The sequence below is a fragment of the Seriola dumerili genome, unplaced genomic scaffold, assembly GCF_002260705.1.
Source record: "Seriola dumerili isolate Sdu_G_001 unplaced genomic scaffold, Sdu_1.0 BDQW01000538.1, whole genome shotgun sequence".
Classification (NCBI taxonomy): Eukaryota; Metazoa; Chordata; class Actinopteri; order Carangiformes; family Carangidae; genus Seriola; species Seriola dumerili.
In genome coordinates this window covers 1,645,896-1,716,293 of record NW_019174793.1, presented here as the reverse complement: position 1 = coordinate 1,716,293, position 70,398 = coordinate 1,645,896, and the positions used below count along the sequence as shown (strand labels likewise).

The following is a 70,398-nucleotide window of genomic DNA, read 5'->3' as shown; positions in this document are numbered from 1 at the left end:
TTAGTGTCGGTGTTTGTGTTGGTACCTTGTTTCCTGATGTGCTCTTTCCTCTGAAACTCGGCCTCCTTCAGAGCTACCTTGAACACTGAAAAACAACAACACCAGAGTCAGTAAATATCAGATGTGATTTAATTGTTTGAGGTTTCAAAGACTGAAAAATCAACTGTTGATATATTTGCCGTAAGCCAATATTCCACTGGCAGGTAGCAGCTAATTAATCAGCCATCTAATGACAGTAATGTGAGGGGTGACGGAGGCCTCACCATCTCCCACCAGGACCAGGGAGCTCTGGGCTTTGGCCTTGCCGTCGTGGATCTGGACGGTGTACGTGCCCTCGTTGGCTCTGGTGAAGTGATCCACGGTCATCTGGATGATTCCCGTGGCCACGTCGTGGCTGATCTTGTGACCCTGAGAGGACAACAAGGAAAAGATTTATATTTACAACCGACCACGTATTCATCGTATTCCTGTTCGAATCGGGTCGTTTGCATGTTTGTAAATAGTCTGATAGAAGTATTTAATATTAAACACACGTCAGAAATCAGCTTTATTCAGGTATATTCATATATTTACCTGAAAACATTGACGAGGAACAAAACAAGTTTAGTCATTATATTAAAGTTTGGTGTCAGGTTTCAGTCCTGCTTTTAAAATCTCTAATTTTATTTTACTATCCACGGTAAAAAAAAAAAAGAAGAAAAAGGCCAGTGAGCCAGTCATGAGATAATCTCGAGGCTTTTAATTTGAAGAGGACTAAAAGGTTCAAAGGCATTAGAGACGTGTGTGTTTGTTTGGTTTCGTTGACAACAAGCGAACACATGATCTCACAGATTTCATCAGACAACTCAAACAAAGCTGGGAAATAAACCTGAGGGAGCGGAGAGCTGGAAACGCACCACATGTCATGGCCTCCGGAGGCCAAGGTTAAGATTGTATAGCGCCATTATAAAGATCAACATCAAACAGGAAACACACATAACTCTAATACAGTTCAAATAAGTTGCATTTTTGAACTCGGTCGTGATGAATGAGGCGTTACCTCTCCGCTGGTGACCTCCTTGTCGTTAACGATGAACCTGTAGGACACTGCGGGCGACAGTTTGACCGCCTGCAGCCAGAAACGCACATGACCCTTCTCCAGAATCTCGTAGTTCAGGCCGTGTTTCAGAGGAATAACTGCACACAGAGAAAAGGCACAAAAACAAAAGAGAAATGAGGAAATACTACTTCCTAAAAAGACTTTCCTTTCTAAACAATCACCTGTTTTGTTTTGTTTGTCATTTTTAAATTTCTCTGAGATCTGCTGCTGATGCACAACACTCACCTGGATGTCTGATGGCATAGCTGAGCTCCAGCATGGTGTTCAGGGCTGCAGGAAAGATTCAAGAAAACAACAACAACGCCTGAGCAGAAGGACTAAAATCTAAAATTGACTGAATTGTTAAATTCTGACTCGTTTTAAACTTCATGACCTACCGTCCTCGGTCAGTGTGTGGCTGCCAGAGACTCCATCTGTGTCGGTGACGACCACAGAGTATCTGCCCAAATCGTCCTTATCGGGGTTGGTGAAAGTCAACCTGGAGCTGTGAAACAAACGCAACAGCTGTTAAATATCCATTAAAGTCGACACAATTATAAAACAGAAAACATAAATTCAACATATATTAATAATAGAGTTAATAAGCATTTAAAGAGGAAAGAGGAAATATAAATTACTTTATCATTTCTACCAAATTACAAACAAATTATTATTTATATATAAAATAAAACATGACACATTTCTGTTCATCGCTGCAGTAAATCAAGAAGCTTGGATTTGGATGGATAACAAGAATTTTTCTGATCATGAAAATGCTGTACACCTCGTACTTCTGCAGGTGAAACTGCTGTTTTTATTTTATTCTGTTAAAGAGAGTAATTCCCGCTGTGACTAAAGGAGGAGGCTGAGCTCTCCGCCTGAAGCGTGGGATGTGCCGAGGGGGGACCGGCGAGCTTACGTTCTGCCGTGCGCCGTGGCGGCGACACGTGGGCAGTCGCCGATGGGTTTGTAGTTCTTGGACCACACGAACTTGGAGGTCTCGCAGATCTCGCAGGCCTCGAGAGACAGGTAGATGTCTCCGGTTTCCTCATCCACACCAGCCACGATCTCTTTGGTGCCTGTGAACATGAAACAGAAAACAGAAAAACCTCTTAAATCAAGATACTACTATACATTTGACAGTATATGTATATTTATAGAAGTTATGTAAGATGATAAGATAGGATGACGTCCATGAAGCTGGTGTTCCTGACTCACAACGCCACCTTTTGTGAACATGAAGGGTGCGGTGCCGAGTAAATCCAGCACAGCTCAGTCGTTAAATTGTTGTTTACCTGGAAGAGCTTTGGCACAGACGGGCTCAGACAACTGGGAGGCTTTTCCGACGCCGTTTGCGTTGACAGCACGAACTCTGAACACGTAAGACTGGCCCTCCTCCAGACCGCTCACCTGCAGGAAACCATGGAAACATCATCACATGTACAGGGAGGTTCTAAGGTTTAAATTCATCGATTCAACGCTGTCAGATCTTTATGATACTTGATCCCGCTCGTGTCAAGTTGGTCAAACAGCAGAAGCGCGGCACATTATTCGCAGTCGGTCTCCTCACCTGCAGGTAGCGGTGGTGCACGGCTTCATGATTCAGAGTAACGAACTCTGTCGAGCCCTTTTTGGCCATGTCCACAAAGTATCCAGTGACGGCGCTCGCTCCAGTGTAGACCGGAGCCTTCCACAGGAAGACCAGGGAGTGACTCCTGACCTCACTGAAGCTCAGGTCGTAGGCTGGGCCTTGAAGTGAAACACATGAATAAACATCACCAGCAGATATTTGTATGCGGGTGAAGTTACGTGAACATAAACTTCCATAAACCAAAGTTATTCAAAGCCTCGCTGCATAAACTATAAGAAAAACAACATGCTTTTTAGTCTAAATAACAAAGTTTCTGATGAGCAACAGAATCTCAATCAAACGTGTTTCAGCAACCATCCAATAGACGGATGTAACTCACAGCATAGCAACAGAAAATGTAATATAATAAAAACAACTGCTGCCTAATTCGCCTTTAACAAACTTGAACGACAGCTGAACAGAGGTGTCGACTCGTCTCTTACCTGGCTCCTCCATGGTCCAAGCTACGCATTTCATGGGGGTGCTGGGAGCTGATGGAAGCCCGACGCCGGCCATGTTCCCGGCCTGGACCCTGAACTCGTAGAAGGTTCCCTCCGTCAGATTGTCGACCTGAGGACACAGAGAAAGCGATCAGATCCAATGATCCCGCAGCTGAAGCTCTGCAGTGGATGCTTCTTTACCTCGGATGATTTGTTTTGAGATGATGAGAACGACGGGCAACATAACAACACAGTTTCAGTTCTGTTTAATTGTGTCTGATCGACGCCACTTACGGTGCAGACCCTCTCGGTGACGGCCGACAGGTTGACCTCCTTCCAGATCAGAGTGTCGGCGTCACGCTTGTCGATGTAGTAGGCGTTGACCTTGGAGCCGCCGCAGTGTTTGGGACTCTTCCAGGCCACGGTCATGGAGGAGCCGTCGCAGCTCAGCATGGTGATGCCGAAGGGAGCGCTGGGAGTCGCTGGATCACAGAGTGTCATGTTTAACACTCGGGAGCTTTAGACACTCAAGACATTTTCCATTATATTTCAATTTAATTAGGAAATAAGTCTGTGTTTGATTATTGGAAGGTTACTGTGAGGTACGTGGATTTATATGATCCAACCATCGTGTCAAAAACATCCATCAGAACATCTGCAGCAGCTGTGCTCGATAGATTTCGCTTCAACCTGGTGCGAGTGTTTTGTGAAATGCGATCGTGACACTGTGTCACTACAGTGAGAAGGAAAATATGCAATTCTGTGAATAAAACACGTAAAGTGGAGGTGGAGGAGAAGGGGTGGAGGAGGTGTGGTAAGACAGGAGGGGGGGAAGTAACACAGCGATATAATACATACCGTACTCCACCCCCTTCCCTGGATAGACCAGTGGAATTAGAGCAGCAAATAAAAGAAAAATTAATCTTTTATATCAGCTTTTTATCTTTAATCGTTTATTTCCCATCTAGAAAATCTGTTTTGATTTAAATTATTATCGGTTTAACACACTTTTCAACCCACTGACTTCACAAACAAGAGTTCAGTGTAAACGTGCAGCTGTCTTACCGAGGGCCGGCTCCACGGAGATGGGAGTCGACTCCTGTGACTCGTCACTGAGGCCGAAGATGTTGGCGGCTTGGACGCGGAACACGTAGGTCTCTCCTGGGATCAGGCCGTGGACCACGAACCTGCGACACACGTTCAGTTTTCACAACGTAAAAAAGCTTTTGTGTGTCTTTATTCTTCTGCCTGCATGTAAATATCTTCGTTTCGCTGAAGTAAACTTGTTCAGAAAAGCAAGAGAAACTTTTCAAACAATCTCTAAAACAGTTCAGAGCTCATTTAAAGGCTTCTTAAGATTCGTTGGTGCAGCGTTGACGTTAGCTTGAGCTTTATTTGTGTAAATTCTGTGCCTTTTGCTCAAACTGCTGAGCTGCAAAAAAATCTAAAATCTTTGTCAATCTAGATATAGTTCACAATAAATCATTACAGTCTTAGAATAAAGCTCAGCCTGAGATATTCATATCATTTAAACATCTTGAGATGCATCATCATATTTACACGGAGGCTCCAAAACATCTGACAGCAGGACTCATCAGCTCTGGATTTACCTGGTGTGTTTGAAGGGTTTGTGGTTACAGGGGAACCACTCCTTGGATCCGACGGCGCGGCCGTCGATGTAATATCCCATGAGGTGTTTCAGATGTTTGGGAGGCTCCCACTGCACAAACACGGATGACTTGGTGTTCCTGGTGGCAACAACCTGACCAGGAGCAGAGGGGACGCCTGTTCACCGAGGGGAAGAGGAGCAGATTATTAATTATCAATCAACATCTGAAGCTCAGAGATCCAGAAACGTCTTAATGCTGAACGTATTTCTGGTATTTTGGTACATTAAGCCCATTCAGGAGTGACATACTCTAATTTACAGTTAATGGTCAGACATCATCAAATGACATTTTATTTAACACAAAATATAAGAATGTAATGTTCCAGGTGACTTGGGCAGTAAAGGTTCTGTGTCAGTCTTTAGTTGAAACTTAATGATTCTTAGCGTTTGGTTTAAAAAGCAAAAACGACCAAAGGAGCTCACAACAATTTATGAAAATGACTTTTTCAAACGCTTGACTCTCTGATTCTCATCCATACGCTTCCTCACAGAACCTGAATAATGATAATAATAATAATAATAATAATAATAATGAGTAAATACGACTTACTCCAGGTCTCATTCTGTGTCCTACACATATCCGACTGTGGCTCACAACGTGACTGACACGTGTAAAACATGCAAATATTCAACAGTGCATCCTCATGGTGTTTTCAGTGAACTCTGAGCGGACATGGTGCGTTACGTGATCAAACACAGTGATTTGGGGTCTGTGTGAAACTGATTTCGACACGTGTCCACACAACAACAACAACAACAACACAGTGAAGTCTCAGGGGATGTGATTTGAGGACAAACACACACTAATCTGTGATGTTACAGCAGCGTGGATCAAAGGTACGTACCGACCAGCAGCTCAATACCTGCAAAATACAGCAACTGCCTTTGAGCAAAAGGTAAATTTCAGCATTTCATGTGTTTATGTTAGCATACCTACAATTTTGACGTTACATGGTACATTCCCCCAAATTTCAACATTTCTTCCCTGTTTATTGTAGATTTTGTTTTTCCTTAAATATGGACTTTTTTATTTTTTTCATGGTTGAAATGGTTAAACAACTATTGAGCAACTACTTAGACACACAAAATGTTTAATCCTAACGTCCTAAAGTGATGGAAAGCCGAGTGAAGTCCAGTTCTTACGTCTTATTTTGAAATAAAAATCTTCATTCGACGCTTCGGATGAGTCCTTTCGAGTTCAACCCATTTCTTCTTTTTCATTTACATTAAACCAAGAACCGACTTTAAGTTGGGACGTTCACTCAGGACCCTTTAAGATCTTTATTCATACAACTCATTGGCAATCTTAAAATAAATAGAAATAAAAAAATGCAAAATAAAAAATGATACATCTTTGTGTTTTAATATTTGTGTGTACAGGACCCTTACCATCCTGATCGACCTTTTGGACGGGCTCAGAGGGCGCGGAGGCCTCGCTGGAGCCGTACATGTTGACCGAATACACTCGGAACTGGTACTTTTGCCCGTCTTGCAAATCAAAAACCGGGTAACGTGGGGAGTGCAGTTTGACTGCTGTGTTGATCCGCCTGCCACGCTCCAGTGCCTGCTAAGCACTGTGGGAGAGTCGGGGTGGGGGGGGGGGGGGGGGGAGAGAAGGTACAGCCATCTGCGACAAACCTCATCAATGTAGCGTGAACACAAAAGAGGAAATGATGTGTTTCTGCACAGTCGGGGCTCAGTTTATTTTTAATTTGACCAGAAAATAGATGTAAGTTATCACTGATGTTTTTTAATCTGAAACATCAAAGTGTCAAATCTGGCCTTGATAGAAACTGGCAACTATTATTGTTTATCATTGTACATAAGATTTCAAAACAAATGAACATTTTGGCGAGAATTCCCTAAATCTTGCTGTGAAATGGAAAATGTCAAGAATATGTAATAATGTAAATGTGCAATTAAGTGGAGCCGCAACAATGCAAGCACAGTAACATGTGGTGAGCTTTCAGTACGTGCTTGTATTGTTACAAGCATTAAAAAAAAACACACATTTAACCTCTTAAACTGTGCTGGTAGCTGCTTCTTCACAAACTCCTGGTGGAGAGTTTCCATTAAAACAAAATATTTCTGGCTGAAATTTTGATGCACAATCATCGGGGAAAATCCAGCGTTTAAGAGGTTAATGTCTCTCTTTTTTTATTAAATTTTTTAAATCTTTCAACTACAGTAACTGAGTTGAACAGAGAGCTACATTGACGGAAACGGATGGCCACAGGTGGAGCGACACACACCTTCTCGATGACGTACCACAGCGGAGCTCGTCCGCGGGGGCTGGGCGGCTTCCAGCTCAGCACGACGTACGATTTGAAAATCTCAGAGGCATGCACGTCGGTGGGCTCCCCCGGGATCGTTACGTAGCCTAGATTGGGAGTGAACGGTGGTTGAGGCATGAAGTACATACAGCAGCAGCCACTGCAGAAGTCCCACATTATGCTATGTTTTTTTATTTGTATTTTAATCACAATTTATTAATAAATGCTAATAAATAAATCGACAGAAGCATTTTGTCCAGATTCCTTCTACTAGTCTCTGACAGACATTGTAATCTTTCTAAAAGAGCTCAACAATTAACTTTCTGTAATTACTATTTCAACATATCCACTGCCACAGATATAAGATAAAAAGTCTTATCTTTGTCAAAAATGGCTGCACAATTTTGCATTAGAGTTATGAATAAATACAGAATTTTGAATTTCTATATATAAGAGTCACTTTAAAAAGTAAAATTTAGCAGTAAGATGTGGGACTTCTACAACGGCCTCAACTGTAAAATCATACAAACGCGTTTTAAGCGTCAACATTATTTTTTAGTTTGATTTTTTTGTGGGTTAAAGTGGAAGAAGCCACACTCGACACACTTTGGAGGCGGTTTAATTGACAAACTGTGTAAAAACCCGTTACAGTCTGTTAAAGCGTGAATGGAGGAGCTGCAGTTAGATCGGAGACGGTGAGGATGGGAAGGAAACGGGGGGAGAAAATGGTTTGTAGCGTTAAATTCAAGACGTTAGAGCAAACGACAGATTAGTTTGGAGTTTACTCTGCAGATGTTAGGTCTGTTTTTAGATTTTGTGTTTATCTGTAGTTCATTTTGTTTTTGTAAAGTTTTCAGGAAGAACTGGCGTCAGTGTGCAGAAGAGTCTAAAGTAACTACAGTAAAGACATAATAAAGGAAGTCTACACTGATGTCAGATCTGTGTGGAAGAAAAAATCTTTCATATTTTGATGTTAAGAAGAAATTCAGAAAATAATTCAGACTTTTTCTTAATTTTTTTTTCAGAATTATGAGATTTCTTTATTTTATTTGCAGAATCTAATTAGAAAGTTGATGATTTAAATTAAATTATTGTTGTTTTGAACTGTAATAAGTCTCAGTGTTTGGCTGTGAAGATGTTGATGAAGTAAGATGGGTAATTTCTTTTTCACATTAAACTACATTTTTATTTCCTGTTCAATTGGTAAAGAGGGATTGTTGTTAGTATTTAAAGGTCTTTAAAGGATTATGAGGAAGTGGTTTAAAAGGATTAAAATCAGACGTCTGATCCCAGGTCAGTCTTTGTGTACTACTGTACCTTCCAGATCATCATCCTTGATCACTATGTCGTATTTTCCTTCGATTTTAATCACTGTTGCAGGAAATGACAACAACAGATCCATTAGAAAACTCTTGCTTTCCCACCGCTGTCTATTTTGTATTTACCTTCGTCGGTACCTTGCAGCCTCTCGTGCTCAGCGGCGTCCATTGCGGTCACTTTGTCCGACTTGCGGGACGGCCTGCTGATGCCGGCGCTGTTCACGGCTCTGACCCGGAAGTGGTAGGAGTGGCCCATGCTCAGGCCGTGAACCGGGTATTTACAAACCTTCACTGGGGCGTCGTTGCACTGGACCCAGGTGTCGCTGCCAGCCTCACACCTGCACATCAGAACGGGAGATGGTATCATCAGCAGGTAAATCTCATTTTCATGTCCCCAGATTTAAAAAATCAGAACAGACCAGAATCACTATTTTCTTCAAGCACGTAGTAACTACTGCATGATTCTGACTCTGTATTATTATTATTGATCTGCAAACAATATTAAAAACTGCTCCACACAATGCAACAGGTTAAAAAAAACAACAATAATAAAAGTAAACGGAAACATTCAGACATTAAACCTTAATGTTTTTCAATTAAAGCTGCAGTGACTGTTTTCTTTTTCGGCCACTCGATTAAAAAGAAACTTCACAACTGAACTGACGTGAAAATCACCAAATAAAGTTGTGAATAGGTTTGCAACTAACTTATTAATTCACCTGTCAATCACTTCTTATAATAACATCTAATAATCAGTCTATGAAATGTCAAAGAGATTGATAAATGAATTCTTCAGATGTATTTTGTCCAATCAACAGTTAAAAACGATATTATTTGATAATATTTGACCATTGAAAACTTATTTAAAATTTCACTGGCCGACATTTTGCTTGATATAATGATTTAAATGATTAATTGCTCTGTCGATCAACTAATCTCTAAACTCTGTAGAGCTAAAGTATTGATCAGTGCAGTTTTAAATCGACTGTATTCATGTGAATGTGCCGACTCCAGTCTATAAAAATAAAGGCTGAGGAGGTTTTCAGGGTGCAGACTGACCGATCCACAAAGTATCCGGTGATTGGCGCCTCGTTGACGGTGTTGGGGGGTTTCCAGGCAACCAGGACGTAGTCCGAGTTGATGTCATACGCCTTTACGCTCATTGGTGCACCGGGGGCCCCGGCTGCAGCGGCAGCGGCATCTAGGAACCGAGAAAAAACAAGGTCGTGAGGTGGGAGGGAGGGAGGGGGACGAAAGGACAGAAAGCACAACCTCCATTCATTTCACGCCACGGTGAAGAAATTCTCACCGTTAAATAGATAGAAACTGACAATTAACAATTTTAAAAGTCATCAGTTTCCTCCTGCTCTTTGATTTGTTTGATTTGTTGCACCAACTGAATCTCTAGGTTTGTTGTTTCCAAAAATCACCTGTATGAGTGGAACTGTAATGAACTTATATGAGATGCTTAGAAAGCTCAGCCACGGTGATCGTTGCTCTCACAGATCTATTTATCCTGAACAAACTGAGGTTCCCGTTTTGTGCTTTACAAATCCACAGTCAAGGAACGCAGCAAGTTGAAAACACCACATGCTGCAGAGAGGTGTGACCCACCTGAGACAAACAGGTAGGCGCTGTGCTCGGCGGTGCCATCCTTTGTGAAGATGCGGAGGGTGTAGAGGCCCTCGTCGTCCTTGGCCAGGTGAGGCAGCGTCAGACGGGCCGCGCTCCCACTCACCTTCATCTCCACCAGCTTACTTGGTTTCAGCAGTTTATCTGTGGGGGGGGGGCGGTGAGGTGTGAGCACACGACCAGCTGTTTATCTCTGAGGCAGCGCCGGGAAAATTAAATAAATAAGGGTTCCTGCACCAGTTTAAAAATCAAAATCATTTCTTTTCTAAGACTCTTTTAAAGACGACCTCAATATATGAAAATTAATGTTGCTCAGACGTTTATTTTTGTTCTATAAACACAGTTTTAAAATAGATGCAGAGAGGAAAATTCACACATGCTCAACAAAAATAGAAACCCAGCAATAAAAGATGCTAAACGTTTTCTACATCCTACTGCAGAATTTCATATTAATTTCTAGATAATCAGATGGAAAATACTTTTTAACCCTTCACTAAAAATGATCTAATTATCTACCTGCGACCCGCAGACCGTAGTTTTATGTCAAACTGTTAGGTTAGCGCCCCCTAGTGTGTCGGCATGACAACATCTTAAACAATTTTTATTTATTATTCGCTTTGTTTTTTTCTACCAGTCTTAAACAAACTGCATCTGCAAATTTAAAACAAATTTACAGTAAATAAAAGACTTTTAAAGACTTTATATTCCTTTATTTTAATTTGAAACCCTGGTGAATAAATAAACTAATGAAATAAAAATAGTAACATTACTACACACACACACACACACACACACACACCTGTTCCACAGATGAATGAATGAATGAAAGAGTGAGTGAATAACTGAACGCCTTACCGTCTCTGTACCACTGGGCGATGGGTGGGACGTTGGGGAGGTCGGGGACGACCACCATGGTACACACCAGACTGATGGAGCCGCCCTCCACGCCGAAGGAGACATGGAAATGGTCGAGCAGGGTGACCTCCAGCTTACTGGGATGGATCTCGGTCAGGTGGGGCACTGGACAGCAGGAAAAAACACGAACAACAAAACAACTGTAAATCTTTTCAGAAGTGAACTTTATCCTTTATTTTAAATGATTAATGATTGACAATGATGTCGTTTCAAAACCTGGGCTCACGATTTTTAAACACTAATTAAAGGATCTCTGCCGTTACAAGTGATAACGTTACGACATTTTCCTTATTTATCATTATTCCACTCCCTGAATACTGATGCATTATACGGATATTCATTTAGACCACCAGGTTCTGAACTATTCAGTGTGAGCACTCATGTTCCTGTTGCTTGTTTTACTCCGTCTGGGTCTCAAACCAGGACAACAGCTCCTCACAATAGTTTCCACTGCTTATCAGGCCCCTCACATGCGCTGCTACTTGCAGCCAAATGATCCCATGTGATGCTGGTTTGTGTCTGGGCCAGATTCCAACCAAAAATTAAAAAGACCACCACCCCCACCACCACCCCTCCCCCTCCCACCCTCCAGCTAGATCCCCAGTTTCGACTCCCTCTCGTCCTCTCACCGAGACCAAGCTGGCAGGACTCCGCGGCTCCCGACGCTCCTGCGCAGAGAAGAATTCATGGTTACAGAGAGAAACACGACGACAGGTGATTACCGTCAGGATGAGAGAATAAAACTCACTCTTCACGGTAACGGTGGCCTTGCTGGTGGCCGTACCGTACTGGTTGGTTGCCACAGCGCTGTACTCGGCAGTGTCCCTCACCACACACCTACGAGAGCAGACAGCACGGAAAACATGTCAATATGTGTTAGGGTTAAATGTTTTATGATATATCTATATTATAAAAGTGGTATAGCTGCTTACTTGAGATGTTTTTAATACAAATACAAATGAATAACAGCCTGAAAACATATTCAGTCAAGTCAGTTTTAATAGAAACGGACATGACTGTTTCTATCTAAAAGAGAAGCAGCTGTAGGTTGGATCTCAGTGTAAACAACATGTAATATATAAATAGCTACAATAGAGAGTTACACAGAATATATTTGTGATAATGTTAAAAGGGAATATAATAAATTTTCCTACATGATCCTTATTTTAGGGGAAATATAAACAGAAAGGTTGATTTTAAGAGGCTAAACACTGACGACGAATCGGTGACGTTGAACCTGGAGTCATCGATCGTTCTGAGTCTTTCGATATCAGACACCGTCGCCCAGGAAACCGATCCCAAACAACTCCTATCATGGTGCTGAAACGGCTCATGGGAACTTCTCCTGACAGCTTTTAGGAGTCTATTCTAATGAGTTATTATAATTACACATTCTTCTCTGTAGATCAAATCGTACGTCGATCTGTGGATAAAAAACCTCACTCGCTCCTGTTATCGAAACTGTATTAGTTTTGACATTATGTAATTGTCATATGTGGCACGTCCACCTTTAACTTGGCAGATAAAAAAGGATTTGAGCAAGAGAGGAAAGGAACCAGGTGAAAATTTGAGCCCATCTTAAAGTCTTGGCAGCGTGACGCAGAGTTAAACGTCAGTACATGGAGCAGTTAAGCTCTTTTCTTCTTTCCTCAACAACACCGCGGCCGGTCTCCCAAGGTCAGCTGTGAAGACGTCGCGTACTGCCCTCTTTTGAAAAGTGACCTCACTTGCTGGAAGCGCACTGAAAAGACGGCGGCGGCGCCCCTGTGACAGCAACCGAAGAGGAGTCCGAGGGTGAGAATAGAAGGAAGAAATGTGACCTTCACCCTGGACCGAACTATTTTAAAGGTGGTCCCATTTCTCAGCTGTGTGTGTGTGTGTGTGTGTGTGTGTGTGGGGCACATTAACGTCGGTCGTCTCACTGACCCTGTACTGTAATGACGGAGGGACGGGGATATTCACTGCCACAGAGAGAGAGAGAGAGAGGGAGGGAGGGGCGAGGCCGAGAGAGAGCAGTGGGAGGAATTCATGGCTCGAATGACGCAAAGGTCAGCACTTCAACACGAACAGCTGAGGAGTCTTGAAGATGACGAAGAGGCCAGCAGGCTGGGCCCTAACCCTCCTCTCAGTCCGTCTCCCTCTCTAGTCAACGGCCTCTTATTTTTTGACACCAAAATTAAGATAAAGTGGTAAAAAAAAAAAAAAATTACAAGTTCATATGCGTCTTTAGCGTTTCAATAATTAACTCTAAACCCCTCGAATCCTGCTGGTAAATCCCTTTAATCTTTCTCTCCTCATTTCCCTCTTCTACGACACGTTCCTCCATATTTTACAAATCTTAAGGTTGCCTTCTGTTTGTGTACTGTAATGCTCTATGAGGCAAAGCTGCGTGTTGACGCGCACCTGTCGCTCCAAATGGCAGCAAACAGTAGCGGGGAGTAGTGTCGAACATGGGTTGCATTAAGAGAGCTGGATATGTTGCTGCCAGCTTGGCACGGTGGCCACTCGCAGCGTTGAAAGTGTTTAAAGAAATAAAGAAACATCTGTGAAACTTTTAACATGAAACCTAGAAGTATAAACAAGGTTATAACTCTTCATTCAGGTGCCTGGGAGCCATCTGTCAGTCTGGTATCTACTTCCTTTGATGTATCTATGGTTTTCAAAATGTCACCTGACAATTTCTTGCCACTGGCTAGTTTAGTTCAGGCGTCTCACCCCGAGAACTGAAACTGATTTAGTTGCTGCAGTGTGTGATTTAGGTTTTAAGAGTGCTGCATCTCAAGTGAAAACTTTGTAATATTTATATTTAGGCGTCTGTGCAGTGTGAAGTGGTTTTAATACCTTTCCATAATATTCCTAATCGATGACTAATGTAATTAAATTGCAACCGTTAATAACTCAAAATCATAGTTTACAAAATGTTTTCACGACTTGATTTGTTTCTAATTTGGAGGAAAATGGAGTGATACTGTAAACTCCTCTAATCGAACATCTGTCAGTGCAGATGTTTCAGTATGAGTCGAGGGTGTGACGTACCTGCTTATGATCAAACCGTGGACTCCATACTTGTTTTCAATCTTGTACTTTCCGGGAGCGCTCAGCGGGTCGACTGGCACTCCGTCCTTATACCTGCCGACAATCAGCACAACAAAACACACTTATACCTGCGAGTGTGGGGAAACACGACTCTCTGAAAACCCATACAACAATAAAGCTAAATGTGTCGTGTACTTAAATAGCAGTAGATATTTACAAGGTGCCGAATACTCAACATTGTATATCGGTATTGAAAGGATTAAAGGAATGCTAACAATGCTAACAATGCTAACAAATGTTTTTCAGTGGGGGGTGTGTAAAAGGATCAATTCTAAATGTGTTCCCTGCATAGTATAAAACAACTAAGCTTAACGTTAACATGTCAAGACACACTGCACCTTTTAGATACCGACATGTAGAGTAATGTACAGGAGCGTATGCACGGAAACGGCTCCAGTAAGATGCGAATATTCTGACCATTTGACGATGGGCCTCGGGTGTCCCTCCACGGTGCAGAAGAGTTTGACGGGAGTCTTCTCCCACACGGTGTGGGGCCGCAGGGCCACCAGGAAGTCCGGCATCTTGGGGACGTCGTCCAACAGATCCCCCCTCCTAGTCATCCTTCCTCTAACCTGCGAGTAAAGTGCATCAGGTGAATGCGTGCAGCACAGTGTCCAAGACAGTGACAGATTGTTTCTACATTTTCTCTGTGCTCCACGTTGTATCTGAAATGAAACAGTGGCTTTAAAGCGTTAACAATGTACGGTTAATGAACAATATGAGAAGAGGACATCATTTAAAACAGCACGGTGTCATCATTAACATTTCCCCGCTGACATCCCGTCAACAATCTGCCCAGACCAGAGGGATTAGAGAGGTGAGGTCAGCAGACAGCAGTTAGCTCTCTGCAGTCAACTTTTAACTTCAGCATCACTCGTCTGTCGTCTTACTTCTGCTAACGGAGGCAGGGCAAGAAAACGTTCATATTTATAGCACCATTCAGAATAGGGCTGTCAGGATAAAACAGACACGGCTGTCGTAGCCAGAAGTATTCATGATGGTGATATAATCGTGATAGATTATTTGGGATTATTTGTGTGTTTGGTTGTGTTTTTTGGCAAATGGGTTCGACTCAGAGAAGAGGAGGTGTAGGGAGGTGGAGAGAGAGAGTCTGTGACCACAACTGTACAGCAGTGTAAAAAAATAAAACAATGATACTGAATGGAAATAGGAAGAAACAGAACAGAAGATTTGTTTAATTATTCAAAGACCTAAAAGATTCTAGCAGAAACATCCAGCTGTAGTTTTTTTTTAAAACGGTTTTATTGAGGAGGAGAAAACTACTTTTTTTTAATCACTGAGGTTTTTTCTTGTCTTTTATTTTGTGCCTTTTGAGCTGGAGGATGTTTTGACCAGTGATTGTTCTGATTAATGTGCTGATGCAGGGTCTCAACAGTTGATTATCATCTGCAAATCTGTGATATAAAGTGTTCTGTAAATAAAATGAAATAAAAAAAACTTACATACATATAATGTAAACATATACTTTATATATAAAAAGACAAAACAACCAACAAGACACCACACAATCATGACGTCCATGTGCCGCACAACAGTGTGAACCGGTGACATGTTCTCCACTTGGCTCCTTACCTCTCTCTGGATCTCAAGGCTCTCCACTTGAGCCTTAGTAGCAATCCTCATCCTGTGAAGCTCCTCCTGAATAACAGCCAGTCCCTTCCCAACATTTGTAGACACTCTCTGGTACTCCTCAGTCTCCTCAGCAGTCCTAATGACACATAAACCACATTAATCTACCACTAATCTTGGAATCAGCAAGTTAAACAAATAGGATTTAAGAGACTTGACTTTAGAGTCACTGGGTGTCGGCCAGAAGTTGGATGTCTTATAAATATTTCATTGTGAATACCATCTGAAAAACAAACACTTTTGTAGCTTAATGAACTGTTGTTTTGTCTTTTATTGGCACTAAAATAATTTACGATTAAAGGTTTTCACTTCTTCTCCGCCTCACTGTTTAATAGAAAGCGAAACGTCACACCGGATTAAACTTAACTCGGAGGCAGAGAACTCCTTTTGTGCATCTGATCAGTGGTACTAAAAAATAAGAGTTTAAATTAACACTGTCTGCGTGTTCATCTAGAAGCTCAGCGGTCAGTTTAACATATCGGAGATACAGACTCCACCGTTCGTATCAGCTCTACAACTCCTAAAACAGCACTCGACAATTCAAAATAATCATCACTGAATAATGAACTAGTACGACTGGAGAAATGTGCTGTCTTTACTGGGGTTAGCTAACAGAGACTGTGGGTCAGTATTACCTTACGCCTAAAAATAGCCTGACATATGACAGCAGCCAAACTCACCTCTGCCGGAACACCGGTATGATATAGGCTGGTTCCGCCATCGCCTCTGTGGCCTGGGCCTGTACCTGGCTCACCGATTTAGAGCTTGATTTCCTGTCGGGGAGGGAGGGGGGGAGGGGAGTCCATCATTATGAAATAGGCATTAAAAAGAAAAAATCCCACTATAAGCAGACTTTTGGGTTTTAGTTTTGCAGAAGCAGCTTCCTGTTCTAAAATCTCCCACCTGAGGTTTAAAGTAATTATACAATGATATGAAATTGGCACCAAACTCTCACAAACGAAGTCCCACGTGTCAGTAATGTCACGTGTTGGGATCCTTTTAGTTTAAAATGCATGGAAAGAATATGGTGACAAATCTATATGAAACTTTTAGACTATTTTTGTGGATCCTTCTGTGTCCCAATATGTTCCTAATATGACGCAATCCTATATTATTTATTGAGTACGCTCAGAGATCCATTTTTATCATTTCAACTCATTTGGTTCACAGAGAGGAAATACTTTTACGGGTCTTTTCTTCTTCAATCACTCTGATGGGAAACTTCATGAGAGACTTGGTCAGTGCTGAGAACCACTGGCCTCGGATGTAGGTCAGGTTCATGGGAGTGGCATGCGCCCTCTGACATAAGGCGGTGGCTACATGACAACATGGCGGCCTGCTACAGGATGACCCGGTGATCAGAACTTGTGGTGGCTCAGATCTGGGACTTGCCCCCATCTCATCAGTATAGTGGTAACAAAGCAATCGCACATCGAACTCAGCATCAAACTCAGCAAAAAAAAAAAGCGCTAACTAACTACAGCTTGGCAGAGCTGGGCTGAGAGATGCTGGCTGAAGCTGCAGAGCATGAAGTCCTGACCCGGGGCTCCAGAACTGTTGGCGCCCACAGAGAAAATGGGTTTACAAAATGGGTTTCTTTGTTTTTCAGCTTGTACTTTGAACATGCAGGATCTCAACGAGTTTCCTGAGTGCCTTAACTTTACCACGTGCCATCTTTTACCTCAACCTATATCCTTGGCCGATGGAGAAACAAATATACAGTGGACCACGTGTTTATTCCAAATAATAAACTTGCTGAAACTCTTAAAAGTAACGTGAGCTTCATGTGAAGCTACATCTCAAACTTTCTTTCGCCATTTTCTATTTTTTGCAAGATGGTTATTTCAGTGTTTCGACTTCAGGTGAATTAACTTCCATGACATAAGATCCATGGCACTTTGCATTCTCACTTTCTGACCAGAAACACTGCTGTGGACTGACTGTGGACGGACTGCTGCAGACGACAGAATTTACAGCGTGGTAAGCGTCAAAGATGCCTTGGACATATGGGTTCTGATGCCTGCGAGAGACTGTCGCACCGTCTCAGAGCTTGTTGAACTAAATCTGTTCATGAAAATGGGTTAGAATCGGACGTCGGAAGACAAAATGGAGCTAGGAAGCAGACACATATGCAGCAGGACGATCAGCACCCACTGCCGGACGCTCTAACGCCCTGCACCCGGCCAAGCTGCGACAGCTGTACCTTCCAAAGCAGCGGGTGAACCGCACCTTCGTACCTTTCCGTATGCTGCTTGACAACATGTTTAGTGTGATGATACGCGTAATCAGTTTTGACTTGGCCCACACGCTTCTTCATATACCAAGATATGTCTTTGGAAGCCATGACTGGAACACTTCAAGGAGACCTGGCCGAGAGCACCAGGGGGAGGGAGGGGAGACAGGGGGGAGACGGGGGGGGGGGACCAAACGTGTGTTAGCCATGTTAACAATGTCAATATAAGTCTTCCCTTTACCATTACACATTTACCGTTGTCATTAGATACTGAACACATCAACAGTCTTCACTGAAATCATCCCTCAGTACGATCTCCGGTGTTGCTGGTGTTATATAATATCTGTTACTGTATTCATATTACACATAAATCAATAAACAAATAATCAAACGTATTTATCTCACAGGATTACATGTTAAAAATCCAACATTTAAGAGGCATCGGGACGGTTCCCACATACTGCCAGAGCTCAGCACTTCAAATGTTTCACCTTACAGCCTCACACAGCTCAGCTATGAATAGCTTGCAGCAGTCTCCTTATTCCATGACTGGAGTAATGAAGGAAACAGAGTCATTACCGGCAGTGCACAGCCTTCACACTATTTAATTAAAACCCATCATCTAGGAAATGGGACTGCTCAGACTGTACAGGCTATTCTAAATTAAAAAACGACTAACTTCTAAACAAGCTGTCAAATTCAAACTAATTATGCTTTCATCCCGTATAATCAGTTATTTCAACACACACACACACACACACAACATTTGTACCTGAGTCTATTTGCCTGAAAACAAATTAGGGAAAAGAGGGTCAGCAACCCCTTAATGCCCTGGTATGTAAGGAAGTACTGCTCAGGGAGATTACAACAGGCTGCTGCCGTTTCCCCCCCGACACAGGAGACAGATTATCTACGGCCATTTATTACAGCAACACATTTCACTTCTATCACGCTTGACAGCTGATAACTTCTCTTCCTACTCTGAACTTCGTTTTTTTCCAAGTTATTCCTCCATTAAAAATCAGCCTCATCAGTGAGAAAACATTAAGAGAAAAGTGACTTACCCCAAGAGATTAAAACAGCGCAAAGCGGTGGCAAACCAGCCTGATGCCGCTTGGGAAGCACTTGCTGATGGTAACAAAAATATTACCCTCTCACTGGAGGAATGCTGTTCCCCCTTCCTCCCCATGTATGGAGGCACTTAAGACTATATATAGCATTTACCCCCCAAATTTTGCTCTCATTCTGCACCTTGGAGATGAAGAGTGTGCATCCGTACCTGCAAATTTATAAAAGTATTTTAAAAAATAAGGTATGTTTCATCCACTGCATTTATCAAATTTAATGATTATTTGAATCTTTAGTGAAAGATAAAGGAAATATTTGAATTTATAGAAACATTCGCGGAGCCTAGATTTTTCTAAAATGAAATATTTTCACGCGACAATATTTAATTTGAGAAAATCATCAAATCAGTGTTAAATGGCACGTTGCAAGTCTTCACGTTATCGACAGGAGGACCTCTAACAAGATCATGAAGAGGCATCTCTCATCTTTAAATATCGCAAAAAAAAATTCATTCATGCAACAGCAACGAAAGATGTTTTGAGATAATTCTCTGGCAGATCCCGACACTGAAAGCCTTATGAGACCTTTTTAGGTTTCTGGAGACAGCCCGTCCTCCTTGGCTCAACACTTGTGAGCAGCAGTCAGGCTATTTTTAACAGCAGCTCCTCTGCTACAGTGATACCCCCCCAATTCTTACTGTACAAGAGCCCCTGCAGCTATTTATAGTCACACCAGTCTATTTAAAAAACACTGAAGATACAGAGAGAAAAAACTCTGAGGTGAAAATCATCAAAGTGAACTCAAAACACAGGAGGTGTTTGTTTTTATTGCCTCAATGACCTGCAGTTGTTTCCTCTTGGCTTCACTAGAAAGGTCACCCCCCCCCCCCCCCTCTCTGCTTAGAGGACACTGGTCTGCTAGTTTCCTGACATGTATTTTCTCCATTAAAACACATTCACATACAATACAAACTCATTAAACTCTCAATAGGGATTACAGGTCCTTCTGACGGGGCAGCATCTAAAAATGTTAAATTTCAGCGACTCCCAGTGGAAGAATCAAGAAGGACATGCGTGACATGTAAGGACTGGGGATAGAGGAGGTTACTTTTAACCAGTGTAAAAACTTATTTTACCTCTTTATATATTCATTTTCTCGAGACCAGTGAAGCAGTTTGGGAATAATTAGGTGGAATAAATATGAAGTAAATAAAATCACTTTCGGTAACCGACTGATGAAGTGACTCCAGAGCATCACCCTTGCACCAAACTTGGAGGAGGTGATGGAGCGAGGGTAAGGGGAAGAACTCATTCTATTTTGGTCGGCACTCTCTCAAGTCTGTCTGCTAGTTTACAGTCAGTACATCCAAACATAGGATATAAAACACATTTCTCTAACTGTATTCAAACTGAAAAGAGTGCAATATACAGTAAATACAGCACATATAAGTACAATTTATTATTTATATCCTCAGATTCTCCTAATAAATAAACTAATAAAATAAGAAGCAAAGCTAAAATGTAGTCACATACTACATGTCCCATGATGCAACTCAAGCATCTTTTATTAGCCGTTCCCTGAATGGTAAATTACTCAGGTCTTTCTTCACATCTGCAGTTTGCAATGCAGTTACTTTTTTCAAGGTATTAAACATGACGAATGAACCGACCGTCACGTGTGAAATTAGTGGAATGGCCCTTTAAAGCCACATTCGGTTTGGTGTTATTCTCTGTTAAATGCTGCCACCTGGTGTCTGTTTGGTGGAAGGTGACACGCGGATGATGAGCTGGAAAAATAAATCCTTTTTGTTCCTAAATGCAATTTGCCTTCTCCTACTTCACTAATGAAGATGATAGGACAGCGGGATATTTACTAAGCCTGGACCTAATTATTTTGAATTCTGTTGATAGTAATAATGATAAACTTTATTTATTGCAGCAGCATGCCAGGATTAAAACATTACAAGCCTAACAGAAAAGTTTCAAATAAAACTATAGCGGAAAAAAAGAGGAAAAAGTTAAACATGATTAAAATTGTATTATATATACACATATATATATATATATTTTATTGTATTATAATGATAGTAATTTAATTCAAGTGTAATTCATCTGTCATTTCAGACCCTGCTGCTCCCACCTGCCTGCCTTTTCCCGCCAGTAGGATCACCTGACCTGCCCCCCCCCCAGCTCACCTGCTCCACAGTCACACACCAGCTCCTAGTTTATTACACCCCGTCCATTTGCACTTGCTCTCTGCCAGATTCGTGTCAGTGCCAAGCGCCTTAGCTTTTCAGCTTTTCCCTTGCCTGTGTTTCTTGAATTTTGCGTCAGCTCCACCTTTTGTTTTGTGTTCGCCACTTTCAGACTCTTTACCTTTACGCCCGCCTCCTCCGTTTTCTGAGAATCGTGACAAAAACCAAACATCATGAGCTTCAGCTGTATTTATGCCAGTTGTGTGTGTGCGTGTGTGTGTGTGTGTGTGTGTTTATTTTCCTAAACAGAGTGAGGACACTTTCTGACACGCCTTCAAAAGGGCTGTTTGAGGGTTAAGACTTGGTTTTAGGGTTCAGGTTAGAATTAGGTTTAGGTTAGGGTTAGTTTCAGAGCGTGATGGTTAAGGTTTAGGTTAGGGGCTAAGGAATGCATTATGTTAATGAGTGTCCTCACAAAGATAGAAGTGTGTGTGTGTGTGTGTGTGTGTGTGTGTGGATCTCCTGCTGGATTGCAGCCTCGTTCCTCTCTCTGGCCCCAGCACTCGGCATGTTTGTAGTGGGGATAAAGGAGATTATTGGAGCATGATAATATGATGATGGAGAAGTTCACAGGTTTGAGAGGCCTCGTCACCGCAGAGCAACATTCACTTCTTACTACAGACTAACGGACTTTTAGACAAACAGCTGAAACGCATGTTAACTTTAGTTTTCTGTTGATTTGTTCTTTTCCCCCACAGTATCTTGTTTGTGACTCAAGTAATGAGGAGAAATTCCAACAGACTGTTATTGGTTAGTTAACAGGTCAAACACTGTCTTTGTCCCAGTCTGAGGTCAGGACGGTGTTTTAAAGCTGCTCAGTCATTCGATCTGTTCATTTGTCCAGAACTTTGATCATCATAAAACATCTCAGCAGCTACTGACCTGATGCTCATGGTGTTTGGTCTGGATATTCACGGCGCCCAGAGGATGATTACAAATCATTTTTGTGACACCTCGACCAAGTCATTAGTTGAGAAAAGATATCTTGAAAACTATTGGCTTGATTTTCACAAAATTTAGTTGTTAACGTTTTTTTACGTGGAGCTCTTTTAACGTCATCAGGTTTAGGTTTTCCACAAGTACACAAGAAATATTTCTAGTGGATAAACTCTTTTGACCTCAACGACCCCGTGGTATTTCCTGTAGCGTCACTTACAGCTGGACTTTCTTTCAAAATTCACTGAAATCAGTTCAAAGAAACGAAACGTATGGATCAGAAAAACCTCCTGGAAGACAGGAAACTATTTAAAATAATGAGAGAGAATTTCAGGAAGCTCAAGTTAAGATTTGGGATAATCTTTCTTTTTACACAACTTTTCAGTCACTTTCTGTGTCAGGGACTTGAGCGTCAGTGTTGGGAATATGTAGCAGAGATATGAGCTGTAATTTATGACTAATTTATAACTGTTTTCTTCCTTTTACTCCCATCAACTCCATAAACCAGATAACTACAAAAACTACATTTCCACATGAGCACACAAACCAAATACGTTTGTTGCTGTGTTTGAAAACTAAAATTATAGTCACTCAATGCATTTCTCTTTAAAGCCCTGTCCTAGCATGAATGCATTGATTTTACTGACAAAATGTTTAGTAAGAGTGTGTATGTGGTTTGTGTGTCAGCAGTCTCTGTGTCAGTAGGGACATTGACGCGGCTACACAAATGAAGGTCACCCTGAAGCAGCCATGACACCAGGCAGGATATTCTGCCGTGGAGGGGAGTGAATGAATGCTAAAGCCCTCCCTCCCCTCTCTCTCTCTCTCTCTCTCTCTCTCCTATTTTTTGAGGCGTTTTTTTGTATAGCACAGACGGGTGGGGAAAGGCAGCACAGGGAGACCGTTCTTTTCATTCATGCACTCAGTGACTCGTGGCTGCAGCCTGCAGAGGATGGGGCAGAGGGGGGGGGGATCGTGGGCAGGATGGAGGGGAATCGAGGGAGGGAAGTCCTAAATCACCAGCAGTTCAGGGGGGGAAAAAAAGAGGGACGTCAGAGGCTTTGCACGTCACTGAGTCAGCAGACACGGGCCATTTTACGCAGAGCGTGGTGACGTAACCAAGCTGCAAGAGAGAGGGGGGGGGTCGTCTCTGACTATGTATAGCAATGAAGAGATTTGTTGCATCAGGCCTCAACAGCAATTTAAAGAGAAGCTTCAAACTATGTATTGTCTATAACTGAAAAGGGACGTTTTTCAAAGTGCGTCGCACTGATGAAAATGATTTCCACAAAACCACGAAACCATCACTCCTGTCACATATTAGAGGCTGAAGTCCTGCTTACTTCCAGCTATTTTATTGTAGTTTTTACAGGAATTAAAAACACGATTCACTTGGAGCATTAGATTAATTCGCATTTTGTCTACTTCTATCCATTCTATTGTTCTGTTATCGCAAGGTAACGAGGGCTTTTTTAATTCTGAAGTGAGTTTATGTTGAGCCATCAACCTACTGTGAGGAGGTTTGATGAAGGTCAAACAGAGGAGTTGCCCACACACTGGAAAAACTTCACAGGCTTTTGTATGAGCTTTTCCAATCAGTCACTGATTTACACCTGGAGGTGCAACTGAATATAATTAACCTGCAGGCTGAACGGAAAAGCAGCTTTCCACTGTGTCTCCTACCATAGATGATAACTACCACAATAGAATATATCATTTCCTGTCATTAAAAAGAAATAACACAAGAAATCTGTCAAACAAGGACTTTGTTTTATGAGCTGTCACTCAGTGCCGCATTCAAAAACCAAGCAACTGCAGTGTATTTTAATTTAGGAATGTTTTGTGTTACGTAGGAGGTTCGTGTATTAGATTATATTTGTCTGGAGAGACGAGAGCTCGAGATAACAAAGTCATTCTTGGGGGTGGAAGTGGAGGGGAGTCTCTATGCTCCATGGTAAGTGTAGGTTCCTCGAGGCTGGGGACATTACATTTAGTGGGGGCTTGTCCGCGGTTTGAACTCAGGGCCTCCTCTCTCTTTTGGTTATTTGTGTTATTATTCATCTTTTTAGTAAAAAAAAACAACAACACCTCATTAGGGTGCAGAGTTCACGCTGTGCATAGTTTAGCAACATTACAGAAGAAAACCTTTCCAAGGTCAGGAATGAATGTCCAAGTTCAATCGTCCACAACGAGAGGTTTAGATATTCCAGTTATCAAGCACATTTTCAAGTAATTAAATGCTGGTATGCAAGTTGTCCAGCATGGATATGGGTATCTTTCTGTGGGAGGGAGGGCTGTTGCAGGAGATAAGAAACCGTCACGAGTCACGAGTCTGTTTCTGTAACTGTAATCTGTGTAAAGCTGTGAGGAGATGGTTGCATGTTGTATCTTGATGCCCTTCAGCCTGTAGTTGATGCTGAAATGTGATGCAGCAGGAAGAGAAATGATGACATCATCGTGTGGTTGCCCTGCCCCTCTGCACGTCCACATCTGGGTGCCGTGGCAACGTGCGAGACGTGCCGGCCGGAGGGAAGTCTCTGGCTCTGTGTCCTGCTGGCAGGTTATCATGCAGATGCAGCTTCCTCCTTCAGCCCACAGTCACCCCCCCCCCCCCCCCCCCCCCCCCCCCCCCTCTCTCTCTCCTCCCCTTTCTCTCCCTCACTCCCCTGCTGCTGTAGGAGAAGCCCCCCTCCTCTCACCAACCCCTCCCCATGCTTCCCTTCCTCGCCTTTCACATCCCCAGCTCAGCCAATCAGAGGGCTCGGTGGGGGCAGGGCATAGCGTGAACCACCACTCGAGTGCAGAGCTGTTGCATCTCCCCAGAGCTAACAGGGAGCTAGCGGCTCAGAGGGAGGAGACACGCTCAAACCCAGCCTCTGTGTGTGTTTGTGTGTTTAAGTGTGTGCGAGGCTGTGAGTGTGTGCCTGTCGCAGACTAGCAGGCACGGCTGCTGCTGCACTCTTGTTTCACCACACTTTTTCCTTTTAACCTTGCCTTGCCACGGTGCTCAGCTCAGGCCTGCTTCCTCCTCCGCTTCAGGATAAAGAGGGATCAGCGTGGGGGGACAGGAAAGTACGGACGGCAGCCTTCCCTTTCCCTCCTTCTTTACTCTCCAACCACCTCATAGCTCCTGACAGCTCCTGGCGGACGTGCAGGCAGGATGATAGCGGCTCAGCTTCTGGCCTACTACTTCACCGAGTTGAAGGATGATCAGCTCAAAAAGGTGAGTGAAAGCAGCTTTGGACTGCCACAGTGGTCCTTTTGTGTTGGGCTGGAGAGCTGTGTAATGTGACAGCAGCCTGGTGGACAGCCATGGACGCCGGTTAACGGTAGCTGCATGTCAGCATTTAGCCTGTGGGGCGTTATCAGGCTGGGAGAGGAGGATGCAGCATTTGGGAAGTAGAGGAGGAGGAGGCCATGATGAGCTCTAATTTGGATGTGATTCTATTTTAGTTTGCTCGGGGGGTTAGTAGTGTTTGACATGTGTGTCCTTGACGAGGGCTGTGGTCAGTGACCGTGGTGATGTGCTGCAGACGGACCCTCATTATCGGGTGTCTTCCGGAGCGTCGGTTGCCAGGGCGTCTGAAGCAGACAGGTGTCTGTGTGGCGGCTGTTGGGGAAAGTCGTGAGCTCCATGATACTGTCCGTTCCCTCGCCCTCTTTCTCCACTCACTCATTATTCCTCTTTTTTTCACGGTTGTTCTCTCCTGTTTCATCTCTTCTCCCTTTACTCCATTATTCTTTTATTACCTCCGGCGAAGACGACATAAACTCATTAGCAAAGCACAGACGTTGCCATCAGTGAAATCTGAGCTGGATTACAGCCGTGGTCCATCCAAAGAAACCGACCTTGGGTTCAGTAGAAATTCGCCACTGGACGGGACGACAGCCCAGCAAGATGTTCCCAGGGACGGAGAGTGAGTGGGAGACTCGTGATGTCACGCATGATGTCACTGTGCAGTATTTGCACGTGCCTCTGATGAAGTAGGCCGCCGCAACTTGACAGAGTCCCTCTGGGCAGTAAAAAAAAAAAAAAAACATTCCTCGAAAGAATGAAAGTTCACCAAATACGGAAATCCTGGATCCAGGCTGGTCCACTCAGGACCTTATGAAGAAACGTGTCTCTGTTGAGTCCAAAGTTTCCAGAGAAAACAATAATGCCCGGCTAAATTTAGGGGTATTGTTTACAAAAATGATGCTTTGCACGCGGCGTCTTGGGTTCGAATATTTAACTCACTGTTAGCATCATATAGCTTCAATGAAATGTTGGAACAAAACTGATACAGAATAGATATGATATTGGGCTTTCTTTTTTTTTTTGTATATTTAAAGAAATGTACTTTAAGAAGAAAATCAAGAGTTTAAGAAGTCGAATAACTGAATGAATAAAAAAACAATTAAACTACCTCGATATAGATTCTCCAAAAGGCTGAGGGTGAAGGACAGGAATAGAGAAAGACGTGATTTGCCGTTTACTATTTACTGGAAATCATCTAATTATATTAAATACTCTGTAATGTTACTGTACCTCACGTTACATTAGCCTTTCTGAGAGGCTAATAATAGCAATGCCACACAGAGACACCTGACGAGAAACAAATGTGTGGACGGTGTCTCACGGCACAGAATAGATTTCTGAACTGTGCCGTGCCTCATGGCATGTGCTCTGTGATTATGTAACAACAACAGTGAGTGTCCAGTGTAAACCCGCCCCAACAAACATCCCATTAATTAGATGCATTAACTGTAATGTAACAATCAAACTGCACAAGAGAAGCTACGTTAGACAAACTGATTATTCTGTTGTTGCATTTACTGATGTGGTGTTTTATGAAACTGCACTGTAAACAGTCTTAAGACAAGATGAAAATATCTCCACCTTGTGCGACACGTTTAAGGGGGTTGAGGTGCCCTGGTTCGGGCTCTGCTCCACAATATATGGTGCTTTGTGTAAAGTGAATCAATCTATTGATCTTTTAAACTACCACCCAGACTCCAGTATCCAATATCCCCAACATGTCTCCTGTGCAATTTGTAGAGGAAGCGGCAACACAAGCTAAGGTGTCACGACATACGAAAATAAAGGATGAGGTTTTTAAAATACCTTGTTGGTTGGAGCTACTTTCGTTAAAATGTGTTTGTTTATTCCAGTTGTAGAAATTACCTGAGCTCCCGAACTGTGTCTGCCTAATATTGTGACATGTTGATGAACGCTCCCTGACAACCCTCCCGTGTTTGTGTCCTGCCTCTTCAGATCGATAAGTACCTTTACTCCATGCGTTTCTCGGACGAGACGCTGAAGGACATCATGAACCGGTTCCGCCGGGAGATGGAGAACGGGCTCGGCCGTGACACGAACCCCACCGCCACCGTCAAGATGCTGCCCACCTTCGTCAGGTCCATCCCTGATGGATCAGGTACAGTGTACATGAAGAGACGCATCATCATCTTACCACTAATAATACTATTCTGATCAAGTGCACCAATATAATTGATTAATCAAATGCGCAGTTCACAGCTGAGTTTCTGAATTGAAACAGTGGGATGAGGGGAAAATGAGGTATTTGAGGACAATGTGGAACCCTAACAAAACTAGGGAGAGTAGCTTTAGCATGTTGTGCAGCTGTAATTTAAACTTTAAAGCCTGAAAATGTTTTAATCTAGGCGTAGCTGCAAACCTGCTTCACTCTGTCTCTGCTGGAAATATTCACCTGGAGGTCAAATACTGAATCACCTGCCACTGAACAACATCTGTCACTGGTGTAACTTGACCTTCCTCGTATTATCTTGTTTAAATTCATAGAGTAAACACTGCTCGTAGACAAAAACACAAGGTCTCATTATTGCTTGGCTCATGATGCAGTAAACTGTACGACAGATGCACGACGATGACAGACGAACGTCGCCTCTTTCACAAAATTGTCGATGGAAAAAATTTAAATCGGATGAAAGTGATTCCCTTTCAGATATTGCTAACAGGTCGAGTTACACACAGTCTACCTATACTATATAAGTGTGTTAAAGCGCATCCTGACGTATCCTGTATCTATCTGTTTAAAAAAATGTGCTGATGTGTTAAAATCGTCAGGTCTGTTATGTGACATAAGCCTCTTTGTGCTCTGGATTTGGACTCAGTAGATCACAATTGTTTTAGCCCCTGGGCCAAACAGTTCAAACAGCAGGATCACATGCTGTGTTCATCTCATAACAACATACGAACCACGGATTTTAAATTTCATGGGGGACAATTTAATGACCCACAGTCTTATATAATCCACTCACAACCTTTTTGCAAAGTATTAAATATTCATGGTTGCCAGTCTGAGCCTTGGCCTGTTGTCATCCGGGGCTCATGCCAGACATCAGTAACATACTCGCTGTATTACATTACGATCAGGATTGTGCCGCGTTTATTTTGCTGAAATTAAGATTGGCAACTCGAACGTCTAAAAGGATTAAAAAAAAATACATAAATAAAAATAAAACTACTAGATAAATTTTAAAATATGAGAAAATATCATTTAAAAAGAAATAGTTATATAGTGATAGACTTTATACTAAAAACCACCAACCATAGTATGTATAAGATAATAAAATAACATGTCAAAACACACAAAAAAAGCACATATTACTATGTAGTTATTTTCTAATTAACTTGCCACAATATTGAAATTACAGGAAAACAAATCTAGCAATGCTTCATTTTCAGGTTACTTTAATAATCCGACTGCTACAGGTATAGTAATCAACTCCCTGGGGAAATCAACTACAAATATTTAATTAATGGTGTAATAATTTTCGCTTCCCCCCCCCCAAAGTGAAGCCGTTTATGACTGTGCGCTTTGATATTGTTTGACAAAGTAAAGGGGCGTTTCACGTGTTAAAGAAACCAAACCACCCGCTCAGAACAGCTCCTAAAGTCACAAACCGGACCTATAATGCTGCGTAGCTCGGCTCGTCCTTGTTAGTAAACAGTGCCTATGCACAGAAATAACATCAAGTGCCTGTCAGAAATGCTGAGGCCCGGACAAGGCCCGTGGTGGTGGTGAGGGGGGGCTGTCGCCTCACTTCTCTCACTTTATAAATAGCCTGAGGTTTATACGCCAGCATGAGGTTGGAAGGGATCATGCAAAGGGCAGAGCTGCAGCCATGGTGATAATTAAAACTGATAAACATTTGGAAGCTAGAGTTTCAGCAGTTATGAGTTATAACACACCATGATGACTGACAGGACAAACCACTGCACACATCATCTCCTGTAACCTGAAGGGCGGACACAGTTCGTCTACTGCAGTCAGACTTTGTGTGCGGCTCGAAGGAAAATGAGTGAATGAAATCAGGGCGAAGCTCTAATGATGTCAGCAGTAATCATTACGGCATAATGAGATTACACTGAGGGTAAAAGCCAATATAGATAAAGATGTAGAGAGAAAAAAATGTCCCATTATAGCCTCACAGATCCAGTCTAAATCTCACGAGTTTAGTTTTAGTTCTGAGCTTTTAGTCGGAAAAAAACATCAACTGAGAATCTGCTGATCCATCAAGGTTTAATGTTGTTTTCCCGCATCTCGTCCTCACATCAAAACGAGGTTCGACATAATGAAATTAACTTATCTTAAGCTCTTCTTGCCACCCTTTTTTTCTGAGCTTTCAACTGCATCTCACAAATTTTTTTCAGGGGATGTTTCCTTATTTGGCACGGAGATTGCTCGGCGGTCAATGTGTAAACTCGGCTCACGTGCTAACGGTGAAAATGCATCGGGTACTGTTGAGTGCAGGTGAAATTCTATGTTTAGGATCAGTCACCATGTTCGTCCAATACGAGCAAAATAAACCAAAACTCCACTAAGTTGAGTTTTTATAATAGTTCAGCAAAAATAAATCCACACGTCACTTTCTTTTGATTGTTTAAAAGCTCATCCAATTGTCTGCAAAGTAATATTTGTGTGACACAGCCTCCCAGACTGCAACAAGCAGAGCTAAATATGTGGCTATAAAAGGCGACACTGAGTGGATGAAGTCTTGTCACATTACAAACTAAATTCACTCTTTTCCCCACAGTGAATAAATAATGACAATAATGTCACACTACAATAGAGAGGGCTCTCAAAAGTTAAACATTCATCCAGACTTAATCAATACTGAATCAATAGCTTACTGAGGTGCAACAAGCAAGGCTCTGTGATCAACTGTGTTGTTCACCAAGCTTGAACTCTGCGAACGAGCCAGGAGACAAAGATGGACAAGGATTTTTTCTGGGACCTAAACTCACAATGTGACCACACCTTCAGCTGCTCCTGCTCTGGCTCTGATATTTCTTTTTTTTTTCTTTAGAGATTAGATCTTGTGAAAACTGAGTAAACATCTAGGTTTGGTTTGTTGCCAGAATTAAAGCCAGGATTAAATTTAAGAATGCCAGGCACATTTCTCCTGTCTAGTCATTTGAATCCTTGTCCCACTGAGTCTTGGTGCTGGTGCATCTTTATTTCAAGCTTTTCTTACGATGGTTTATTACTGACAGGACTTGATTTAATGGGTTTGATTATGGAATTACTGCAACAAATACTGAAAATCAACTTGTGTATATATAAACCAAGAAGCAGCACCACAGTTTACACATGCTTGTACTGAGGTCACGAGGGCTGTAAACTGGACACATGCTCTGCTGCATGTCGGTAACACTTCTATATGTCAAGCCTGATCACGTCTCATTCCAGTCAGGTCAAGGGGATAAATAGCATAACGCAGCAACGCGCTACAGTCATGGTGGCACTGAACGAAGAACACTGTTTTGTGTCATGTAACCGAAAGGTCGCAGGTCAGATCCCAAAGAAAGAAAGAGTAAATGCATATCCACACACTTGTCATGTGTTCGGTTCCAGTGTCACTTAATCCCTCTACGCTCCGTCACTTGAAGTCACTTTAGATCAGCGTCAAACAAACACCTGAAAAGGTAAAATAATCATTCTAATTCAAAATGAGAATATAAATATTATATGTAAACTTACAGAGCTACTGCTCTACAACGCGCTGAATTCCTGCAGGAAAATACAAGTGATCAAATAGCGGAAATTATTAGGTGTCTTCCTACATGCATTCGCTAATTAGTCACATTTTATTGGAGGTTACGACCTGTTGTTTTAACATAAAGAAGAATCTTAACAGGTACCAAGTTGTGTGTTAATTTTTCAATAAGTAAAATGAAACCAACTCTATATCTGATGTTATGAGAAAGCTTCTCTCCACGGGGGGGGGGTGGATTTACATTTGGGCTTTTTGCCTGGAACGACACTCCACCTCTGCACCTGGCTGGCAGCTCCGCTCACATAAAAGGGTTTCTGTGGAAAACTAGCTCAAGAGCATCTTGAAATTAGGTCATTTTTTTTTTGTGTGTGTGTGTGTGAGTGTGTGTGTGTCTTTGCTTTTCATGCCTCAGTTCCTGAAGGGTTCAAGTTGTGCCTGTTTGTATTACCAGCTGTATTCGTGAGTTTGCTGTTTTGTGTTTCATTACACACCTGTCACAAATCCAGACTCTGGAAAAGTCTAAAACGGTATATATGGTAATAAAAGGTCCGAGATCATCTGCTTTTAATGCGAGTGCAAACATATCGGTGTATCTTCTCCTACTGATGACATTAATCTTGTAGTTACCAGCAGGAAAGACGCTCTTTGGGAGACGTTGTGTGCAAAGCTTTTTCAACGACATGTCAAAGTTTGGAAATGATAGCTCAGGGAATCACTGGCAATGACACTTAGAACAGTATCAGCTTTAATGGGTAATCAAAAACTAATTTAAAAAATCCTCACACCAGAGCAGGCCTTAGTGTTTTTAGGATCCTAAAGAGAGATTCCAGTAAATTAAAAAAAAACAAACTTAGAACTTTACTGCCGTCAAGTGGAAAAAGTCATTACTCAAAATTTTTCTAATTTTCCAAATCCATTTAAGGCCAACATGCTCCTCTGTGGAGACATTTTTTAATCCATTTGGCTCATCAACTCCCTCAAAAACCTTCCTTTGTATGACAATTGCAAAACAGTGCAACTTAAACTTTAGGCCATTGGACTTTTATCTGCCTCACATTTAAATCTGTGACGTTTTGATATGAAATGTTATGAGTTATATGCTCCCAGGTGCCAGTTTATTAGGTACACCTACAGCTAAAACTAATGTAGTTTAATGCAACAGTCCTGCAATGAATCCTACTGTAGGTTATACACTGTTGATTAAACTTTATGGTCATTTTGGAGGCAGCAGTTTGCGGTGCTGTTGAACTGTATTGCATTATACCAACAGGTGTTTGTATTACTTTCCAGCCCATTTAGATTAATGAGGGTAGTCCAAATAACACAGCCACGACAAATCATAAACACCCAGCAGATCAAAACATCAAAACAAGAATCTACCTCGCAGATTACCATTTTAAAAAATATCTACCGTTTTCTCTTCCTGACAGAAAAGGGAGACTTCATAGCTCTGGACCTTGGCGGGTCTAACTTCCGGATCCTGCGTGTCAAAGTGACACAGGACAAGAAGCAGCCGGTTCAGATGGAGAGCCAGGTCTACGAGACCCCTGATGACATCATCCACGGGAGCGGGACACAGGTAATCACAGATATACATCAATTATTTTTTATGTCGTGTGAAACTTTCTAAGAGCCTCAGATATAAAACATCAGGCCTCAATATTCTGTAAGTTTCCTCACAGACCGGGTGAAGTGTCCTAACGCTGTAATCCCCATCATCAACAATTACTGCATGACCCAAGTCAGACAGTCGATTGTTTCCACTCAAAACAGTCAGTGTTTGTGTCTGCCCTCCAAACAGAGCTCAGCAGTGTTTAAGGTCAGCCGGGGGAACAATTTGTGTAAAACGACCTCCCGAGTAACGCAGGGAGTAATGAGAGTGACGTCAGAACCTGCGCTGACCCACAGTGGACTTGTAGAGAGCAGCTGGCAGTCGTGTTGTAACACGATAACCCAAAACACGAGCGACTGTCTGAGGCCGTGCGATTGGCTCAGAGCGCGACTTACACAGATGGAACAGGACAGATGCTGTTTAATGAAATGTCGGAGGGACAGCTGGCGAAAAACGTAACGTGATATATGAACAGGTTTGTTAAACAAAAGAGGGTTTTTGTTTTTTTTTGCATTGTCAGTGACTTTGTGAAATATATGATTTCGAACAGCCTCCGTCAGAATGAAGACGTATTATCTTTATTAAGTATAAAGTGACTCCAGTGGAGCTCAGAGAGCACATGAAGAAATCAAGTTGTTTACATAATGTTATGAATATTTGTGTTGTATCTTGTACATCAACCATTTCCAGACTTGTGAATCTGTTACTAAGCAACCAAATGGTTTTTCTCTGCAACTTGCACCTGCTCCTGATAATGGTTTTAAGTATAAACATATATATATATATATAAACATAAAACATGCCTCTGTAACTTTTATACTTTTAAAAATACATTTAAGCTTCATCTAAATGAAGCTTGAACATTTGAGAACTGTGAAGTAATGAGTGTTTCAACTTCTAATAATAAAGGAAAGTGTTGAATGTTTGTTAATGTGTTGTAAGTAAAAATGTTTCGGCATGCTGCCTTGTTGTTCTACAGAGTTTAAGTCCCCTTTCTGTCTTGCAGCTCTTTGCCCATGTCGCAGATTGCCTGGGTGATTTCATGGAGAAGCAAAAAATCAAGGATAAAAAGCTTCCTGTGGGATTTACGTTCTCCTTCCCCTGCGCCCAAACCAAACTGGATGAGGTAAACGTTTAAACAACTGTGTTGTAGACTTTGTAGTTAAGGAGAAAACTGCGCTGCAATCATCTTTCAGACTTTTACAGATACTGTACAGTTTCATCCATCAGATCTGAGAGTCAGCAACATGAAGCTGCATCAAGATGACGAAATCTTCAAAGTTTTACATTCTTATAAACCTATTTAGACGTTGAATTTGTGAACAGAAGGTGTATAAAAGCTTTTTAGAAAAACACACTTTCAGATTGCAGATGTCTGCCGTTACGTAAAAGGTAAATTTAGTGTAATTGTTGTCGCAGTTTCTTTGGGTGAATGTGGTTTTTGGAGCTGGTTGCTGTGGTTAGAATAGCAATGGACAGACATTTGAGATGTGTCCAAGCCTGTCTGACTGTAACTTAAAGTCTGGCCTTATAAAACTACTTCTTTTATAGGCGGTCTTAGTGACATGGACAAAGAAGTTTAAGGCCAGTGGTGTAGAAGGTGCGGATGTTGTGAAGCTTCTGAACAGGGCCATTAAGAAACGAGGGGTAAGTTTTTTATCTCTTTTTCCTTTTTAAGTGATGTGCAAATGTGATACCGTCTTTGAACAGAAACATATCACTCAAAGTTATGATTATACTTCTCATAATGCAATTTAAGATAATAAAATTATCAGGTATGGTAGGACAGACCAAAGTCCAGACCTCTGAGAGTTTGACTGAGTCTGACATAATCTTGTTTTTCCAGGACTATGAGGCAGACATCATGGCGGTGGTGAACGACACAGTTGGCACCATGATGACCTGCGGATTTGACGATCAGCGTTGTGAAGTGGGCATCATTATAGGTAAAGACACAGACGAAGTCACCACATATTTCCCCCTCCGAGTACCTTTCAAGTACAATGAGCGCAGTTCTACATGTGAGGGCGCCAAAGGTTTTACAATCTTACCCCGGTGCATCACACTGCACCCTGCGCACTGAGCTCCGCAGAGCGTAACAGTCACGCAGGACAGGACTCATTCACCTCTGCATCCATTCAGGAACGGGAACAAACGCCTGCTACATGGAGGAGTTGCGTCACATTGACCTGGTGGAGGGAGACGAAGGCCGGATGTGCATCAACACCGAGTGGGGTGCGTTCGGGGACGATGGGTCCCTGGAGGACATTCGCACAGAGTTTGACCGTGAGATCGACAGAGGTTCTATCAACCCAGGAAAACAGCTGTAAGATCTTCCTTTAAAAAATTTTGTTGATATGCATCAGTCTTGATTTTGATTACGTAGCCAAATCGGCAAAGGTGTTTCATCTACTACAACAAAGTAGTACGCTTGAAATCCTGAAGGATCCGGGGATCCTTTTGTCGTTGTCTTATTTTAACACACTATTCTAGAAAAGAGCTCTTTTTGTTTCTGAAGTGCAACCGTAACGTTATGTAACAGAAAAAGAGGTTACAGGCCTCCCAAACTCCCATCTGCCAAGCAAATGCAGCAATTCGACAATTCTACTGAGGGGCCTTTAAAAGAGAAGATGAAGTGACTAATGCAAACTGTATCCACGACTCGTCATCTGAAAGTGCTGCTGTGTTTCGCTCTGCCCAGGTTTGAAAAGATGGCCAGTGGGATGTACATGGGAGAGCTGGTTCGACTCATCCTGGTCAAGATGGCCAAAGAGGGGCTGCTGTTTGAGGGACGGATAACCCCCGAGCTCCTGACGAAAGGAAAAATTGAGACAAAACATGTCTCAGCTATTGAGAAGTGAGTGGGGGGGAGGTGACTTACAGTGTAATACATGTAAACAAACACAAAACCAATCGTGGGAACTAAACAAAAAAACAAAAAAAACTGCAGGTTCTGCAGGTGCATGGATGAAATTCTTCATAATGATGAATACCTCTGATTTCAGGACTAAAGAAGGACTGAAGAAATGCATGGAGATCCTGACGAGGCTCGGGGTCGAGCCTTCAGATGAAGACTGTCTGGCCGTGCAGCATGTGTGCACCATCGTATCTTTCCGCTCGGCAAACCTGATTGCCTCAACACTGGGAGGCATCCTCTCGCGCCTAAAGGAAAACAAAGGAGTCGCACGCCTCCGCACCACCGTGGGCATCGACGGGTCTCTCTACAAGATGCACCCTCAGTGAGTACTCAGTACTAAGAACAGGCACTGAAGGGAGGGTAACAACAAGCAAGGCTAAATGCTTAGATTGTCTTGTAAAGTCTTCATGTTGCGCTTCATAGTTTCCGTGAAAGACAAACAAAACAAAAAGACGAGATGACAACTACAGCGCTTAGGGATCAGCCAGCCATAAATTCTTCAAACAGGATCCTCTGAGGGAAAACAGGGGATGCACACGAGACACGCCTTTTTAGTGGTGGGAAGATTTCAGATTCCCATAAATCAGGCATCAATGAAAACTCCCACACAAATCCCTTCTGATGTGCTTTAATTTAAGGTGAGGTTCCTTGATATAAAAGCTTTTAGCTTTTGAGCTGGGTGATATCATGATGGTACGATCTTTCTGCGGTGCAAAGAAGTAATAAATCTGAGCAAGCTCTAAATTCAAATTAACTATTATTAGTTATTAAAGTTTTGTATGTGATGCCAACAACATGGAATAATGAAAAGCATGACACTGAAATACAGGTCTGAACATCACTTTCATTATTTTAAAATTTGATTATACCATGTAATGATAAAATACTAGAAAATATCCAGATTAATATCAACATAATTATTTCAAACACATCACCCAGCCATCACTAACAGGTTAAATAAATCACCGTAAAATCAAAAGTAGTGCAATATTATGAAATAGTTTCACTTCAGTGAAAGGAGATACCATATGTATGTGTGAAATACCAGTCAAGAGCCTCTCAAATACTGCGCAGTATCTTCCCCTCTCTCCACTTCCTAACACGGTTTGATCACCTCTGAAGATTAATATTCTAGATTTGGTTAAACAGATAAAGTCTCCGTGTTTGATGACGATATCTTCTGCTCTCCGAACAGATACGCTCGCCGTCTGCACAAGACAGTGCGCCGCCTGATCCCAGACTCTGACGTCCGCTTCCTGCTGTCCGAGAGTGGGAGCGCGAAAGGCGCAGCCATGGTGACAGCAGTGGCGTACCGTCTGACGGAGCAGGCGCGCCAGATTCAGCAGACTATGGCGGAGTTCCGGCTGAGCAAAGGCCAACTGTTAGAAGTGAAGAAACGCATGAGGATGGAGATCGAAAGAGGCCTCAAGAAGGACAGCCACAAGGAAGCCGCAGTCAAAATGTTGCCCACCTTTGTCCGAAGTACACCAGATGGATCAGGTGACTGTGCTTTCAACATATCAGTATATCTATCTATCTATCTATCTATCTATCTATCTAGCTTTATATCACACAGCAAAAAGTTGCATGTGGAATGAATAAGGCATCAACAGAGTAGGCTCAGACAGAGTAGGCTGAAGTTAGTTTGATCATCTCCAGTTGGAAAAAGTTTTACCCAAAACGGTCCGGTAAAGATCCGGGGGCAAACCTGCAAACATTAAAATGTTTTCTCCCCCTGTGATTGGAGACACAGCTGCTATTTAGAAATGTTGATCAGGTTTGTTGGGTCGCACACGTCCTGGTTGGCAACACTGTAAATCATAAATCATATTTGTGCTCACACTGACAGTTCAAGTGTCATCAAAGAAGTTATTCACCAACTTAAACTAAGTTCATCTTCTTTTGTGAAGTTTATGGATGGTTACAAATTGCAATGCTTCGTCTACTTGGCAGTTTTCCAAAATCAGACGGATTAGAGGATGAGGCAATCTCGAGTGAATCAGGTTTTTCCGCATTATTTTAACAGACATCAGCAATCGGTGTCTATCATGTCATTATCACTTTAAACTGTCATCACTCATGTCTTACAACTAGCTGTAGTTAGCTAACCAGTTCAGACAAGCACAGTCTTTTAAAGACACGAGGAAGTACCAACTACATCTGTAACTCTAAATAAAACTTATAATTTTACGACTATTATGAAATCTTCAACTTTAATATTCAAGAAGTCAAATTAGACTTTAGGCAGCAATATTTCTTGTACAATAAAATAAACACAATGGAAGAAAAAACTTCAGTGGTGACAGATTAAGCTCTCTCAGTCCTCAGGCTAACAAAGGCCTTTTTCTCGTAATACAGAAAACGGCGACTTCCTCGCTCTGGACCTCGGAGGGACAAACTTCCGTGTCCTTCTGGTAAAGATCCGCAGCGGGAAGAGGCGATCAGTGGAGATGCACAACAAAATCTACGCCATTCCCATAGAGGTCATGCAGGGCACTGGAGAAGAGGTAACGAGGATCTCTCACATTACTGTCAAACAGGAGTCTTTCCTGTTTGCAAATAGATTTACTCCTGTGCTTTCCTTTTCTTTTTTCCCGTCACGTCTATCAGTGTACTGCTCACAATAAACAACATTTGGAGCATGTGTGTGCTTGTAGCGTTTGGGTTGCTATGGTCACAAGGGGAGAGAAACATTTTCGTTTCACCATAGAGAATAAAGTATTTGCAAAAACCCCACCATTCCTCCCAGTAAATAAACCACTAAAAGCATAAATGTCTGCCTTCCAGCTCTTTGACCACATTGTGCACTGCATCTCCGACTTCCTGGACTACATGGGAATGAAAAGTGCTCGACTGCCGCTGGGTTTCACCTTCTCCTTCCCCTGCCATCAGACCAGCCTGGACGCAGTATGTTTTTCTTTCTCGTTTCTGCAAAATTACTTCAAGAAAAAACAAAAAGAGAAAGTAAAAAAAGTACCAGACCTGAGCTGCTACAAGATAAATGCAGTTGGAGCAGAAAGATCAGAGCAAAGGGCAATAAACTCAAGCAATTAAAGAAAGTATCTTGACATTTAGATTATAGTTCATTGTAGACACAGGCTTCCTCTGCTGGCTACTGGGTGTGGCTGAACATTAACAGCTACTGTTCATTAGCAGTACTAATCCATTGTCTCCCTTCATATTTTTCCTTTTAGTCAAGACGGCTGCTTTTCAGACTATTATAGCCTGTTGTACTACCCGAGCAGTTTATCTTTAATTGTCTGATTATTAGATACTTCCCCAGTAAGTGTCATGTGCTCTGCAGGGTATTCTCGTGACCTGGACCAAAGGCTTCAAGGCCACAGACTGCGAGGGCGAAGACGTGGTGGAGCTCCTCCGGGAAGCCATCAAGAGGAAAGAGGTAATATAGGAAATATATCTGATCACATCGCATCATCAGCTGTGCTGCAACTAGAACTGCAGCAACGCAGACGACACAGACGCTACAGTCTCTCCGGTGCTTTCAACACATAACATTTCATGTGATATTTTCCTGTGGCGTTATTGTGCTGCCACAGTGAAAGTATTCTTCAGTCAGGGTCAAACTTGTCATCCATCTATATCTATATTCTACACCTTACATATCTGCCATTTCACCTGCTGGTTAGAATTAACTTCTGGCTGCTGCTAAAACTTTTCTGGACCAATGCCACTTGTATAAGACGGGGCACAGTTTGGCCTATTTGAAACGAAGGTGACGTGGATTTAAAAACTCTCATCAAACGTCTGATTGGCAGCTAATAAAGGTGGCACTCAACCAGCGTCTGTGATTGCAGACCTCAAGTGCTTAGAAGTGAAGCGTCTGTAAAGAATGCGGAGATACGCAGGACACAGTCTAATACAGCACCTTCATACAATTGAACGGGCAAAATACTCATTAGTACTACAGTAATAATACAACAGATATTGCAGCAGTCAACTACTGTACACCACGTGGCAACATACCAACCCTGGCGCACTGACACCTTTGAACTCAGCAGCAAGTTAGTAGTTTCAGCATAAAGACACTTAACCCCGCCCCCTACTGTGTAAACCCACAAGCTTAGCAGCACCTACTACATCCTGGTATAAACATTACAGCGGGCCAATCACTCATCATTAACAAAACACATTCTGCTTACTTACTATTGTTATCTTTTTTTTTGTATTCATTGAGTTATTTTCTTAATATTCAAATGTCTTCCCGTTTGAGTTTCTTATATTGATTTCACCCTTTTAGATGGAGGATCCAGTAAGTATAAAGTGACTGTAAATGATTAACTGAGAGGTAAAGCAGTGGGGGACTGCAGCAGTGTGTGGTTATTGTTGTCATAGCATGTCCATAACACCAGGAAAAACCTGGGTTCAGATATTGTGGAGGAGTGTGCCTTTCTGTGTCTGCAGTGTGGGATCTTATTTAAAGTCAGAATTACAAGGACGATCCTCTGTACTTTGTGTGTGTGTCAGAGCTCCTCAATTTTGCAGTTCCCTGAAACGGCTTGTGTATTTTTATTGTATAGTTTGTCTGGGAATGTGAGTGAACTGCATTGTGCTCAGTGTGGCGTTTGAAAAGTTGCCAGGCCTGATATTAATCCCTCTGTCAACACGGCCCTTCAGCGACAACTGTTGGACATATAACTTGAAAGTTGTTTTAACGTGGAGTGAAAAACACCTGGAAACATAAGTGAAATTATGTTTTAAACAATCTTTGGTAAGAATTTAGTTTTTGCTAAAAGTAATCATCTGACATTTTGTGCCTTGCAGATAAAGAGATAAATAAATTTCTAGCTTGTGTATTCAAATAATTTAAATGTAAGTTTATTTGAACTTTCCTCTGTACGTTGATTTATTGGATTATAACTCAAAGCATGAGTCGTGAGTTGTGAGATTTGTGTGAAACTATCACAGCATATAAGCTCTTGTTGGAACGTACATGTGATTTCATCGTACTTCGGTACTTGTGTTGTTTGTTTTCTAGGAGTTTGAGCTGGATGTTGTCGCCATAGTGAACGACACCGTGGGGACGATGATGACCTGCGCGTATGAGGAACCCAGTTGCGAGGTGGGACTCATTGCAGGTGAGTTCAACCACTGTTGTTTTTAAAAAGAAACACATTTGATCTCCACATTTGTCATGAAAAAGTTAAAGAAAGGTGACAGCGTTCGACAAATAATTGGACGAGGAACTCGTATACTCTACAGTCTTATTATATGTAAGATATTTTTCTACACCTCCAATAGGGAACACTAATGTAAAATAAAATGTCTTGGATTTGTATCTTTATAAACGAAGTCTTGTAAAATCAGGAACTGTTCAGGGTTGAGACTGACTGTGTGTCCTGACAGGGACGGGCAGTAACGCCTGTTACATGGAGGAGATGAAGAACATCGAGATAGTGGACGGAAATGAGGGCCGCATGTGCGTCAACATGGAGTGGGGGGCGTTTGGAGACAACGGCTGCCTGGATGACATCAGGACGAAGTACGACCAGGCGGTGGACGAGAACTCGCTCAACGAAGGCAAACAAAGGTCAAGAGGCTTCCAGTATCGAACTACATCTTAGTATCTCCATAGCTAGTTTGAACACAAGTTAAACACTTTGCCAGTTCATAATCACATCTGGATCAAATAGCACATATAAGATATGTCCCAACTATGACTAAAATAATTTAGCCCCATCTGCTCATTACTGAGAAATGTTGAATGTCTCGTCTCTTTCTCACACGGTCAGATACGAGAAGATGTGCAGTGGCATGTACCTGGGCGAGATCGTCAGGCAGATTTTGATTGATCTGACCAAGCGTGGCTTCCTCTTCCGGGGGCAAATCTCCGAGACGCTGAAGACCAGGGGCATTTTCGAGACGAAGTTCCTGTCGCAGATAGAGAGGTGAGTGAATCACTTAGTACTTTCACAGCGGCTTTTTCCACCACATGAAACCCCGACCTGCTTCTCCAGAGGCAGGAAAAGGAACATTATCTATGTTGCAAACTAGCCGGTGGTAAGATTTTCTTAATTCAACAAATGGTTTCAGCTCATTTTTTATGCAAAATGTTCTTTCCAACTGAAATAAGTTTCATTGGTTTCAGCCTGACAGTTTGCACAAATTTTCAACATCATACAGGGAGAAATCCACTGATATAAGAAGAAAGATCTCTTCCTCCTCTGACAGACTTTTGAATGGTAGAGTCCATTTAGTTCAAATAATAATCTTTTACTTTGCCGACCAGCAGGCATTGGTTTCCATTGATTTCTATAAAGTAGGAAAATCAAGCTGCAGAGACATGAGATCAATTCTGTACTCCATCAGACTGAAAACCAAGTCAAAGTTGTGGTAACACAGACCAGGATATTAGTTCATCTGCACTTACAACTGTACATCGAAACAGCTGAAACATAAGTACTGAAATCGTGCTCGTCAAAGCAGACACGATTCTGCTCTGAAAGATTAGAGCATAACAAGGAGGTGCAGGTTGATTTTCATGTCGTGGTGAAATGAATGAAAGCTGGCAGCTGCCCGCAGGTAGGAAGAAAACTAATTAATAAACCTGAAATGTCAGACACTGACTGCTTATACACAACCTCTGGTGAAAACATGCAAAACCACTGGTATGATTTAGAGGTTGACTGCATGAACGCACAGGCTCAGCCATCATTGCTCACAGAGAAGTAACATCTAGGGCGATAACACACCTACAAAAGAGAGGAGGAGGGGGGACGCAATGTGACGACTTGAGTTTATACACTGTCTAAGCCTACCTTAGCCTCTGGGAACAGCTGTGAGGTATCCGGTGACTCTCCTGCTGTTGGCTGACCTCTGACATTCCCTCCCCCGTCCCCTCGTGCTCCACAGCGATCGTCTGGCACTGCTGCAGGTCAGGGCGATCCTGCAGCAGCTGGGGCTCGACAGCACCTGTGATGACAGTATTATCGTCAAAGAGGTGTGCGGCACGGTGTCGCGCCGCGCAGCTCAGATCTGTGGAGCCGGGATGGCTGCCGTGGTCGACAAGATCCGTGAGAACAGAGGACTGGACCACCTGGACGTCACCGTGGGCGTGGACGGCACGCTCTACAAGCTGCATCCTCAGTAAGTCACAGGATAGGAACATAATAGACGGCGTATTTTGGGGTGAAGGGAAGTTCATTCATTCAAAAACATGACAGTACATATTAAATGTCATCATGCTGCAAAGGTTGTTTCCTTTTCAATTTTCCTGTATCATATTTGAGGACATCGGATGACCTTTGCTGCTTCAAGTGGCAGAAAACTCATCTCTGAATTGCAGTATTTTAGACTGTCTACATTTTGTTTAAGAAGCTGAGAAACTGAACGTTTTTAGGCTGAAAAGTTTAAATTACTAATTCTAAATTATTTATACTTCCAATTCCTTATGAAGACATTTTTTTTTCAAGTCATCCATCAGTTTATTCTGACAGACGTGGTCTCTGTTTGGCATCCAAAAAGACATCAAAACAGAAGTGTGCTTTTCCTGGTTCCCAGAATATAAACTCTGTACTGTAACAATGAATCTATATTTGACAAAATAAATATATTAATTATTTCTCCATGAGAAAAGCCCTGAATGAACTGTCCCTTCTCTACCCTGTTGCTCATCCAAGCTAGAGTGATAACTACATGTCTCATTTCTTTAAATTCAGTAGCGAACTTGCCTCCTAACCACAGTTTCCTGCCGCCCTCCTCCCTCAGTTTCTCACGGATCTTCCAGCAGACTGTGAAGGAACTCGCCCCCAAATGTGAGGTGAACTTCCTGTTATCCGAGGACGGCAGCGGTAAGGGAGCCGCCCTCATCACCGCCGTGGGCTGCCGCCAGCGAGAGCTGGAAGCGCAGCAGCACTGAGGAGCTCCGCCCCCGTTTGTCCTCAAGAAACTACCTGCTGCTTCACCGTGACCTTCACCCACCGCACAGCCCAACTCCATCTCCCCTTGGCAGCCGTGACTCCACCTCTGCCCAACCTGGCCCCCCCACAGCCAGAGAGACATGCTGCATGCATAGGGAATTAAAACTGAATATCTAAATATTTATTTATACAGCAACAGAGGGTTTATTATTTCCATGTTTGTACATTTTCCTCTATAGCTTGTCAATAATCTGATAACTCTAAACTCCTTAGGTGTGCAATATTTGTGTATTGCTAATTTTATTTTTATATGGAGGCAAATATATAATTGTATTTATATAACTGAGGCCACTTTGAATCCCAGAGGTCATTAGGATTTTGCACCATAGACACAAGAAAATGTCTGCACTTTTTATATGAGAGTTAGAACAGCAGCATTTCAATGTAACCTCCAAACGAAGGACGTCCTTCTCGCTGAATGAAGAAACTCATTTTTACAGGCGTCACTGGTTCAGAAAACCAGTCCCAAAAGGGCTCGCTACAAAAGGGTTGAATGCAAGAGTCACGGCTGTTAAAAATCATCCTCATTCTATGTACGACATGCTCACACAATGTGCTAGGCTACTAACCCCTCTTCGTGTAACTCAATGTAACTCACATATTAATGTATCCCAGCAGCACCACCACCATTTATTCCTCAAGAGCTGAGAAGGTAGAAAAGGCCCCAGCGGAAGTGTTAGCGTATCCTGTTGCTATTTGTGAACTACTATACTTTTGGTGTTGTGATGAATTCCACTTCTACTCATTGTATGTGCAAAGAATAAATGTTTATTGGGCCCCAAGAAAAGAGTGGATACTACGAGCGCTTTTGTGTGTATTTGTGGCTGAGTGTCAGTGTGTCTTCTGTAATGACCTGTAGCTTTCAATGTCCAAAGCTCTGTCAAGACTGCATGCCTTACATTAAGACAAAAGGACAGTACTGGATCATTTCCTTTCTTTTCTTTTTTTTTTTTAATTTTATTTTCTAAATCAATATAGATTTGTGATCGACACAGTGAAAAGTGAATGCATTAAATTATATTTTGTTGTGGAGTAAATCCTGGTGTCTCTTTCTTAAAAAAACGATCAAGAAGCAGCAGAGGCAATGCAGAAAATTGTAATGCTAGACGGGGAGCTCTGTAAGACATATTAACCGCAGAAAACGTGGTGCATTTACACAAAAGGAAGAGAGAGACCATCTTCTTATTAAGCTTTAACTAGCTGCGTTTTCATCTTCCAAGCAAATATTCACTGGTACCAGCTTCTCAAATATGAATATTTGCTGAGGCTTTCTGAGGCTTCTGTGATGGTAAATTGAAGATCTTTGGGTTTTAGCCACAGTGGGCTCTGGGAAATAGGCATTTTCACTGTTTTCTGATATTGCAGAGACAAAACATTTATTCGATTAATCAAGAAAATAAGTGTCAAATAAAAAACACATAATACTGTATTTAATGTACTGTATCTGTAATGTGTTAGATATGTTATTTCCCATGACATTTCAAAGATTAAATGAGTAAACTAAAAGTAAAAATAACCCAATGAACTGTGTAATAAAAATAAAAAAAAATCAATGGTTGTCAAAATCCCTCAAGATATATATGACGTATGTAAGGACAGACAGTTGTTTTAGGCCATTTTATTGGTGGTGGTGGTGGTGGTGGTGGGGGATAGAGGAGGGTGTATTTCCTGTGAGTTTCCTGATTTGCACATGATGTTAACCATAAGCCACAAAGGCCACATTGTTAAGTTAATTTATAACTACTGTCCTCGAAAACGTTTGCACCTATTGAAGGAAAAGAACAGTTTGCAGTATCCTTTGAAATACACTGGATCTAATTTCTCAAGAAAGCAATTGCTTGGAAAGTAGTTGTATGACCATTGAATATTTCAATCTTAACTATTCTTTCCACCCTAAAATAAACAGCTGCTTAATTTCAGATCCATAGCAAGCTTTGGTATTAACTATCAAAATAGTTGGCAGTCAATTTTCTGTCAAGACTTTCAGCTCACTTCAGTTGTGCCTCACTTCAGCTCATCATCTGAGGAAAGGGCCTCTGACCGACTGATTTCAAACTAGTTTACTTCAAACGTTTCTGCACAGTGTGTTTTAAACATTCCTCATCTATACTGCATTATACTCACTTTCAGTCTTCACCCCTGAGAGTACAAGCTGATCCAGGAATCTTGCTGCCGCCGCTGCCACTGAAGTTTATCCACCCGGAACAAGGCTACAGCACAGAGAGGATAACTCTCAGTACAAATGCTCTTTCAGCACTTTAATACACATTTGTACACCCTGTGTGCAAGCTGTAGTTACATTTGAACACCTGCCAACATCTGGCAAACTACAGAGTGCAAGTCTGTCAGTAAATGTATTGTGGTTTAGTTTGAATCTTTGTCCTTACTGAGTTGTTGCTACTCTTGCTATCTATCCAAAACAATGCATTTAATATCTTGCAGCTATTCCCTCCTTTATCCTGATGTGGCCCAACTCTCCCATGAGTTAACACATTTGAATCAAATGTATAGATCAGCTTGTTAATGCGTGTTTTCTCGTGCATGCATGCATGTGTTTTGCATCAATGCGCAACGTGGGTTTGTGTGCAGGAATTTGTCCTACTTTTCGATGGGTGTGAACACGCGTTAACGTTAGAAAACAAAAGTACTGCAGGTACTTTAATACTTGCGAATAGCTTAGCTGTTGTGAAGCAGGAGAAAGCTCCACATCCCTCTCTGCGCCCATCTCTCTGCGAGTGTATGTGTGAGTCAGTGTGCGTGTTTGTGTGCGTGTATGTGTGTTTGTCTCCAGCTCTCACCAGGTTGGGTGCGTTACACTGAGGGCTTCCTGCTGCATCCATCCGCCTGAAACTAACAAGCGGCGGACTGTCACTGCAGGTATGTAGTCACGATTAAACAACACGCGGTGACACTAACTGTAAACTACTTGGGTGTAACGTTACCGCGCTCTGTTGAAAAATGGGTGGTAGTCCGCTAGCTAGCATGCTAACTTTACTAGTTGTGCCTTTGGCAATTCGCGCTAGCTAGCCAGTAATCTAGCTAGGTTAGCATGTCGGAGCGTGGGGGTGAGCTCCGATAGTGGCTTTTATGTCATGCTAGGCACGCTGCCAGCGGCTATTCGACATTTAACCATTTACGTTTGTATTTTAGTCGATGACGAAGCTCAGTTTGCATGTGTAAATCTGTGCATTTCGTGCAGATTTCCGTGCGGGAGTTGAGCGGCTAATGTCAACAGCTAACGCGAGCTAACGTTAGCCCGTCACCGTCAACGCTGGCTCGTCAGTTACCTGTTTACTGGAACTGGCTGCTGCATTTTTTTTTCACTTAACGAAGTGTTTAAGCGACAGCTGCCTCACTCTTTGTGCCTCTGTCTAGCACAGCTAACGGTGAAATCGTCCTTCGGTGTTGCGTTACCGGCCACCCACGGTGCAGAATAGCCGAATTAACTGACCCGAGGAGCGGGTTGTGGCTCGCGCACAGCACGTGCTGTCATTTGTCCAAAACAGGTGTTTCAGATGATGCACGCGACTTATTTGATGATTAATTAGCAGGTGCTTGGTCGCCACCTCCGTCACCTTCAGCCACAGCTCTGCCACAGGGCGTGAAAATGAAACAGATGAGGGTTTAAAATCCGACTCAGGGATGCAACTAATGATTGTTAGCATTTTGTGGAATAAAATATTGATTATTTATTCGACCAACTAATTAATTCTGCACTGTGTAATTTATCAGAAAACACTGAAAAGTCCCCCAACACAATTTCCCAGCTCCCAAGATGTCATTTCTAATGTCTGAGCAACAGTCCAAAACCCACAGCTGTTTAATCTACAGACATTCAAAACAAAGAAAAATGTTGCAGAACCTGACATTTGAAAAGCTAGAATCAGGGAATGTCAGCCATTTTTGCTTCATAAATGATTTAGATTATTAATCAGCTGTTGAATTTGTTTAATGCTGATTGAACAATCAATTCATGGACTGATCGTGTTTTGTGAACATTTAACACAAGGGCTTAGTGTTTAATCACTCGCTTCGATGTATTCAACAGGTTTTTAATAGAGACAGTGACGCTGGTGGAAACAACCTCTTGACGTCCCTCCCTCTCAGGACAACAAAGGCAGCTCCTCACACACTCGAACCACAGCAGAGCAGCAGTTTGAAAGCTTCCATCAGACTCATGACTGTTTGAAGGGACACGGCCCCACCGTGGCCCATGCACTGTACCCGTTTCCCTCCCTGTCCTCCTTATCCCTCAAGCTGACGCAAAACCCCAGACACCTTCCCCCCCTCCCCCACCCCCACCCCCACTCCCACCCCGTCCCCAGCGACTCGCCCCCTCCCAACATGGCGTCCGGCACAGAAACCGTGCACTACATCCACCTTCACAACTCGAGCCAGTCAGTGCTGGAAGCCCTGCGCACGCAGCGGCGCGAGGGCCTCTTCTGTGATGTGACCGTGCGGATACATGACGCCTCACTACGTGCCCACGCCTGCGTCCTGGCAGCTGGTAGCCCCTTCTTCCAGGACAAGCTGCTGCTGGGTCACTCTGAAATCTCTGTGCCACCGCTGGTGCCCGCTGAAACCGTGAAGCAGCTCGTGGATTTCATGTACAGCGGCTCGCTGGTGGTGCTGCAGTCGCAGGCCCTTTGCATCCTCACCGCTGCCAGCATCCTGCAGATCAAGACGGTCATTGATGAGTGCACCCAGATAATCTCTCAGAGGAAGGCAGCGGCAGGGGCGGCGAGTGCAGCAGCGGCGGCGGCCGCGGCGGCAGCAGCGGCAGGAGGAGGGATGCTCGGAGGAGTTCTCCCTAAACAAGAAGAGCGTGGTGGGGGCAAAGGGAGAGAGAGTGGCGGCAGTGGAAGCTGTTCTGTTGGTGGAGCGAGTGGGGGTGGGGGTTACGCAAACTTCTCTAACTTCATGGCTGAATGCGGAGCAAGTAACATGGGTGGTGGGATGGGGGGTACCGGCGTTAGTGTCAGTGAGAGTGGCCCAGGCCCGATGGAGCAAGCTAACACCGTGAGTCTGATGGCGCTGGGCGACATGGGCCCCGGCTCCATGTGCGGTGACGGGATGGGCTCGGGGCCCGGCACAATCCTCATGAAGCAGAGCTCCAGCTGTACTCAGGACGTCAGGTACAAGCTCCGAGACCTGTTGGCACAGACGGCCAACGGAGCCAACACTAGTAGCACAGGGAACCTCTCAGCGGGCTGCAGCTCCGGTGTGGGCAGTGTGGACAGCATCGGCAGGGACAGCCTCCGCGGCAACACAACTGACCTCTCTGATGACCTGGTGGGGATGGACAGATACAGCGAGGAGGAGGACTTGGACGGGAGAGAGCGGGGAAGGGATGGAGACAGAGATAGGGGGGCGAGCCACAGCCGCAAGCAGAGGCAGCCGCTAAGACTCCAGGTAGGGGGATAAGGGGAAGGGTTGCCATGGTTACAGCTTTCAGGCATGCAGAGCTGCAACGGTTTGTTTTTTCTTTCTTTTTCTGCTTTTCCCTCTTCTCACACTGCAGTGGCGTATATCGCTGAGATGTTTCTGCACTTTGCACAATTGAAGAGAAGCTCTCGTCTTAATTTCAGCAGTAATTGCCTTGTTGATATTCTATGGACTTCTGCATATTTACTGTACGTCATTAAACTTATTAGTACCTGCTTAAAGGGGCTGTTGCCGGGTCAATGCACTGTTGTTCTTGTAGACTATCTGCTCCCTTTTTGCTCCTGCTGCTGCTGTTGTCATCGCAATTTCTCTACAACTTGGACTGATTGAAATGGATCTTTTTTCTTTTTTCCCCTTTTTCTTCAGGTGCTGGGAGGAGAGGGAGTGGTGGTGAAAGATGAAGGGGTTCAGGACGCAGATGGGACCGTCTATGCCTTGGAGGACGGGAGAAGAGACGGAGAGCAGGAGGGCTCCCAGGAATCCATGGCCAGCTTTGGACAGGTGGGTAAAACTGCATCTGTGAGAGCTTTGGAAGAAAAAAAAGAGTTTGTAAAATGTAAAGCCATATTAGAGATGTAAAGCTTTTTTTTTATGCAAAGAATTTTAATTTTTAATTTTAATATTAATTTAATTACATTTTTCAAATAATAATGTTTGCAGAAGGACGGCAGTCTGTATAAAACATTTTGCATATTTTAAGCGTTGAAGCCTTGATTTCAAGGTAATACCATGATGAACATTTTAGCATTTTGCTTCAGAAGGAAACTTTTAAAATGACCTTTATTGTGTTGAATTCATGCTCTGCATTTTCTGTCACAATTCCTGAAGTAAGTGGAGGGAAAAAACATGGTGGAGCAGATTTATGCCGCAGCCTGCTGTACCCTGCAGACTACACAGGGAACATCTGCCACACAGTCAAAAGAATTCAGCATTGCCTGTCAGTTTCCTCCAAACTGCTGCAGAGTAAGTTACGATTGGAAATGAAACGATCCGCTCAGTTTAGGCGGCTAAGACGTTACGTTTTTTAATGCGAAGAAAAAGTATGTGATCATCAGTTTACCCAGCACAGCTTTGGATAATCAAATTCTCTGTCTTTCCGCAAGTTTTCCTCCGCTGCTCTTTAGTTCACATGAACATGATGTGAAGCAGTTCTGCAGTTTCTTACTCGGCGTATCTCAGCGCAGGCTGTCTGCAAATTAACTTCTTACAGATCATTGTGTTGTGTGTTGTGCTAGAGGTGTAATACATTTATAGCAAATGTGAAGTTTGATTCATTTGTGATCAATTTTATGATACAAACATCTGTATCTTTATGCTCCTAAATTACTGATTTTTCTCTTTCTTTTGTCAAAACCTAGTGACCTCTGAATAAAAGAGACTGGCGCCAGAACTTACGTATATTATCGTGATGAGTAACCGGCCGTTATTAAAACAGCATTATCTATTTATTCTAAAATGTAAAGTAATGTCAACCACACCCTCTCGCATCTAAAGTTAATGTGTCATGAGTCACAGTTATTAGTCACTCACAATAAGATTTTGTAAAGATTGGGGACCTTGAAGGGTCACTATTTGCAAGACTACATTCCTTTGAGATTATTTCCCATCATGCTCCGGGTGGAAATTTACATGAAGAAAAACTTTTGTTTAGTTTTTTCCAGATAGTTTTTTTTTTTTTAATTCTTTGAAATTCTACATTATTATTATTATTATTATTATTATTATAAAGTTAGTAACTCAAGAGTATAATTGTCATGATCTGCCCTTAAAATGACTGTTTGGACTTTGAATTTATGATTTCCTGTTTTATTTTGAAATTATTTGTCCAATTCCCCATGCCTCCTTCATGTATTTCATGCCGGCCTTACACCAAACCACTCACATTCTCGCGCCTCCATGTTCTCTATCAACTGGGTATAGTAATAGAGAGTTTTCAAATGTTAGAGATTTTGTCATTAAATACAAAAATATAAATATATTAAATATAATATATAAATAAAATAGATATTGTTCAGACGTCAAAGCCAAGGTTGATACAGATTGCAGTTGGATTGTGATTGGATTGGCCAGATTCCACCTGAAGGTGTTCTGGCCAGTAATCTGATCACAGCCAGATGTTAATAACATCTGTACAGCATTGGTATGATGTATGATGACGTAACTCAATTTTCCAGATGTTTAATTAGGTCAATAAACCAAAAAACAGACATTTCTTAAATGAATTTCCAGCAAATATACCATATTATAACTCATGCTGCTATGTCGGTATCGAATTACATATAATTACGTATCTTTTATCTGTATTTTATCTGTATCCTCTTCCCAAAATGGTTGGTGAAACTCCCATCAGCCGGTCTAACAAATGGAAAGTTAGACTCATGTCAGGAGTGCCTTCTACTTTGTGTTAGACGAGTTCCAGTCATGTCGCTATTTGCTCTTAAATTACTTCCCCAGCCATACGTCATTACTGTACTCAGTAATGTATGCAGCTTGACTCGTCAGACCACACCTCACAAATTTATCTGCAATGTATGGGTGTGAAAAGATTGTAAATGCATATAATGAGCGATGTAGTCTGTGCATATCTGCATATGAAAGGAGACAGAGGGCAGAGAGACTTGATTCTTCACATATGCACACATTTGTGGAGCTGAACACATACAGTATGTTTCACCAGGGGACTTTACAAGCGCAGGGACAGGCAGGATTTACACCTTTGGAGCAGGTAAGCGTCTCGGTAAATGTCACTGGGAGAACTGAAGCCAAGGCTTAACAAGGAACTGTCTGGTTGCAGTTTTGTTTACTTTTTTCTTTCTTTTTTTTTTTTGTTTTTTCAGCTATCCTTGAACTGAAGCTAAAACACGAACGCCACCAGAATCGGTGCTGTCAGGGTTTTTTTTAATCTGAGATATGTGTGTCTTGATCTTTACCTCGGTCTGTTTTGTTTGTGTGCAGGATTTCTATGATGAGCAGGGGGTGTTTTCTGAGAGTTTCTGGCCCCAGAGCGAGCCTCCTCGGGCCATGGCTTTCAACCCCAGAGGAAGGGTCAACAAGCCTCTGACTCCGCCCCCAACCACGCAGTCCATCAACAACCAGGTCGGTGTCGTACATTACGTTTAACCTGTACTGCGGTCACCAAAATGTTGCTACAGAGCGGGTGTAAAGTTAAAAAACTGTCAGAGCGCTGACAATGTATGTAACATACCATCTACAGAATGTCAAGTCAAGCATCTTTTTCTATAAACCCCCGCCTACAGAGTTTGATTGACAGGTGTGACAGGTGTGGGCCCTCATTTGCATATAAGGTTTTACAGAGTAAAGGCGTATCCATGTGGAAAGGTAAATGTAAATGGCACCACTGTCACTGACTTTTGCATCATGTAATTCAATTGCCAATGATCATTTTTTTGAAATGTGAACAAAAGAACACACACTCACAGACACACACACACACACACACACACACACACACACACAGATACACACACACACAGATACACACACACAGTTTGTAGTTTATTATTCTCACAATAATTGTTCTCCGTCCTCAGCTTCTGTTCCAGTACCCAGTGAGCCAGTCGCAGCCAGCTCCGTTCTACGTGGGCGGGCCCATGGGTGGGATTGACAGCATGGCGGGGACGGAGCCCAGTCAGCAGCCTCCGCCCCCGGCGCCGATGACCCCGGCCCCGCAGCCCTCCACCTCCACCTGCCCTGCAGGCCCCTCCCCTTCCTCCCAGGGATCTGAGACCTCGTTCGACTGCACGCACTGTGGCAAATCTTTACGTTCCAGGAAGAACTACAGCAAGCACATGTTCATCCACTCCGGTAAGGACACGCTCCTTTAAATCACTTGAACATCTGTCACAGACAGAGGATGAGCGTCATGTGATGTGACGTGAAGGGGGTTTGTTTGCAGGGAAAAACCTGCAGAGAATCATCACCTACGTTGCAGCTCTGTCCCTTTTTATCGCTTTGTGTTGGTGTTTAAAGCAGGTTCACTCACTGGTTTGAATCTACTGTAGCAGCTAGAGAGAAGTGGTGGAGACCAAAAAACAGAGCTAAAAGCAAAGTGAACATTAGACTTACATTCAGTGTCGCTCTCTGGCTGCTGGGCGTGTGAATAGGCAGCTGGTTGGTGACTTATTAGCCACATTAGCCATAATGTAATAATAAATTAAGACTGTGTGTCTGTGTCCTTGTTGTGGAGTTTTCTCTCCCCCAAGTGGAAAAAAAAAAAAAAAAATCAATATGGCATTAATGCTCAGCTTTGAATCTCACACTTCTGATTAAGATGCTCTTAAATTTCCATCATTGATAATACTTCACGTGATTTTTCCATTTGATTGTTAAAATTGTTTTTTTGTTGTTTTTTCTTTCTAAATTGATCCATTAAAAAGGACGGGGACGCCACCGCTGTCTTAAAGTGCCGCTAATGCTTCAACTATATTTATCTGACTTGCAGAGTTTCAGTTGTTAATTGATCTGAATGCTGATTCAAAGGAGGCCTTTCCTCTCTGTTAAACAAATTTAAGGGAAAAGACTAAACACTTGGATTTGTTGTAAGAGAATGCAAATATCACCTGATTGTATTCTGCATTAGGACTGGCTGAGGTGCAATACATAAAAGCTTCATTAAACTGATGTTTAATGCCGTGAACTTTTCTGTCGACACGAGACGAGATTCTTCTCATGTCTAAAATCAAAACGTTAAAAACTCATTTTGTTTTTGACGACTGTTTGTTTGGAATCATTGATTTTTACAACAGAATATTGTCATGAAGATGATGATGTGATCATAATTATCACAATATTAGCTGAAAATCAATACTGTGATGAAACGCTATGACGGCCCAGTGCTGAAATTACCAACACGTCTACTCTCTCTGTGTGTGTGTGTGTGTGTGTGTGTGTGTGTGTGTGTGTGTGTGTGTGTGTGTGTGTGTGTGTGTGTTCCAGGTCAGAAACCTCATCAGTGCTCCATCTGCTGGCGCTCCTTTTCCCTGCGCGACTACCTCCTCAAACACATGGTGGTGCACACCGGCGTCAGGGCCTTCCAGTGCTCCATGTGCGGCAAGCGCTTCACCCAGAAAAGCTCGCTCAATGTGCACATGCGCACCCACCGTGCCGAGCGCACCTTCCAGTGCAACGTGTGCCACCGGGCCTTCACACACCGCACCTTGCTGGAGCGCCACGCCCTGCAGCACGCCCACCACGCCCCCCAGGCCCAAGGCCAGGGGCGTGGAGCCGACATGACCTCACCTACCAAGCACAGTCCTCCGGCTCTGGGAGGGCCCTCAGGTATGGCTGGCGCGGCTGGCATGGTCGGCAGCATGGCCAACATGCCCAGCCACGGAGCTTCCTCCACCTAGAGAGAGGGATGGGGAGATGTAGGGGAGATGAGGGGGGGAGGTCAGTGAGCCCACTCCTTATTTGGTCCTAACAGCCTTGTTGATGTTTTCTTCTGGTGGGAACAGCACTTACAGGTTCCCATTGTTTTAGCCTAACGCCACCTTTAATCAGGGTTCCTACACGGGGCTGGAAAGCCTTTTGAAGTTTGAAACTTGTGTAAATTCATGAGGTGTTTTGGAATTGCACAAAAAGTTTAAAGGAAAAGTTTAGGAATAAAAAAAAATGTAGTTCCCTTTTGCTGAAACCCATCTTACATAGTTGTGACCCTCCTTTCATTTCCCGTGTTGTGACATTTGTTGCCGTGACGACTAATCATAAGCTACAGAGCAACATCGCTAACAATTGCACACCTTGTTGAACAGCCGTTTAAAAATCCAGTCAAGTTTTTTTTTTTTTTTTTTTTTTTGGTGGAAAGAAGTTGTGGATTTGGAAACGGAGAGTGTGTAGGAACCCTGTTTCAAAGACGCCAGAGAGTCACCAAAGAGGTTAGGAAAACAGAGCGGGTTTGGGAGTGGAGGGAAGGGAGGGGAGGGGAAGGGGAGGGGGGGACGTAGGGTTACTAGTTGGAGGTGAGGGTGGGATGGGGGTTTGGGTTATATGGAGATGCAAGTTGGGGAAATAAGGGGAAAGGATGGGCGGGCGGGGACGGGGGTTCGCAGGGTTTGATTCACCCTCAATTCATTTAATTCAGTTCCGTCAGTTCTGTTCGGTGTGTGAACTTAAGTGGAGGCCGTGTTGTAGCAGAGCGGGTGAGTGCGATGTCGCCATAACTGATTCATTTTCAAAACTATTAAAGAATAATTTTTCTTTTAAATTGGGGAGAGGTTTTAATATTAGCTTTCTCTCCTCTGTCCAGTAGTAGCTCAATAACCTTAGTTAGCTTAGCTGTCGTTAGCATGCTCAGATGAAGACAGAAGCCTCCAGAAAACGAGATCTCGTCTAACTGTAATGACAGCTTGTTATGTTGGCTGTGGTTTCTATCATCCTCTCTCTTGCAGTTTTTAACCATCATAACTTGGGCCTGGAACACACTGCGTGCGCGGCGGCTGCGTAGCGTTGTGGTTTTCGTTTCAGCGCCCGTGTTAACAGCTTAGAGTGTCTCACACCTCGCCTCGGCTGGTGTCGAGTGATGTGGAGGTTCGATGTCTCGCCTGTATTTCACGTGTGAAAAAGACCAGTTATACATGAAACAAAACTGACACCTTTCATGTGCGTTTGTCCCTGCAAAGCTGCACTTAGAAAATAATGGCAGCAAGAGTAAGAAGTGTGAGAGTTTATCGCCTCATTGTGCATCAAGTGAAGCCTTCGAAATGTTACTCGTAAAAAAAAAGTTGATGAAGTGGAACAGCGGAGCACTTACATACGGAGCACTAGTGTTCTTTTCTTTTTATCACTTTTTATATCAAGTTCTCAGCTGATGTTGATGAATCCATACGAGGTCAATATAACGCTCCGGCTCAGCTTCAGGTGGTGGAAATTTATATGAAGACAGGTTTGCTAGAGTCAAAAATGTTGCACATATCCCACAGCGGCTGTACTCCACTTCATGAACGTAGGAAAACAGGAGACAATAAGAAAAAGAATCTGACTTTAGAGTTGTGATTATGAATTCATTATGACTGATGTCATATTCTCTCACAGTGAAGAAAGAGGAAATTTAGCTTCTGAAAGAACCTTCAAAACCTGTTTGTTGTTAACAATAAAATAAAATAAATAATAATTATCAAGGTAGAACAAAAAAAAAAAAAAAAGCTCTTCCTGAATTAACTGAATTGAATGTGAATGGAGCCCGGCGCCATTCAGGAGCAAACCAGGGTGACAAAGAGGGTTGTTGATGAATGATTCGGTGAAGAAGGAAAGTAGTCCGAGCAGAGTGAGACTACAGCAGGGAGGGGAGGGGAGGGAGAGGGAGGCGGTAGGAGGAGGAGGAGGAGGAGGCGGAGGCGGCGTGACGCACAGCAGCGTGAATGAAATTCACCATCATCCATCAGACAGCTTTGTAACATTTTCCACAGGCGCCACCGGTCGGCCCCAGGATCATATACCTCGAACCAGGACGAGCCCCTGACGGCTCGGAGGGACACTATTTTCTCATTGGAAATGTTTGGGAAACATTTCAGCATGTTTTACACACACACACACACACACTCACACACACCTACAATTACCTCGGTGGTCCAAAGACAGGCATTATGCTTCACATCTTTTAAGCTACATCAAACGAAGAAACAGTGAAAACTAAAGCTAAGATAGATCCATTTACTTTTTGAAAGCTTACTAAAGTACTTCTATGTAAAATTCCTGTACATCGCTATAACGCTCAGTTTGTTATTTGTTGCTCATGTGATTCTTTGATGCAGAAATACGGCAGAACATTTAAAAAAAAAAAAAAAACTTTTAAAGTGAAAGAGCCATTCACAGGAAGTTAAACTTGGTTGAATAACTATGACAAATCAGTAACTTTTATCAGGATTTTTATTGAGTGTTTGGTTGTGTTTGTCTTTTGGGGCTCTGGTTAATAATAAATGGGAAGTGTTTGTTGCTTAAAAAAAACAATAAAAGCTTTTCTCGCAGCACTATTGAAAAAAAAAACAAACAAACTTTTTAACATTTTAGTAAAACTAAATTAATCATGAAAATGTACAATCACCCCTACAAGTTTTGACAAAGTCAAACTCGTGATAATGTTGATTATCACATTAATATTTATTACAATTTGATCTCTATGCACAATTAAGTTTGCACATCCTGTTACTTAGACCTAGATGTTGTTGTCCCCTGAAGTATTTGGCCGAAGATTGTTTTTGTTCTACTGTTTTGTTTTGTTTTTTTAACACCTAAAAGGTGATCTTAAAAAGACATTACCTGTCCCAGCTTTTTGCTCATTCTCCTTAATGTTTGTCAGTCGAAGCATTAAATGATATTCAGTAGTTTACTTGAGCTTTGTAAGAGCCTTCTAATTGACACGATTTCCTAAGCGGACGTCCCTAAGACGCGAGACATGTTGTTGAGCTTGAGAACTTTGCGAGTGATGAGATAATTTGACGAAGAAAAAAAATAAATAAAAAATCAGTTTAATCAAAACTTATTTTCATTTAAAAGAGTGAATCCAGCTGAGGTGCAGATTCAGATCCCTTCAGTCTGGACTTCACTTTAAATATTGACATTAAATGTCCCATTTAAATGTGGAAAAAAAAAAACTGCTTATTTACACGGAGCAGGCCTGGCAGCGTGTGTTCATTGGCCTCTGAACATCGCAAACGGATTTGCAGACTCGGTAGTTTTGTTTCTCCAGTGTTGTTGTGGATTTAAAAAATAATAATAAAAAAAAAAAAAAAAAAATAGAAGAGTTTAAGAGGAACTGGATGAAAACTCCTCCAACTCACTGTTGGTTATAAGCTATATATAAATTTTAACGCCAAACCTTTGGTGCTTTTTTTTTTTTTTTTTTTTTTGGAAATATTTACCTCATTTGCCGGTTGCCAACACCATGCTGTGGTCTGGGTTTGGTAAATAAGCAGTGTTGAGCTGTTTCAGAGGTTTGATCTATCCTCAGCAGTGGAAGTGGTTTTGGTGCATTTTGTCTGAGGCGGACCCTTGTACAGTACTGTAATATGTGTGCTTTGAAGCCATGTCAGCGCATTGTAACGTACTGTGTTATGCTTTTTTTGTTTCCTGTTTTACTGGGAGGGAAGTTGATAATTGTTTTTCTACATTAATATTTCTTTAACAGATGTTAAATATGTCAGAAGAAGCAACAGTCATTTTATAAAAAAAAAAAAAAAAAAAATCACTTGTCATCGTAAAACCGCATCTTTTATGTATAAAAAGACTAAAGGCATGATTTTAACTTTTTCTGAGAACTTAGATGTCGTACTCAATGAATTAATTGAATTTTAAAAATGAGTGATTTCAAAGATTTCTTTCTCCAAATAAAAAGTCTTCTATGGCACCAGGCCAGCTGTTCGTCATGGATCTCTATTTGTCTGTTGACATGTGTGTGTGTGTGTGTGTGTGTGTGTGAGTGTGTGGTCTGGATATTGCTCAAGTTGTGGGGACATAAATCTGTTGACACAATCATTGTTGTCTTCCTTATGGGGACAAGAAGGAAGTCCCCATAACATAAATCATTAAATTTCAAGGCGAAGATATTTTTTACGGTTAGTCTAAAGGTTAGGTTTGAGTAAGTAGTTATGGTTGAAGTTAAAGCTCCTTCCAGTGTAAAGGTCTGTGTCCATGTGTAGTGTGATTATAGATCAGGTCTAGCTTCTATATTAATACTGTGAAAGTATCAAAGCCTCAGTCCACAGAGAAATGCACACAGCCTGTATTCAGAAACTGAGCCTTAAAACCAGCCGTCAGGACTTCTGGAACTTTGTGATGTCACAACAAAGCAGTCACCAAGCCCCGCCCACCTGGACCCACCATCCAAACCTTGCATGATTTGGTTTCTCTGAGTGTTTTTACCTGAAATCTGCTCTATTTTTATTCAATCACTCAGAAAACAAAGTCAGCCAATCAGAAGAGAGGTTCAGAGCCTCCTCTCTTCTGATTGGCTCACCGACCTGTTGTTACTAGAGGTCCAGAGAGAAGCCTGAGAGAGGAGATGTGAAACTACACTGAGATGGTTTTTGGTTGTTTAAACCACAAATATATCTTCTTATGGATCAACACTTCAAGTAAAACACAGAAGAAGAAGAAAATATGGAGCTTTAAACTGAGTCTCCAGGAAGTATAAGTCAGTCTAAGGTCCTCTGAAGTCATGGACACACAAATGTGTTTGTGTGTTCGCAGCCTTTGTCAATACCGTGTTTTGGCAACTGCATCAAAAGGCACTGAGTGATTCATCTGTCTGTCATGTTAAAGAATGTTGTTATTGATCTTTTTTTCTTTTCTCGTTATCAAAGCTCTTGAGAAGCTGCTAAATTCTTCCATCTTGTTTCCTCCATTCCTCAAATTGATTGAATGTTTTTTTCAGTTGCTGCAGCAGTACTGTAGTTTCTTTGTCTGCATTCATCACTCAACACAAAAGTCCTCTAAGACGCTCCTCTTATCTCCGCCATTTCTCCAACTCCCAACAAATTTATCAGGAGGACAATATATAAAAGCTGTATTTTCTTGAAGGCCCATAGATAATCTTTTTTTATGTGTGTGTGCATGTGTGTGTGTGTGTGTGTCCTGCAGCTTGAGCCTTTGAAGGTCTGGCTGGTTCGTGGCTGAACTCTGGCCAGAAGGCATCTGTTACTCAACAACATCTGTTCCTGTTACTCTCTTTCTCCCAGCATGCCGAGGGACACGCAGGCTCTCCCAAGGGTGGCCTTTTGTGTGCCCCATTGTCAATTCCATCATTGTCTGCTGAAGTCTGTTCCCATAATGCCACGGGGTTATAAACCCCAGCAGAGGCCAACTCTACTGGGCTGATGATTTACAGTTATTTGTGTCTAAACACAATCAGCGTCTTTGTGGGGCAATTAAGGAGGAAAACTGAGGGGGATTTAAAGAGGCGATAGTGAGGAACAGTGAAATGTAAATTCAGAAATGTAAAGTTTGTTTTTTTCCCCTTTTCGCTTCATTCAGATGCGACTTTTACTGCCGTGAAAAAAAAAAAAAAAAGCTTTAGTTGCTTTAGTTTATTAGTTGTGGAAAAGCCACTAAAGACGTCTGTGGTGGAAACAGGAAGGGAGGAAAACCAAAAACCCAAAGTGCTGGATGTCCAGTAGGCGTTTCTCCACATTGATCTGAATTTTAGAGCCATGAATTACCTGACTTGTTCTTTAGGAGGAGAAATAGGAGTGGTAAATCTAGCGTAGGGACATTGTTTTTTATGAATAGGCCCCCTCTCTCGTCTCCAGGGAGACACTTTCAACTTCTGGCAGTAGCCAACAGTGTCGGCATAGAAAAGCCCACTATGGGGTCGCCAGGGGAAGACAACAGATGTTACTGATTAACTTTGCTCACGGACCCCGAAAGAAGTGTTTTTCAGAGCACTTGCAGATGGACAAAACAAAAGTTGGACGCAATTAAAATTTCACGTTTAGCAATATTTATTTGGAAAAATAGTCTTGGCTAATTCCTTGATTCAAAAATGGTAAAGGAGACGGTAACATAACAATTTGTACAGTACAATCCCTCTTAAATAACATTTTCTTAAAAAAAAGTCCCATTGACCTGAAGTGCCTTTGCAAATATCATCAATAAAAAAAGCAACTTAAATAATCATAACAAACAATCACAAATATACAATACAAAATAAAAATAACACAAAATCATTAAATTAACTTAAATTAAATCATAATTTTAAATCATAACTTTTTTCTTGTTTTTTTTTCTTTATTTTACAAAAGGACAATCTGTATCAAAAAGCAACATTTTTTTTTTTTTTTTTTTTTTTAAATTAAAAAAATTTTTTAATGCCCCAGAAAAAAAAAAAAAAAAAAAAAGAAAGGAAAAAAAAAAATGAACAATACTATGTCATAAATGGTTTGGAGGGCTTAGGGAAGAAAACGCACTTCAGTTAAACACAGTGATCAAGTATACATACAGTCTTCACAGGTGTAGTGATGGGTGCACAGCCCATGTGAACAGCCTCGTGAAGAACAGGCCAGTATGGCCAAACATCCACCGTTTGATGCAGTTCCTGCGCTCAGCAACGGCGTGTGGGTTAGAGAAAAGGCCTGGGTGCAAATGTTGCAAAAACTAAACTCGTAGCATCGCGTGTTTCCGCTACATGACGGCGTTCCTTAATATTTCTTTTTTGTTTTTTTGTTGTTTTTTTTTTACCCCCCTACTCCCCGATAAAAGGCAGAACAGAAAGCTAAGTGGCAGTTTACTTTTAACCGTAAACAGTTTTAAAAATTTTTTTTTTTATTTTAAATTTTAATTCTTTTTTTTTAAAAAAACCCCCGCCAGTTCTTATCCCACAGGCCGCCGCTGCCTGCGCTTAGTTTCCAGTAGAGAACCAGCTCACTCTGAATATCAGTTAAACGTCTCAGTATCAGCAGCAGTCTCAAGGCGGGACACCTCCCCCTAGGGTTAGAGCAGCATCTGAAGGAGTATAAAAACTCTCCCATAGAGCAAATGAGCAACGGGCAGCCCATTGGTGGCTCGTTACACCTGCAGACACACAGAGAGACACAAAGGGTCAGTGTTTGTCGGCCAAATGACCACAGAGAGAGAGAGAGAGAGAGAGAGAGAGAGACGTGCTTTTACACTGGAAAATGAAAACATAAAACACAAGACTCACCTCAGTTGCAATTATACATTCGTCCTTCTCTTCCGACATCACAAACACAGATTTGTACTTTGTGTCCGCACATGCAGACATTTCTGGGGCTTTCTTTTCTGATGCATCGCTTCAGGGGAGAAAGAAAAACAGACGTCAGCTTTCATCATTCACAGCCTCAATGTCGGGGGGGGTGGGGGGGGTGGGGGGGTTTGTTTTTACTTTTTAGATTTTCAATAAGAAACATTTACCATTTTAAACGTTTGCTGCGCTTCTCCTCAAACTCAAATGAGTCCAGGGACTGGCACTTGTCCTCGCAGGCTGCCTCCAGCATGGCCTCTTTAGCCGCCTGCTCGTAGTTGACCTCGTGTACAAGGTTGTAGTCTGCAGGCGGATGGCGGCTCTTGTAGCCGCTTCTCCCCGGTGAAGACCCTTCATCGGGGTCACTGCTGCAGAAGTCCATCTTCTTGTTGATATTTTTCACACCTGGCGTCGGCATCACGCTGACCGCCAGGTCCCTGTCGCTGCGGTGACAGTTGTTAGTGAGGTTGTTTATTGTCTCTCCCTCACCGGCGGTTTCTATTTGACCGCCACGCTGGACTTTTGATCGGAAAAATCCAACAAGTACGGCACACCCTGCCAGAAGCAGGAGCACCAGGGCCACGCCGGACCCAACAGCCATCCAGGGAACTTCTGTCCCGCGGATGGCGGCGTGCTCTGGCAGCAGGAACTGGCAGTTTCGGCCACCGTAGCCAGGAACGCACGCGCAGACGTAGCGGTTGTTTCTTTCGTGGCAGGTGGCACCGTTGTGGCAAGGGTTGTGTTCACAGCGGCTGATGGGTGAGCTACAGTTGCGGCCAGTGTATCCCGGCGGGCAGGTGCAGGTGTAGCCGTCTGGACCCTCCTGGCACGTCCCACCGTTCTGGCAGGGGTACGTCGAACACTCGTCCCCAGTGTGGTCGCAGTTCATGCCGGTGAAACCGTCTGGACACTGGCACAAGTACGAGTTGACAAGATCCACACAGCGTGCACCTGAGAACAGCGAGGAAGAGACATATGAGTGTTTGATCCATCAGGGCTCAGAGAAACAAACGTACACCTCTGCGAGACTCGACGCGCTCAGAGGGATTGTCTCACCGTTGGAGCAGGGGCCGGAGGTGCAGTGGTCAATCTTCTTCTCGCAGTTGAACCCTGCGTATCCTGTGGGGCACTGGCAGAAGTAGCCTCCCTCGGGGTTGTCGGCACAGCGGCCACCGTTGGAGCAGGGCCCGTCTGCACACGTCATGGCGCTCAGCTCGCAGTTGTTGCCATAGAAACCGTGAGGGCAAGTGCAGGTATATGTGTTTTCCAAATCCTGCGGGGAAAAAATAGAACAGGCTTGGCATCAAGATCTTTTCTCGCGACTGCAGCTGCTGCAGACACTTGTACACTTTTGAATGTCAGCGTTCTGGATTCGATAGATTTGCTGTGTGACGTTTTAAATTTGTGGAAGCTCCTCTGGTTTAATGTGAAGTCTGGAGCGCAGAGAAACAGGGAAAGATGGACGAAAAGGAATAAAGGCATGTGACAAAAGGTGCCAAGCCACACTGAGAAACACAGCTGGCGCTGAGCCGCAGTCAACAGCACGTCTCTGTTCTTATTCCAAGTTGCTATAAGAAGACCAAAACAACACTCACAGTGCAGCTTCCTCCGTTGCGGCAGGGGTTTCCAGCGCATTCGTTGACCTGGATCTCACAGCTGGCCCCAGTGAAGCCGGGCCTGCAGGAACAGGTGTAGCTGCCCTGGCCAGTGTTGCTACAAGTGGCTCCATTCATGCAGGGCTTGTGGTGAGTGCAGTAGTTGAGATCTGGAAAGACACAGTTGCACATGTGGATTAGCCACAGCACAACACATGGCAGGACAACAGCAGCAGCGACAGAATGTCTTTGTGTCCTCTGGCACACTTGACTCTTTCTCTCCCTCCAGTGGTTTTTTTTTTTTTTGTCTCCTGTCCTTCTGTTTATCTGGAGACAGCTGCTGCTCTGTTGTTGTTTCTGTACCAGAGTGTTGATGCTTTTATTTTGGTATCTTGGTGTCATAGTAACCTTGTTTCCTCTCGCACATACGTCTCTTTACAAGCGTTTTACATTTACTGAAAAGTTTTCAATGATGAAAGATCAGAGAGACTAAAACTTCTATCTGTGTCTTCTCACTCAGCCAGGTTTTGGTAAGTTTAAGCTGGAAAACATTTGGTGATTTGCAGGTTAAGAAATGTGCACGTGCCTTGGCCAAAACTGGGCTGAATTAACTTACAACATTAACTTACAAAAGACTACATTTCAATATGTAGAGAGGACCTGCTTCACATTAAAACAAAGCCACTGAAATGCTGCAGAAACGGGTTTTGTGCATCTGGAAAAACCAAATCTAGATCAGCTCTGATCCGGACGCCCAGGCTTCTTTCCACCTGCAAATCCCCCCCCCCCATCATCTCTTTCTCAATTTCTGTCTTTCCCACTTTCCCGCCTTGAATAGGATGGATCTCCTCACCTTGGTTGCAGAACAGCCCCCCCCAACCCTCCTGACAGTTGCACTGCCACGGCTGCTGGCAGGTCCCGTGGAGGCAGCCCGGGTAGCGGATGCACTCGTCGCAGTAGCGGCCTTTGAATCCCACTCTGCACCTGTTGTTGTTGTCCAATTAGGAGAGAGAACGCCGGTCAGTCCACTCACATTACACTCGTGTGTCCCACTAATTAATTAATGCCTCGGTGAACTGGTAAGAGGAAAACTCACTTGCACTCTCCGGGTTTCTCGCAGAAGCCGTGCTCCTCGTCGCAGCCCGGCAGACAAATCGCTGCAGGGGAAGAGAAAGAAAACACACTTTTATTTTTCGAGACTGAAGAACAACACAACTCATAAACACTGCGACTTTGGGTTTGTGCTCTTGAAGAAATCAAACTTCTCACCTACACCTTCCTAAAGTCATTCAAATAGGAGAAAGGAGTTGGGGGGAGGGGGGGGGGCTCCCAAAGCCATTAGCTGTTACCTTAAACTCAATCTCCTTATCACCGTGGAAGAATTTTCTGCTTAACATAGTTCAGAGACAAAGGAGGGAGTGTGTGTGTGTGTGTGTGTGTGTGTGTGTGTGTGTGTAGCAGAGGGCACACACACACACACACACACACATACAGACCCCCTTAACCCACCCCACCACCCTCTTTTTTTTCTTCTTCGCTGCGGGTCAAAACTCTTTTATTCATTCTGTGCTCACACACACATACACACACACACACACACACACACACACACTCCCCTTAATGTCTCGGATTGGGGCAGATAAGAGTGGACAGCTGGCGAGTGTGTTGCCAGTGCGCGACAGCTGCTCCATTGTCTCCTCTCTGCCGGCAGCTGCCCACTTCAAACAATCCCTCCCCCGCCTCGGCCAATCAGCGCCCGGCCCACTCCGAGAGTAACGAATTGGAAGGTAGCATGTAAATTTATGGCACGCGTGAGATTATTCCCAAAAACTTTCCTTAGAATAAATCAAGTGGTCGTGTGTGTGTGTGTGTGTGTGTGTGTGTGTGTGTGTGTGTGTGTGTGTGTGTGTGAGAGAGAGAGAGAGAGAGAGAGGGAAAAGCAGGGGGGAGGAGGAGGGTGCGCGTGGTGTTTACGCGCAAGTTGCCTTCTAACGGCACTCAGAGGATCTGATTATAGACCCAACACATGAACTTTTTATATTTCACATTTCCTAAACTTACACAAAAAAATATTATTATAAATTGTCTTTTAATCTGTTTATATAAAGTTTGAATCAACTTTATGTTGTTTTATCTTTATGTCCCATTTAATTCTGCCTTACACTCTAACATTGTTCCAACACACTTGCACATGCTCCTCATAGAAAAACAAAGTCTCGTAACTCACGTTCAGTGCAGTACTGTCCCTTCCACCCGGCGTCGCACACAATCTCCCCGCGCTCTCCACAGGTGAAGTGGCCGAAGGCGTCATCTCTGGGCCGGCAGAACACCGAGCAGCCGTCCCCGTAGTAGTGCTCATCGCACACGAACCGGTACGAGTACTTGAGCTCCGTCCTGCCGCCGGTGTGCAGGTCCTGGGACCACTCCTCTCCCACCGTCAGATGCCTCTGGGTGGTCATGGTGCTGATAACACGGTCTGGGTTCTCTGAAGTGCGCGTGTGGAGGCAGAAGATGAAGGGTTAATGGGTGGGAAAGGTGCGTAAATGTGACAAAATTAGAAAAAGGGAAGGGTGTTTATTTCCTACCTGTGGAGAGGTCGTCTTTGGAGTCGGTGTGTAATGCCTCAATGATCAGCGAGAAGGTCCCCTGGGAACACAAATGGCTTCATGAGACAGGTGGCCAGCGGAGATGCGGCGATAACATCAAGCAAAGGCCTGAGGCGATTGTGCCAAACACTCAGTGTGCTGGATGCAAACTGCCTAACCCGATCCGCTGAAACTGAATACCTGTAAACTCTCTGTGCTCTCGCTCCTTAAGTTGTGGTTAGAAATTGTGCCGCTGCGCGTTTTTACGCACGGATTTACCCTAAAGAAATGGCGCGATTTCGCTGCCTTTCATTTTCTAATGCGCTGACGTGAACTGTACTCACCGGCCACGTGAAGCCGAAGTTAATCCTGATGGGGTTGGTGAATGAACTCTCCGGGATGACCTCGGGGACCTGGAACGAGTTGGAGCCGAGGACGGGCGTCACGGCACCGCCGTAGGTGCACGGAGGCTCCGGAGAGGCGTTGGGCTGGTAGTGCTTGAGACAGATCCTGAAGAAGGTTTTACATTCGCACTGCTGCTGGAAGGACGAGGTCAGACCTCCTTTACAGCAGTTCTTGTTGCCCTGTACTCCCTTCTTGTTTAGGAACTCCTGCAACTTCAGCTCAAAAACTCCCGAACAAAACCCCTGCGGAGGAAAGCAGCTTGTTATCATTAACCATACACACGGTGCCGCTTGTGTATGAGTGTGTTGTGGTAGCAGTGAGGGGAGGGAGGGAGAGGAGAGAGAGGGGGGTGGGGTGGGGTGGGGTGGTGGTGATGGTTCATTGTTTGGAAGAAATAGAGATTCAATATCTTACCTGGCACAGCAACATGGACATGACGGCGAGAGTCAGCAGGATGACGCGCCCCATATTAAATAAATACATAATAAATAATAAATAAATAAAGTAAAAAGTCTCGGGGCTCGGCTGGTCCTCAGGGTGCCTCCTCCTGTTCAAACCCTCTGAGGAAGATGCATTGAGCACGTTTCTGTCGCCTCACGGGGGTTTTCTCATCAACTGCTGCCGCTGTCAGCCGNTACACACACACACACACACACACACACACACTCCCCTTAATGTCTCGGATTGGGGCAGATAAGAGTGGACAGCTGGCGAGTGTGTTGCCAGTGCGCGACAGCTGCTCCATTGTCTCCTCTCTGCCGGCAGCTGCCCACTTCAAACAATACCTCCCCCGCCTCGGCCAATCAGCGCCCGGCCCACTCCGAGAGTAACGAATTGGAAGGTAGCATGTAAATTTATGGCACGCGTGAGATTATTCCCAAAAACTTTCCTTAGAATAAATCAAGTGGTCGTGTGTGTGTGTGTGTGTGTGTGTGTGTGTGTGTGTGTGTGTGTGTGTGTGTGAGAGAGAGAGAGAGAGAGAGAGGGAAAAGCAGGGGGGAGGAGGAGGGTGCGCGTGGTGTTTACGCGCAAGTTGCCTTCTAACGGCACTCAGAGGATCTGATTATAGACCCAACACATGAACTTTTTATATTTCACATTTCCTAAACTTACACAAAAAAATATTATTATAAATTGTCTTTTAATCTGTTTATATAAAGTTTGAATCAACTTTATGTTGTTTTATCTTTATGTCCCATTTAATTCTGCCTTACACTCTAACATTGTTCCAACACACTTGCACATGCTCCTCATAGAAAAACAAAGTCTCGTAACTCACGTTCAGTGCAGTACTGTCCCTTCCACCCGGCGTCGCACACAATCTCCCCGCGCTCTCCACAGGTGAAGTGGCCGAAGGCGTCATCTCTGGGCCGGCAGAACACCGAGCAGCCGTCCCCGTAGTAGTGCTCATCGCACACGAACCGGTACGAGTACTTGAGCTCCGTCCTGCCGCCGGTGTGCAGGTCCTGGGACCACTCCTCTCCCACCGTCAGATGCCTCTGGGTGGTCATGGTGCTGATAACACGGTCTGGGTTCTCTGAAGTGCGCGTGTGGAGGCAGAAGATGAAGGGTTAATGGGTGGGAAAGGTGCGTAAATGTGACAAAATTAGAAAAAGGGAAGGGTGTTTATTTCCTACCTGTGGAGAGGTCGTCTTTGGAGTCGGTGTGTAATGCCTCAATGATCAGCGAGAAGGTCCCCTGGGAACACAAATGGCTTCATGAGACAGGTGGCCAGCGGAGATGCGGCGATAACATCAAGCAAAGGCCTGAGGCGATTGTGCCAAACACTCAGTGTGCTGGATGCAAACTGCCTAACCCGATCCGCTGAAACTGAATACCTGTAAACTCTCTGTGCTCTCGCTCCTTAAGTTGTGGTTAGAAATTGTGCCGCTGCGCGTTTTTACGCACGGATTTACCCTAAAGAAATGGCGCGATTTCGCTGCCTTTCATTTTCTAATGCGCTGACGTGAACTGTACTCACCGGCCACGTGAAGCCGAAGTTAATCCTGATGGGGTTGGTGAATGAACTCTCCGGGATGACCTCGGGGACCTGGAACGAGTTGGAGCCGAGGACGGGCGTCACGGCACCGCCGTAGGTGCACGGAGGCTCCGGAGAGGCGTTGGGCTGGTAGTGCTTGAGACAGATCCTGAAGAAGGTTTTACATTCGCACTGCTGCTGGAAGGACGAGGTCAGACCTCCTTTACAGCAGTTCTTGTTGCCCTGTACTCCCTTCTTGTTTAGGAACTCCTGCAACTTCAGCTCAAAAACTCCCGAACAAAACCCCTGCGGAGGAAAGCAGCTTGTTATCATTAACCATACACACGGTGCCGCTTGTGTATGAGTGTGTTGTGGTAGCAGTGAGGGGAGGGAGGGAGAGGAGAGAGAGGGGGGTGGGGTGGGGTGGGGTGGTGGTGATGGTTCATTGTTTGGAAGAAATAGAGATTCAATATCTTACCTGGCACAGCAACATGGACATGACGGCGAGAGTCAGCAGGATGACGCGCCCCATATTAAATAAATACATAATAAATAATAAATAAATAAAGTAAAAAGTCTCGGGGCTCGGCTGGTCCTCAGGGTGCCTCCTCCTGTTCAAACCCTCTGAGGAAGATGCATTGAGCACGTTTCTGTCGCCTCACGGGGGTTTTCTCATCAACTGCTGCCGCTGTCAGCCGCGCCGCTCTCACTCATGTCCCGAGGAACAGGAAGAAAAATAAAAAAGGATAAATCCCAAACCTTAAAAAAAATAAAACCACAAAACAAGATCTGTGAAGTTTTGAAACAGAGAAGTCCTCCAGTTCCGTTAGAAAGCGTTAATCCAGTGCGTAAAGAGGAAAAGAAAAGAAAAAAAAGAAGATGGTTCCTTGTTTTGTTTGTTGAGAAAGTGACAAATTTTAGGAAGTAGCTTTNGTGTGTGTGTGTGTGTGTGTGTGTGTGTGTGTGTGTGTGTGTGTGTGTGTGTGAGAGAGAGAGAGAGAGAGAGAGGGAAAAGCAGGGGGGAGGAGGAGGGTGCGCGTGGTGTTTACGCGCAAGTTGCCTTCTAACGGCACTCAGAGGATCTGATTATAGACCCAACACATGAACTTTTTATATTTCACATTTCCTAAACTTACACAAAAAAATATTATTATAAATTGTCTTTTAATCTGTTTATATAAAGTTTGAATCAACTTTATGTTGTTTTATCTTTATGTCCCATTTAATTCTGCCTTACACTCTAACATTGTTCCAACACACTTGCACATGCTCCTCATAGAAAAACAAAGTCTCGTAACTCACGTTCAGTGCAGTACTGTCCCTTCCACCCGGCGTCGCACACAATCTCCCCGCGCTCTCCACAGGTGAAGTGGCCGAAGGCGTCATCTCTGGGCCGGCAGAACACCGAGCAGCCGTCCCCGTAGTAGTGCTCATCGCACACGAACCGGTACGAGTACTTGAGCTCCGTCCTGCCGCCGGTGTGCAGGTCCTGGGACCACTCCTCTCCCACCGTCAGATGCCTCTGGGTGGTCATGGTGCTGATAACACGGTCTGGGTTCTCTGAAGTGCGCGTGTGGAGGCAGAAGATGAAGGGTTAATGGGTGGGAAAGGTGCGTAAATGTGACAAAATTAGAAAAAGGGAAGGGTGTTTATTTCCTACCTGTGGAGAGGTCGTCTTTGGAGTCGGTGTGTAATGCCTCAATGATCAGCGAGAAGGTCCCCTGGGAACACAAATGGCTTCATGAGACAGGTGGCCAGCGGAGATGCGGCGATAACATCAAGCAAAGGCCTGAGGCGATTGTGCCAAACACTCAGTGTGCTGGATGCAAACTGCCTAACCCGATCCGCTGAAACTGAATACCTGTAAACTCTCTGTGCTCTCGCTCCTTAAGTTGTGGTTAGAAATTGTGCCGCTGCGCGTTTTTACGCACGGATTTACCCTAAAGAAATGGCGCGATTTCGCTGCCTTTCATTTTCTAATGCGCTGACGTGAAC

The 70,398-nt window shown here is 43.3% G+C and overlaps 4 protein-coding genes across 5 annotated transcripts in view; 2 read left to right on the top strand and 2 right to left on the bottom strand.

Annotated features, from left to right (window-relative positions):
* The window catches only part of LOC111235876 (myomesin-2-like), a 30,102-nt gene extending 11,047 nt beyond the window's left edge, over nt 1-19,055 (bottom strand). Inside the window, 30 exon segments of the mRNA XM_022764446.1 lie at nt 26-85; nt 264-408; nt 1,040-1,176; nt 1,325-1,369; nt 1,477-1,583; nt 1,998-2,157; nt 2,374-2,488; nt 2,649-2,827; nt 3,152-3,278; nt 3,443-3,630; nt 4,007-4,024; nt 4,214-4,335; nt 4,759-4,933; nt 5,663-5,680; nt 6,207-6,363; nt 6,365-6,391; nt 7,070-7,197; nt 8,408-8,461; nt 8,548-8,747; nt 9,469-9,610; nt 10,024-10,185; nt 10,897-11,061; nt 11,586-11,624; nt 11,705-11,793; nt 13,993-14,085; nt 14,470-14,624; nt 15,646-15,781; nt 16,383-16,475; nt 17,940-18,068; nt 19,000-19,055. Of these exon segments, the coding sequence (XP_022620167.1) occupies nt 26-85; nt 264-408; nt 1,040-1,176; nt 1,325-1,369; nt 1,477-1,583; nt 1,998-2,157; nt 2,374-2,488; nt 2,649-2,827; nt 3,152-3,278; nt 3,443-3,630; nt 4,007-4,024; nt 4,214-4,335; nt 4,759-4,933; nt 5,663-5,680; nt 6,207-6,363; nt 6,365-6,391; nt 7,070-7,197; nt 8,408-8,461; nt 8,548-8,747; nt 9,469-9,610; nt 10,024-10,185; nt 10,897-11,061; nt 11,586-11,624; nt 11,705-11,793; nt 13,993-14,085; nt 14,470-14,624; nt 15,646-15,781; nt 16,383-16,475; nt 17,940-18,046 (3,343 nt within the window). The 5' untranslated portion in view covers nt 18,047-18,068; nt 19,000-19,055.
* Nucleotides 19,056-25,014: 5,959 nt separating this feature from the next.
* LOC111235835 (hexokinase-1-like) lies at nt 25,015-44,720 on the top strand. Of its 2 annotated transcripts, XM_022764400.1 has the most exons (18): nt 25,015-25,416; nt 27,448-27,610; nt 32,648-32,796; nt 33,836-33,955; nt 34,381-34,476; nt 34,676-34,775; nt 34,972-35,155; nt 35,531-35,686; nt 35,835-36,068; nt 36,942-37,246; nt 38,105-38,253; nt 38,534-38,653; nt 39,051-39,146; nt 40,743-40,842; nt 41,111-41,294; nt 41,497-41,652; nt 42,617-42,850; nt 43,472-43,622. In XM_022764400.1, the coding sequence occupies exons 1-18, from the start codon at nt 25,354-25,356 to the stop codon at nt 43,620-43,622; spliced, it is 2,760 nt and encodes a 919-aa protein (XP_022620121.1). In that variant the 5' UTR covers nt 25,015-25,353. The 2 variants fall into 2 exon arrangements, with proteins under 2 accessions (XP_022620121.1, XP_022620122.1); XM_022764401.1 differs by lacking the exons at nt 25,015-25,416; nt 27,448-27,610; nt 32,648-32,796; ... (8 more) ...; nt 38,534-38,653; nt 39,051-39,146 and adding an exon at nt 40,443-40,475 and having other exon boundaries at nt 43,472-44,720.
* Nucleotides 44,721-48,027: 3,307 nt separating this feature from the next.
* On the top strand, nt 48,028-54,497 carry LOC111235875 (zinc finger and BTB domain-containing protein 45-like). Its single transcript, XM_022764444.1, has 6 exons — nt 48,028-49,095; nt 49,495-49,629; nt 50,017-50,091; nt 52,084-52,224; nt 52,680-52,953; nt 54,085-54,497. The coding sequence occupies exons 1-6, from the start codon at nt 48,028-48,030 to the stop codon at nt 54,495-54,497; spliced, it is 2,106 nt and encodes a 701-aa protein (XP_022620165.1).
* Nucleotides 54,498-61,562: 7,065 nt separating this feature from the next.
* On the bottom strand, nt 61,563-66,908 carry LOC111235839 (delta-like protein A). The gene is made up of 11 exons (XM_022764404.1): nt 66,840-66,908; nt 66,365-66,667; nt 66,021-66,081; nt 65,663-65,920; nt 64,532-64,592; nt 64,289-64,419; nt 63,436-63,605; nt 62,897-63,113; nt 62,011-62,791; nt 61,781-61,889; nt 61,563-61,650 (listed from the first exon to the last, which is right to left on the bottom strand). Exons 1-11 carry the CDS (start codon nt 66,906-66,908, stop codon nt 61,645-61,647), a joined length of 2,166 nt encoding a protein of 721 aa, XP_022620125.1. The 3' UTR covers nt 61,563-61,644.
* Between the last annotated feature and the right edge of the window lie 3,490 nt (nt 66,909-70,398).

Excerpts from the sequence above, each read along its gene's own strand:
- LOC111235835 (XM_022764400.1), top strand. The coding sequence starts at position 25,354 with ATGATAGCGGCTCAGCTTCTGGCCTACTACTTCACCGAGTTGAAGGAT. Across the intron at positions 33,956-34,380 it reads CCCAAACCAAACTGGATGAG|GCGGTCTTAGTGACATGGAC; the intron begins GTAAACGTTTAA and ends CTTCTTTTATAG. Across the intron at positions 38,654-39,050 it reads ATCAGACCAGCCTGGACGCA|GGTATTCTCGTGACCTGGAC; the intron begins GTATGTTTTTCT and ends TGTGCTCTGCAG.
- LOC111235839 (XM_022764404.1), bottom strand. The coding sequence starts at position 66,908 with ATGTATTTATTTAATATGGGGCGCGTCATCCTGCTGACTCTCGCCGTC. Across the intron at positions 64,593-65,662 it reads GGGACAGTACTGCACTGAAC|CGATTTGTCTGCCGGGCTGC; the intron begins GTGAGTTACGAG and ends CTTCCCCTGCAG. Across the intron at positions 62,792-62,896 it reads CTCCGGCCCCTGCTCCAACG|GTGCACGCTGTGTGGATCTT; the intron begins GTGAGACAATCC and ends CGCTGTTCTCAG.
- LOC111235875 (XM_022764444.1), top strand. The coding sequence starts at position 48,028 with ATGGCGTCCGGCACAGAAACCGTGCACTACATCCACCTTCACAACTCG. Across the intron at positions 50,092-52,083 it reads TTCCTCCAAACTGCTGCAGA|GATTTCTATGATGAGCAGGG; the intron begins GTAAGTTACGAT and ends GTTTGTGTGCAG. Across the intron at positions 52,225-52,679 it reads CGCAGTCCATCAACAACCAG|CTTCTGTTCCAGTACCCAGT; the intron begins GTCGGTGTCGTA and ends CTCCGTCCTCAG.